This window comes from Staurois parvus, unplaced genomic scaffold (assembly GCF_062004578.1).
Source record: "Staurois parvus isolate SC_StPar_1 unplaced genomic scaffold, SC_StPar_1.0 ptg000562l, whole genome shotgun sequence".
NCBI classification, from domain to species: domain Eukaryota; kingdom Metazoa; phylum Chordata; class Amphibia; order Anura; family Ranidae; genus Staurois; species Staurois parvus.
Window position 1 is genome coordinate 1,851,293 of NW_028318358.1, and position 72,089 is coordinate 1,923,381.

At 41.4% G+C, this 72,089-nt stretch overlaps 1 protein-coding gene across 1 annotated transcript; it reads left to right on the forward strand.

Annotated features, from left to right (window-relative positions):
• The first annotated feature begins 17,552 nt into the window (after nt 1-17,552).
• On the forward strand, nt 17,553-52,887 carry SLC48A1 (solute carrier family 48 member 1). Its single transcript, XM_089691387.1, has 3 exons — nt 17,553-17,898; nt 42,325-42,492; nt 44,357-52,887. Exons 1-3 carry the CDS (start codon nt 17,766-17,768, stop codon nt 44,491-44,493), a joined length of 438 nt encoding a protein of 145 aa, XP_089547513.1. The 5' UTR covers nt 17,553-17,765; the 3' UTR covers nt 44,494-52,887.
• Nucleotides 52,888-72,089: the final 19,202 nt, after the last annotated feature.

Consider the following 72,089-nt stretch of genomic DNA (forward strand, 5'->3'; position numbering starts at 1 on the left):
GAAGTCAAAACATCCAGGAATGTCGAATTCCTGGGCTCCCCACAGCTGTTGCTGGTTCCTTCTGCAGACCATCATGTCAATACTTCTCCAATGCCATAGAAGTCAGCAAGTGAGAGCTGTATAGGGGAAAGGTGTGTTATTACTTGTCATGTTACTTAAAGCCATATGCAATTTAGTAAGCACATTGCATTTTTTTACTGCCTTACAAAAAGCATCCCTTCAAATTGTTTTGGAATGTTGGCAGCTATACCCCAATGATTAATTCACACATAGCAAATTATAGTTAAACAAATATAAGCTATTCCTGACCCCTTCTCTCACCGGTAATAGCCTCCAGTGCTGATCTCCAAAGAGCGAGAAACCTTAACTAAGAGTTGCAGCCTGTGCTGTCCAGTACTCTCCAGTGAGCTAGCCATACTTTTCTCACCATGCTTTGATTGAACTGGTTATTACATGGGCTACACTTCTCCACAGTCTCCAGTAAAAACGTGTAGTTATCCACAAAGGCATTGTATACTTCCAACTGGCTGACCGGTTTCTGAAAGAGATGCCTGACAATTGTCTTGTTGTCAACTCCTGAATGCAAAGATAAAAGTTGTCATAAACGCCCTTATGGATTTCATAGATATCTTGGACTTTGTATAAAATGGCATCCATTTGTTGCATGTTAAAACGGGCTGTGATGTAGTGGCAGTGGCCTTTAGTGGCATTATGGGCAAAAGCAGATCTTCTTTTTGGTTTATATACTGTACACTATATTGCCAAGCCCAACCCTTGAAAAACAACCTTACATCATAATCCCCTCTCCACCAAACTTTACACTTGGCACAATGCAATCAGGCAAGTACCGTTCTGGCAACCGTCAAACCCAGGAACGCCAATGGGATTACCAGACAGAGAAGAGTGATAAGTCACTCCAGAGAACACATCTCCACTGCTCTATAGTCCAGTGGCGATGTGCTTTATACCACTGCATCCAACACTTTGCAGTGTACTTGGTGATTTAAGGCTTGGATCCAGCTAGCTGCTCGGCCATGGAAACCCATTCCTTAAAGCCCTTTATGCACTGTTGTTGTGCTAATCTGAAGGCAACATGAAGTTTGGAGGTCTTTAGCTATTGACTCTGCAGACAGTTGGTGACTTCTGCACACCGTGCACTTCAGCATACAATGACCCCACTGTGTTATTTTACATGGCCTACCATTTCATGGCTAAGTTGTTGTTGTTCCCAGTTGCTTCCACTTTGTTATAATACCACTAACAGTTGACCATGGAATATGTAGTAGCAAGGAAATTTCACGGATGGACTTATTGCACAGGTGGCAACCTATCACGGTACCATGCTTGAATTCACTGAGCTCCTGAGAGTGACCCATTCTTTCACAAAAGTCTGTAGAAGCAGTCTGCATGTCTAGGGGCTTGATTTTATACACCTGTGGCCATGAAGGTAATTGGAACACCTGATTCCAATGATTTCAAGGGGTGGCACAATACTTTTGGCAAAATAGTATATTCTGTATCTCACCAGTTGCCAGAATTTATCCAACTCACTTTCTCCCTCGGGAAGTAATCTCTCAGTTGGAGTGGGTGAGCCCCCATTGATACTGTCTTGATTACTGACGAGCTGTGAAGACATGATGAGAGATTCACCAATGTAGGGCGTGGTCTCCAAGCCCTTTCAGGAGCTCTTTTGCTTCTCATTCCCATCAACATCATAATAGTTGGTGCTGTAGTTGAAAACTGTGCAGTTGTCATCCTCCCAGTTGGAGCTCATGTATCAGTTGCTGGACCTCTCCAGTGAGCAATGTACAGGTGATTCCACTGAGGACTCGAAGCAGTCCTCCCAGAGGTGACAATCCTCTCCGGCAGGTTTTTCCTCTCTCAGGTCTCTCAGGTACTGGCGGCTCCTCATCCATGCCAGTCAGTTGATGGTTTTGAAACTTTTGATGTTGCAGTGGTTTAAGTCCCAATCCAGGGTTAGGGGCTTTCGGAAGGACAATCTCTTGGAACGGGGCGATAGGGGCACCTTTGAGTGCTGGCAGGGAATTGGGCTTTCCTCCGGCCCAACTCAGGGTGCTCTCTAGGTACATAGTCACATACTGTAGTTGGTAAGGTTGAATAAAGACAACAGTCCATCCAGTTCAACCTGTGTGGTGTGTGTATTTGTGTGTTTAATTCATTATCATTACCTATATCCCTGTACATTGCATTCACTAAGATGCCCAGCTAAGAGTTTTTTTAAACTACTGATACTTCCTGCAGACACCACTGCTTGTGGAAGGGAGTTTCACATCCTTACCGCTCTAATAGTAAAGAATCCCCTCTCAGTTTAAGGTTAAACAGCTTCTCCTCCAATTTCATGTAGTAGTCACATGTCTTCTTAAGCTCCCTGAAGATGAATAGCTTTCTTCCTATGCTGGGATCACCACTGAGGTATATGTACAGTATATCGCTATCATGTCTCCTCTCAAGCCTCTCTTTTCCAGGGATAATAAGTTTAATGTTTGTAGTATTTCCTTGTAACTGAGGTCCTCCAGCCCCCTTATTAGCTCTGTTGCTCTTCTTGGGACTCTCTACAGTTCCAGCACATCCTTCCTAAGGAATGGTGACCAGAATGGACGGCATACTCAAGATGTGGCTGAACCAGAGTCTTGTAAAGTAGTAGAATTGTAGTCTTATCCCTTGGGTAAATCCTCTTTTTTATGCATGGTAATATTCTGCTGGCTTTGCTTGCTGCAGCTTGGCATTGCACGTCATTACTGAGCCTATGATCTACTAAGACCCCCAGATCTTTTTCCAGCCTTGAATTCCCCAATGGCTCTTCTCCTAGTGAGTAATTTGCATTCATGTTTTTAGACCCAAAAGTCCATTACTTTACATTTTTCTATGTTAAACCTCATTTGCCATGTAGTTGCCCTCCCCATTATTTTACAGAGGTCTTCTTGTAAGATTTGTATATCTTGCTGTGAAATTATTGCCCCACTTACCACTACAGACCACTGTGAGTACTCATTATTTGTAGCTACCAGGGGCGGACTGACAACTCATGGAGCCCCCGGGCAATAGGGGATCATGGGGCCCCTGTGTCCTTGCCCAAACTCAAAAAAGCCTATGAAAAAGGTACCAGGGGCATCTCATGGGGCCCCCTACTGACTCCAGACCCTCGGGCAGTGCCCGAGTTTCCAAATGGTCAGTCCACCCCTGGTAACTACCCTTTGTACATGCCCCTGTAACTAGTTTTTTATCCAGGTACAAACACTATGGTCTAAGCCAGGGGTCTCCAAACTTTTGAAACAAAGGGCCAGTTTACTGTACTTCAAACTTTAGGAGGGCCGGACTTTGGGCAGTGGGAGTCAGTGAAAGAAATAGTGACCCATCAATGGTGTCAGTGGGAGGAATGGTGCCCCATCATTGGTGTCAATGGGAGGAGTGGTGCCCACTGGCCAGTTCAGTAGATTGCTTTAAAAATAGGCATAGATTTTTTCCTAAATGTACATAATATAACTGGACATTAACATTAATAGCAAAAGGTTGATCCAGGGAATATCTGATTGCCTCTTCGGGGATCAGGAAGGAATTTTTTCCTCTGCTGGAGCAAATTGGATTATACTTTATCTCAGGGGTCTCCAAACTGTGACTCACAGGCTGGATGTGGCCCTTTGCTTGCTTTTATACGGCCTTTGAGGCACTATTCCTCCCACTGACACTAGATATGGAGAACTAATTCTCCCACTGACACAAATGGTGAGGCACTATTCCTCCTACTGATACCAAGGATAGGGCACTATTCCTCCCACTGACAACAATGATGGGGCACTATTCCTCCCACTGATACCAATGATGGGGCACTACTCATCCCACTGGCACCAATGATTTGGCACTATTCTTTTCGCTGACACCAATGATGGGACACTATTACTCCCACCGATACCAATGATGGGGCTCTACTCCTCCCACTGATACCAATGATGGGGATCTACTCCTCACACTGATACCAATGATGGGGCACTACTCCTCCTACTAATACCAATAATGAGGCACTATTCCATCCACTGACATCAATAATGTGGCACTATTAAACTCTCCAACGACCTTCTAACCGCCAAAGCTAATGGCCACTATTCAGTGCTCCTACTCCTTGACCTCTCTGCGGCCTTCGACACAGTTGACCACCCCCTCCTCCTCAAAATACTACACTCCCTCGGCCTCAGAGATTCTGCTCTCTCCTGGCTCTCATCCTACCTGTCACAACGCTCTTTCAGCGTTACCTATAATGCTACCACCTCCCCCTCACTCCCCCTCTCTGTTGGGGTCCCTCAAGGCTCTGTCCTTGGGCCCCTTCTCTTCTCCATCTACACCTCCTCCCTTGGCCAACTCATACACTCTCACGGCTTCAACTACCACCTCTATGCCGACGACACACAAATCTATCTCTCAACCCCCCACCTCACCCCCTCGGTCTCTGCCCAAATCACACACCTACTGAGCGACATATCAGATTGGATGTCGCTCCACTTCCTTAAACTGAATCTCTCCAAAACCGAGCTCCTTGTCTTCCCCCCAGCCCGAACCCCACCCCCCATTGACTTCTACATCACATCCAACAACGCCAATATCAAACCCGCTCTGCAGGCCAGAGTACTTGGTGTCATTCTGGACTCCAACCTATCCTTCCAGCCCCAAGTCCAATCTTTAACAAACTCGTGCAGACTCCACCTCCGCAACATCGTCAAAATCCGCACGTTCCTAACCCCAGAAACCACTAAACAGCTCATCCACTCCCTCATCATATCACGACTCGACTACTGCAACTCCCTCCTCACTGGCCTGCCTCGCCGCTGGCTATCCCCGCTTCAGTCGATCCTGAATACGGCTGCCAGACTCATTCACCTTTCCAACCGCTCCATTTCCGCCACCCCCCTCTGCCAATCCCTCCACTGGCTTCCGATTGCGCAACGGATCAAATTTAAAATCCTAACACTGACGTACAAAGCTGTCCACCATACTGCCCCGAACTACATCACTGACCTAATATCCAAGTACCGCCCAGCACGCACACTCCGCTCCTCACAAGACCTCCTTCTCTCTAGTTCCCTGGTCTCCTCCTCCCATGCCCGCCTCCAGGACTTCTCCAGGGTGTCACCCATCCTCTGGAACTCCCTGCCCCAACCCATCAGATTATCACCTACTCTCCTCTCCTTTAGGCGCACCCTGAAAACCCATCTCTTCAGGGAAGCCTACCTCACCCCCTGCTAACTTGCTGACCTCCTCCACTCTTCCTACCACTCCATCCCCCACAGCTATCTCCTCCTGTACCACTATCCCATCCCTTCTAGATTGTAAGCTCGAAAGAGCAGGGCCCTCGATCCCCTCATGTTTTGCATTGTATTGGTATTGTTCTGTCACATGTTCTGTCCCCCTTTGTAATGTACAGCGCTGAGTGAACTATTGGCGCTTTATAAATACTGTATAATAATAATAATATAATATAATAATTCCTTCCACTGACACTAATGATGGGGCACTATTCATTTCATTGACACAACTGATGAGGCACTATTCATTTCATTGACACAAATGATGAAGCACTATTCTTCCCACTGACATCAATAATGGGGCACTATTCCTTCCACTGACACTAATGATGGGGCACTATTCCTTCCACTGACACCAATGATGGGGCACTATTCCTCCAGCTGATACCAATGATGGGGCACTATTCCTCCCACTAATACCAATGATGGGGCACTATTCCTTCCACTGACACTAATGATGGGGCACTATTCATTTCATTGACACAAATGATGAGGCACTATTCTTCCCACTGACATCAATAATGGGGCACTATTCCTGCCACTGACACCATTGATGGGGCACTATTTTTCCCACTGATACCAATGATGGGGCGCTATTCTTCCCACTGACATCATCAATGGGGCAGTATTCCTCCCACTGACACCAATGATGAGGCACTATTCCTCCCACTGACATCATTAATTTGGCACTATTCCTTCCAGTGACACCAGTGATGGGTTACTATTCCTCCCACTGACACCAATGATGGGGCACTATTCCTCCCACTGACACCAATGATTGGGCACTCTTCCTCCCATTGACACAATTGATGAGGCAATATTCCTCCCACTGACACGAATGATGAGTCACTATTCCTCCCACTGACACCATTGATGGGGCATTATTCCTGTAGTTCCATCTAATTCAACCAATAAAAAGGAAAATAAACCTTATACAATCCCATATACACAATTCTATATATAGAGCAGAAGTAAAACTCCTACAAGCTTTAGTGGTGGGCTGGACACAATATAATATTTAGCACAATTTAGAAACGTTGGCTCCCTTGAAATTCAGTGTTTTCGCACTAGCCTCGAACCTCCCTTTTACTATGGTATACTTTGAATGTGATTACCCTGTAGTCGCTGCTACCCAAGCTGTCCCTTATTTCCACCTCTGTGACCAGATCTGTATTATTTGTAGTAAGAAGATCTAGCAATGCATTATTTCTCATCGGGGTATCCACCAACTGACACAAAAAATTGTCCTGCAAGATATTTATGAAATGGGCAGCCTCAATGAAGTGAGCAGTGCCTTCTGCCCAGTCAATATCTGGGTAGTTGAAATCCCCCATTATAATCACATTGCCCTGTCTTGCCACCATTTCTATCTATGACAGGAGCTCAGACTCCTCTTCATGCTTTAAGTTAGGGGGCCTGACCATATGCCCACTATAATTTCCCATATGCATCTTCCCTTTGAAGCTCCACCCACAGGAGGTCCACCTTCTCCTTTGCCCCATTAGCTATGTCATCCCTCACATTTAATATTAACTCATCCTTGATATACGGGCACACCCCTACCACTCTTTTACCCATTCTGTCCCTCTGATACAAGAAGTACCCTTAGATAGTTGCTAGCCAGTCATGTGAGCTATCAAATCAAGTTTCCGATATTGCCACAAAATCTTCCTCGTGCATCAGCAGCTTCAGTTCATCCATTTTATTAGACTTCTAGCATTTGTGAACATGCCTTTTAGTTTTGTATGAGCGCATATTAGCTTACACTTAGATATTCTGCACTCGTGTTCTGCCAGTCTACTCTCCTTCGGTATAGTGGTTATACTCTCACTAAAGCTTCAAGCATCACTCCCTGACCTTTGCTTACTGGCAGCTTTTGCATCCTCTGATCCCCCATCACTACCTAGTTTAAAAGTCCTTCTAACTTTTTGGCTCCTTTCTCCCCTAACAGAGCTGCACCCTCCCCACTTAGGTAGGCAGCCTGTATTTTTCTTGAGGTTACCTATGGGTTTCCCTTTGTATCCCGAACAATTATTCTGGCAGTTGTGGCTGCAATCTTTCTTGGTCTACCTGACCTTGGCTTGGTATCAAGAGATCCCCAAACATTCCACTTCTTAATAGGTGATTTAACAGTACTGACTGGCATATTCAAGGCTTTGGACATCTTTTTATGTCCTTTTCCATCTTTATAAAGTTCCATTACCTTGTTACGCAGGACTTTTGACAGTTCTTTTCTGATCCCCATGGTTCAGTATCTAGCCTAGTCAGTGCTTCCATGTAAGAGCTAACAAACTCATTGACTATTTATACACTGACACTAATTGCAATTTAACATGCCACAGATGTGCAATATTAACCTCTAATTGGCATTGTAACCCGTGTGTGTCACCATGTCTGTCTGTACCAAGGCCAAACATTCCAGGGTATGTAAATTTTGATCATGGCCATTTGGGTGATTTCTGTTATTATGATTTAAAAAGGAGCCAAACAACTATTTGATAATAAATGGCTTCATATGATGATCATCCTTCAATAAAAAAGCATTTTTTGGCATGATCAGTCATATTTTCAATATCAATGCCAAAATTTCACTATTTCTGCCAGGGTATGCAAACTTTTGAACACAACTGTTCTTGCCTCAGGTCAGTGATTCTAAATATTATTTTTAACCGCTTCCCGACTGCCCCATAGCATAAAAACTGCTACAGGGCGGCACGGGTGCGCAAAATCAATGTATATAGTGTGATTTTGCATTTCCGGGTAGGGGGTGCACACGAGCTGTTCGCGGCCGCAAATTACTGGGTCCCTGCTGGTGATTACTCACCAGCGCCTGGTGTCGAGCATTTGCGACGGGGAGGAGAACAGTTTGTAAAGAAAACAGTTCATGCAAAGCAGTGTGCTTACAGTGAAGCACACAGACACAAGCAAAACAGCACACAGTTAACCATTTGATTGCCCCTCATGTTAACCCCTTCCTGCCCTTTGCCATTAGTGTCAGTGCTTTTTTTTTTTAGCACTGATCACTGTATTGCTGTCACTGGGAATGTCAGTGACACCAAATCAGTTCCCCTCAGTGTCAAAATGCCCGCTGCAGTCCCGCTATAAGTCTCTGATCGCCACCATTACTAGTAAAAATTAAAAAGAAAGAAAAACAATCCCAGTATCTATACTGCCATTAGTAAACGCTATAACTTTCACGTATACCAATTAATTTACACGTAATGGGATTTCTTTTTAGCAAAGACATGTACCAGAATACATGTTGGCCTAAATTTATGATGAAATTTGATTTTTAAAATTTTTTTACTGGACATGTTTAATAGCAAAAAGTCAAAAATATTGTTTTTTTCTCAAAATTGTCGGTCATTTTTTTTTTTCATAGCGCAAAAAATAAAAACCGCACAGTCAATCAAATACCACCAAAAGAAAGTTCAATTAGTGGGGAAAAAAGAATTAAATTTAATTTGGGTGCAGCTCCAATGTTGGAGATGATTTATTCTTGCAAAGCAAATATACCTTTGCACACTGGTATGGACTAGTATTTCAGTGTTTCTCCCTCACTCAGCTAATGTGATCTCAGTGCTGACAGAGAGGGGCAGGAGAGGAGCAAACAAGGCCAACATCCTTTATATCAACTGATGACATCATTGGTTGTCAGGACGCAGGCAGCTAGAAGGTCATAAAAGTGAAAAATGAAAACCTGTGGCTTTGTATACTGAAATGCAGGCTTGATCCACCTGCTGGCTTGTATACAATTTTTAGGCATTTTGCCAAGGCACCCCTGAAGAAGTCTGAAGGCAAGCCATGGTGCCTGGGCACCCTGGTTGAAAAAGGCTGTCCTAGACTATGGGCTGTGTGCTTCTATTGACACAGTGTAGAAAGCCACAGCTCTAGCCTCTGCAGTTGATGGTGACTCCATAGAATGCTGCAAGTGAAAAGAACCACCTTGAATGAGGAAACCCATCGAAGTGCACATGGCACCAGCTTAAATTAGAACATAGTCAAGGATTAAATAATAAAGAATACTGCATACTCAGTAAGTGATTAAATTAGCTGCTGAAAGTGCTTAGAAAACGAAAGGGGCACTTTGCCACATTCTGACATAAGCGGGCACTCTGCTTCATTCTAAAATAAGGGGCAGTCCACCAGGGTCTGATGTAAGGATGTATTCTCCGCTGGATGCTGATGTAAGGGGGAGCTCTGATGTATAGGGGTAATGCTGGGGACTTTGATGCAAGTGAGGACTGTGATGTGAACATGGTGCTTTTTACAAACTCCAGGCATTCCTAAAAGCACCTCCGACTAATAAAAAGCATCAACCCATTGTTTGCATACTGGCAAAGCCATTTTTAAGGTTTAAAGGGATATACATCCACTGAAAAACCCTAGTATTAAAATTGTCTCATTTAATAGTAGTATAACAAAGATCTTAACCTCACTGGCGGTATTCCCGAGTGTAGCTCGGGGTAAAGTTTCTGTACCAAAAGCGGTAATCCCGAGCTACACTCGGGCTTACCATGCGGCGCTGCATAGGGAGTCCCTCCAGCACTTACCTTGTCCTTCGCTCCCACGATGTGTCCCCTGCAGCGTCCCCGGCCATCTCCTCCGGCTGATGCCGGCATCCGGCTTCTGTGTTCCGGTCCCTGTGACGTCGGGATGTACGGGCGCCGCCAGCGGCCGAAAATTTTTTAAAAAATGTCATTTTTTTCAAAACGAATTTTACATAGTAAAACATTGCTGTTTCAAACCATTTCACATACATTTTGTCCCTAGTGCTTTGTCCTGTCCCGTCTGCATTTTGACTGTTCTTTCTGCCTGGAAACTTAGAAAAGTCCATGGCGTCCAAAAAGCATCCCTTTAGGTCAAAAGCGGTTTTAGACCGGCTAGAGAACAGCGATAGTAAATCAGAACCACTTGCAGAATTGAGTGATAATGATTCGTGGAGAAATTCGTCATCAGACACTGAAAACAATTTTGCGACTTTGCTCAGTGATGTGCGAACCTGGCGCTATATTTCAAATTTCAGTGTTTTTGGTTTGATTATAATATTGAATTAAATTTATTATTATTATATTATTATTTTTTATGATTATTTATTAAATTATAAATTATGATTTTGTGTTTCAAATTTTATCCTACCCGGGATGTTTAATAGACTCTTGTTCGGACAGATTTCAGTGAGTTATTCCTAAATATTACAGCCTACAATAAAAAAAACTACATATTTCCATGCAAAATAATGGTACCGCTTTCAGCACCAAAAATCTGAAATAATCATACCGCCATGGAGGTTAAATATGGTTTTGATTAAAAAAAAATATTTGTATAAGGACAAGTAGATTGTCATGAGGGACAAGTAGATTGGGAGCCTGATTTAGTCCTTGGACAAGTAGTTTTTAAAAAAATGTCCACACCTTTGTATATAGCCTTTTTTTTTTTTAGTTTTGGAGTAGGGACGTAATAGAAACCTGCCAAGTTTTTATTGCTCTGTGTCCCCGCAAGGTAAACCTTTTCTCTATCACTGAGAGAGAAAAGGTTGTCACTAAAATAAAAGATGACAGTATATATTCCAATGGGGCCTACTGTCTTGGAGAGGAATGTCAGCTCATTTCTTGTTGAGTCCCAGGGACAGAAGAAATCGCCCCAATAGGACAGAGCCATCAAAAAAATAAACTGACTGGATTTAAAAGGCAAAGGTCCCTTTGGTAAATTAGTCCTTTATTTAACACCCCCCCATAACAAACACTTTAGGGCCCTATTCACTCTAGCCCCATAGGTCTGCGTTGCCCAGCGCACAGAAGGCGATGTGCCCTAATATGTTTGCCCTATAGTGTTCTTAGTTCTCTTAGTTTACATAAGCTGTAGGATGGGGATAACGTGGTCCATGCAAGTTTGGAGTTTGGCTAGAGATCAGTTCAGAGGATGCCCATGCTCATCTGTTAGTTCAGGGGTATATAGATTCTAGTGGTCCAATAAAAAAAAAAAAAATTATTTTGATTAAAAAAAAAAAAAAAAATGTTTATTTTGATCAGTGAAATGACAATCCAGGAATTTATGTATGAAGTTACCAGTGACCTTGCCCCTATTCTTTCTAATGCCCTTCTGCTGGACATTGGCTGTGTCTGCTGTGTGCTGCTCTGAGATGCTGGACCTGGCTCAGACCCAGCTAACTGCCACAGTGGAGTTGCATCCAAAGGTTTGGGACCTTTCCCATCCCCAATAGATGGATAACGTTGACCCCCCCTCCCCCCCCCAAAAAAAAAATACATACACACAGGGTTAAGTGCATATCTGTGCATAATTCACCTATCCATGTAAATTTTCTTGTATACATGAAATATTGACCGTTTTGTGGGGGGAAAAGCACTTCAGATTCGGTTGCAAATCCCTGTGCAATTGATTGCACCAGGAAATAATTTTGGACAAGGAGGCAGCCCAAATTGGAGCCCCATCCTCAGTCTAAAACCACATTTATTTTTGGCAGAGCCAGCCTTTCTAAGGACTATGGAGAGTAAGTACAGCTGTTAATTTTTGATTTGGGGGGCCCTATGTGAAAGGTAATAATGTTTACATTAGTAAAATTAGGTAAATCACCAGTCAGATGTAATGGATGTGTACCCTGTTTACATCTGAGCACATTGCAGAGAAAAAGTAACTGATGTAAGAATTTACTTCTCTATGGTCTCATTTGTAATGTTTACTCTTACAGGACTACGGTGAACTGGTTTGCGGATGAGAGGGAGGAGCAGGTGGAAGAGAGGGAGGCAAGGCCCTCTATCTGACTCTATCCCTAGTCTAGCCATCTTCTCTAATAAATTTTCTTTCTCTCTAGGGTGCTGCAGCAGAGGAGCACACACTTAAGCTCAGGCGTGAACAGCAGCAGAGGGACCGAGAGAGGACACCCCTAAACAGAGCAAAGGATTCTCCAGCTGTTTGGCGAAGTGCGGCAAAACAGGGGTGACAGGCAGGGATCCATTCTTGGATCCTAGATGCTTGTGCAACCTTCTGCCATAGCCTGTAGCCACTGTAGGAACTGAGGTCGGTGGGAAATGGGAAAAGCAGGTCTTGGATGGCATTTCTATATTTCTCCTAGCCTGCAGATCAGCTACAAGAAGTGGTTTGCCAACACCACATTTTCCACCTGCTCCAGTCACTGCATATTCATCTGCAGCTCCTCCAGGTTCATCCCTCTACCTCTGCCATGCCAAGATGTCCTGCTTCCTACGCCCAACCTGCAACTCCTCAGCGCCCCCTCCCCCCTTATTCTTAATAAACCCATGCCTTTCCCACTAGTTCTGTTGATCCTTCCCAGTCCCCACTTTATTTCCAAAAGGCACCCTTCCTCTCTTTTCCCTGTAAAGTTTTTTTTTGACTGAGGCGTCCTTTTTTTCCTCCACCCACTGATATGACCAACCAGCATCTACTTAGGTGCCTTATGTTCTTGTATTGGCCAAATGTTGCAGCCACTGTTCAGGTTTCATTCTCACATTATTTAAAATAAATTAATTAATTTGCAGTTTATTGCAATTAATAATTTTTTTTTTTACAAATGCATCTTGTTGTTCTCTATTACAGGAAATATGTCAGCTGCACTACAGCACAAAGCAGGATACTTTGTATCCTTGTTGGGTAATGCGGTCATTACGGAGAATGATAGCCTTACCTTACGTGGACGAAAAAGACATCTCACATTTTCACCTGTGTAGGGTAATGTGTCTGTTCTCAGAGAATGGACACCCTACCTCAAACGGGTGAAAGGTACACTTCTTTTTTACATCTGTGTGGGGTAATTCATCCATTCTCTGAGAATAATAGCCTTACCGCACACAAGTGAAAAGTACACCTCTTGTTTTCATCTGTGTGGGGTAATGCCTCCATTCTCAGAGAATGGTAGCAGCACCTCACACAGGTGAAAAAGTACAATTCTCTTCTTCATCTGTGTGGGATAACATGCCTATTCTCACAGAATGGACACCTTACCTCATATGGGTGAAAAGTACACTTCTCTTTTTCATCCGTGTGGGGTAATGAATTCATTCTCAGAGAATGATAGCCTTACCTCACACGGAAGAAAAAGACACAACTTTGCTATAAAAAAGAACAATAAACCATTAAAAAAAAAAAAGTTGAAAAAAGGTTATTCTGATAAAGAAAGATAATCTTTATTATATTAAGCATGAAGACAGTAGAGATAGTTCAAAGGAAACTGCTATCTAGAGCAATTTAACTACACATAGTCATCTTGCCAAGATACTTCACCATCTGGGGAAACAAAGAAATCAGCAAACTGATTTTGAATGTTCATGGCATCAGAACTGGAGCTTAAGTCCGTAAACTGAACAGCCTGGGCAGGGTTTGGGGGCACAGGTTCAAAGGAGCTGTTCTCCTTATCAATTAGAAAATTGTATAGCACACAGCAAGCCAGCACAACTTTTATTGCATTATCCACATCCAATTGTATGGAGGAAAGGAGTACACGCCACTTAGCAGTACAGACTCCAAATGCACGCTTCACAACTTCATGGGCACGGTTCAGTCGGTAGTTGAATATTTTCTCTTTGTGGCTAAGTCCATGTCCCCTGTAGGGCCGCATTAAGTTCTCTGCAAGTCCAAACGCCTCATCCGCTACAATAACAAGTGGTAGACTTGGCTCCGTTGTACACGGAAGAGGCCTGCTTTGGGGAATCTTGAGACGTCCCCCATATAGCCGACGCCCCATCACAGACTCTTGGAAGAGTCTGGAATCTCCTTGACTCCCATAGGCTCCCACATCTACAGATATGAAACGATGTTGGGCATCCACCAAACCAAATAGGACAAGAGAAGGAGATTTATTGTCATTGAAATGCAGAGACCCAGAGTCTGGTGGCATTTTCACCCTAATGTGTTTTCCTTCAAGGGCTCCAATGCAGTTGGGAAACTGAGTGTTCTCCCAAAATTCATCCGCTAATACTTCCCACAAATCCTCTGTTGGCCGAGGCATCACATCATGACGCAACTCCTCCCACAGCGCCAAGCAGGTTTGTCGGGTCACCTTTGCCACTGTGCTTACATCCAATAGGAAATAGTGATGGAGAGAGGCAAAACTACCTCCTGTTGCCAGAAACCTAGAATAGAAAAATATTAAAATAAACCATATGAAAAAAAAAACATTGTGTGTGTATGATTGATATACACGCACACACACAGGGGTAGGCAACTTTTGAGAAGTAGAAATCTACCTTAACAACATGAAAGACATCAAAGATCACTGGGGTTCAGTGCCCTTTTTTATAAAGCAATTAACTAGCAAAGCCTAACTAAATAGCAAGGATAGCTAGAAAAACATAATAAAACAAAATATCACTGGAAAAATATAAACGCAGCCTTACTTAAAAGTGGACAGTTTCAGTCAGTAGAGCAGTGGGAGCAAAGAAGATGATGACTGCACACCACAGACTTGATAAAGATAAAAATCCTTTATTCCTCCAATAGTGGGACAAACAGCACAGTAGTTGTTAAGGCGTTTTACACAGTTAAGTGCTTAATCATGACTGTCTGTGTTGTGCAGCCATCATCTTCTTTTCTTTTGCATATACAGTGGCTAGTCCCCACATGGGACTTGAGTGAGTATACTCACCTGAGCTGTATATTGTTTATTGGATGGACAGTAGAGAGTGGACAGGGTCAGTAGGGCAGTGGACACACGGTGTTTGGACAGGGTCAGTAGGGCAGTGGACGGTGTCAGTAGGGAAGAGGTTGGCGTTAGTAGTTTTTTACGATTTAATTTTCGTATTTTTTTAAACATTTTGTTAAGAGTCCTGTTGGGGAACTTTGGTGAAATATCAGGGGTCTAAACAGACCCCTGATGTCTCATTTTTGAGACAGAGAAAGGGTTCGAACAACAGAAGTTCCCCAGTCCACTTCTCTGCTGCCTCAGCTGCACTGAACATCTAATGTGGGAAGAACTCTGTGCTGAGCAGCTTTCTGTTCATTCACAAACTAAAACACAGTTTACTATGCTTCAGTTATGGTTTGACCACTTCAAGTCCAGACACTTTTACCCCCTTCCTGTCCAGGCCAATTTTCAGCTTTCAGTGCTATCACACTTTGAATGACAATTGCGCAGTCATGCAACACTGTACCCATATGAATAAATTAGCATTTTTTTTGAGACAGATAAAACTTTATTTTTGTGGTATTTATTCACCACTAGGATTTTTATTTTTTTTTGCTATATAAATGAAAATGTCCAAAAATTTTGAAAAAAAAAAGTGTTTCTTATAAAATTTTGAAAATAAATAATCTTTCTTCATAAATCTTGGCCAAAATTTATTCGGTTATCTTTTTAGTAAAAGAAAAAATAGCACAAATTAGTTTATAACCAAAAATTATATATTTTTCAAATTATTATTTGTTCTTTGTTTTTTTAACATACTGTCGCCCTAGCAGTACAGTGTCACCATAGTGACACTGTACTACTTGTGGGGAGTGATGAATTTTTTTTTTTTTCTTACACGGATTGCTTTTACACCCATAAAGGCTGTAAAACAAATCATTTCCCCCTTCTCTCTTGCTGTGTGAGCTGTGATTGGTCACAGCTTGTCACATGGTACAAGGCTGTTGTTAATAGCCTTGCACCATGTGACCTCTGTGATCATTCACAGATTTCACAAGTAGTAAGCAGTGATGTCAGGAAGTGACATCTTGTTTACTACTATTCATATGATCACTGATTGTCCTGTATAGCGATCGGTGTTCGGCTGTTTCCGGTACGGCAACCTGCTCTGGCACAGTTCCCGTCCGTTACGTACATGGGCCGGACGGGAAGTGGCTAACACAGTGAGTGATACCGATCATTCACTGTGTTCTTTCAGAAAAGGAAGGGGCTGGTAAATTATATTATTACTGGCCCCTTCCCCTGCTCTTTATCCTGAAACTTCCCCCATAGCAGCTGGTAGGAGAGGAGAGGAGAAGAGAGGAGGGAGGCTAGCAGCGATGTGGGGAGGCTAGCAGCGATGTGGGGAGGCTAGCAGCGATGTGGGGAGGCTAGCAGCGATGTGGGGAGGCTAGCAGCGATGTGGGGAGATGAGCCAGGGGAGATGAGTCAGGGGAGCACACAGGGACCCAGGCAACAGAAAAAAAAAGAGGAACAGGGACAAGAGAGGGCGGCATTTACTGGAGCCGATCTGCTGTATTTTCCACCTGCAGCAGCTTAAAGTGGTAGGGAGAGGAGGAGAAGATGACTTTAAGTTGCTGCAGGTAAAAAACACAAAGGATCGGTTCCAGTGAATGCTGCCCCCACTAGCCCTCCTGTTCAGGTTCTGGAGCTTGCCAAGGAAGAATCGTAATCTGCCCGTCGCTTTCCAGCGATCAATAGGTTGCTGACACCAGAAATATATATATATATACACACACACACACATATAGTCTTTTTCACATTTGAGTAATGTTCACATTGGCATTATAACATACCTGAGTGTGACCATGAGATGTTGCTCAGGGGACACGTTCATCATCAGCTGGGTGTCCATGCAGGAGAATCTGGGTCGCAGCCGTTGAAGAAGGTCATCAAAAGTGCCAACGGACATCCTGGTACAGCTGAAGAATCTGCTGGGATATTTGCGCAGCTCCCCATACATGGTGGCGAAGTACTGTGCAGAGGAATGCTGGGAGAGCATACGTTGCACCTGGTACAGATGACTGGCTCTCTTCTCTTCCAATTGTCGCCGTCTTCTCACCCTCCGCAACAACAGCAGCAGCAGGACTTCTTCGGCCTTATTCATGACGGGATCCATGTGGACAGTGGTGACGGGAGACAACCTGCACAGCTCTCGGCAGAAAAAAATGGTCGCCAAAAAAAAGAAACAAATGATGTTTTGCAATGTACGGTTAGCCTTCGAGAGCGAAAACCGAGCAGATGGGAACGTACCACCAATGTACCGCAGTCACATGCACTTGGCAATACTCGGCTATTAGTGCTCTATGCCGCTATTTCCTGCATTGAAAGCCCTGTTCAGACACCGTGTGTGCACGAGGCCTGGACCACCAGTACTGAAGCCAGCACTTCTCCACCGGCAGACACAATACCTATAGTAGCTCCCCACCCCTTTCTTCTCAGTCTGCGTTCCACGCCTCGTCCTGGGATCGCATACAGGAAGAACACACCTCCTGCTCTATACACTGTGTATTGTACACAATCACCGGACACCCCTCGGTCACTTTCCAATACTGTGATCTTTGTCTCTGCTTGGTAACTGGTGCCACAGGTCGCCTTCTATTGGTGGACATACATCTGTTTTCCTATTGGATGAGGCTTCATAGTCCCGCCCGTGCTGAAGTGTGCTACAGGTTCCTCCCCTCCTAGCTGGCGGCTCTCTCCACCAATCCGCTGTGAGCCCAGGGCGGGCAGTGTTGTTTGCGCACTGTGGTGAGGAGTGAGTTCGGTGTGGTTGTGTCTCTCGGGGCTCAATGGCGGTCACCAAGCTGCTCTGGATTCGGATGGGTTACGCCACGGTGGGCGCTGTGGTCGGTCTGTCGGCGTTCCTGGCGTGGAATGTGGCTTTCGGGCAGCCGTGGACTGCGGCTATGGGGGGCCTGTCAGGTACGGACACTGTTACTATGCAGGTGTAGTGGGATGATGTCATATCCATCCATTCTACTGGGGACACGGTGGGGAAGGGGAGCTCTCTGGGCTCTGTGTTAGCAAACGTGGACACTTGTACATGGGTGCTGTATGTGCCTGTGAGAGCCCCCCGGTGTGGGGAGCACTGCATGTGTGTATGACTGTGGGAGCCCCCCGGTGTGGGGAGCACTGCATGTGCCCGTGGGAGCCCCCCGGTGTGGGGAGCACTGCATGTGCCCGTGGGAGCCCCCCGGTGTGGGGAGCACTGCATGTGCCCGTGGGAGCCCCCTGTGTGGGGAGAACTACATGTGTGTATGCCATAGGTGGGTGCCTTATGTGCCTGTGGGAGCCCCCTGTGTGGGGAGCACTGCATATCGAAAGAGCAGGGCCCTCGAACCCCTCGTGTATTGTATTGTTACTGTCTTGTCTCATGTTCTGTCCCCCTTGCTATTGTACAGCGCTGAGCATACCCTTTGGCGCTATATAAATACTGTATAATAATAATGTGTGCTATATAGGTGGGTGCTGTATGTGCCCGTGGGAGGTCCCTGTGTGGGGAGCACTATGTGTGTATGCCATAGGTGGGTGCCGTATGTGCCTGTGGGAGCCCCCTGTGTGGGGAGCACTACATATGTGTGCTATATAGGTGGGTACTGTATGTGCCTGTGTCGGGAGAACTACATGTGTGTATGCCATAGGTTGGTGCCGTATGTGCCTGTGGGAGTCCCCTGTGTGGGGAGCACTACATGTGTGTATGCCATATAGGTGGGTGCCTGTGGGAGCCCCTTTTGTGGGGAGCACTGCATGTGTGTATGATATTAGTGGGTGCCGTATGTGCCTGTGGCTCCCCCGTGTGGCGAGCACTGCATGTGTGTATGCCATAGGTGGGTGCCGTATGTGCCTGTGGGAGCACTACATGTGTGTATGCCATAGGTGGGTGCCGTATGTGCCTGTGGAGAGCACTACATGTGTGTGTGCGCCATAGGTGGGTGCCGTATGTGCCTGTGGGGAGAACTACATGTGTGTGTGCCATAGGTGGGTGCCGTATGTGCCTGTGGGGAGAACTACATGTGTGTGTGCCATAGGTGGGTGCCGTATGTTCCTGTGGGGAGAACTACATGTGTGTGTGCCATAGGTGGGTGCCGTATGTGCCTGTGGGGAGAACTACATGTGTGTGTGCCATAGGTGGGTGCCGTATGTGCCTGTGGGAGCCCCCTGTGTGGGGAGCACTACATATGTGTGCTATATAGGTGGGTACGGTATGTGCCTGTGGCTCCCCCCTGTGTCGGGAGAACTACATGTGTGTATGCCATAGGTTGGTGCCGTATGTGCCTGTGGGAGTCCCCTGTGTGGGGAGCACTACATGTGTGTATGCCATATAGGTGGGTGCCTGTGGGAGCCCCCTTTGTGGGGAGCACTACATGTGTGTATGATATTAGTGGGTGCCGTATGTGCCTGTGGCTCCCCCGTGTGGCGAGCACTGCATGTGTGTATGCCATAGGTGGGTGCCGTATGTGCCTGTGGGAGCACTACATGTGTGTATGCCATAGGTGGGTGCCGTATGTGCCTGTGGGGAACACTACATGGGTGTATGCCATAGGTGGGTGCCGTATGTGCCTGTGGGGAGCACTACATGGGTGTATGCCATAGGTGGGTGCCGTATGTTCCTGTGGGGAGAACTACATGTGTGTATGCCATAGGTGGGTGCCGTATGTTCCTGTGGGGAGAACTACATGTGTGTATGCCATAGGTGGGTGCCTTATGTTCCTGTGTGGAGAACTACGTGTGTGCCATAGGTGGGTGCCGTATGTGCCTGTGGGAGCCCCCTGTGTGGGGAGCACTACATATGTTTTCCGTAGGTGGGTGCCGCATGTCCCTGTGGGAGCCCCCTGTGTGGGGAGCACTACATGTGTGTGCACGATAGGTGGGTGCCGCATGTGCCTGTGGGAGCCCCCTGTGTGGGGAGCACTGCATGTGTGTGCCATAGGTGGGTGCCGTATGTGCCTGTGGGAGCCCCCTGTGTGGGGAGTACTACATGTGTGTATGCCATAGGTGGGTGCCACGTGCCTGTGGGAGCCCCCTGTGTGGGGAGCACTAGATGTGTGTGTGCGCGCCATAGGTGGGTGTTGTATGTCCCTGTGGGAGCCCCCTGTGTGGGGATCACTACATGTGTGGGTGCTGCATGTGCCTGTGGGAGCCCCCTGTGTGTGGAGCACTACATGTGTGTGCCATAGTTGGGTGCTGCATGTGCCTGTGGCAGCCTCCTGTGTCGGGAGCACAGCATGTGTGTGCCATAGGTGGGTGCTGCATGTGCCTGTGGGTGCCCCCTGTGTGGGGAGCACAGCATGTGTGTGCCATAGGTGGGTGCTGCATGTGCCTGTGGGAGCCCCCTGTGTGGGGAGCACTACGTGTGTATGCCAAAGGTGGGTGCTGGATGTGCTGCTTCCTGTGGGTGGCACTGCTTGTGCTCCTTGGAGGTACCCCTTCTCTGTAGTTGGGTGCTACCGTGTGGAAGGTGTTGCATGTGCCTGTGGGGGCCCCAGCTACTGTAGGCACCCGCCGTGTTTTTTACTTTTACACCAGCAATTGGGGAAGGGTGATTTATATTCTGAAGTTGGGCTTTAAGGAGGTTCCAAAGCTAAAATGTTTTTGTTTTTTATTTTGGTGTTGGAGGGGTAGAACCAGGGGCAGACTGACCATTTGTAAACTGGGGCACTGCCCGAGGGCCCGGGGTCAGTACACCCTGTTCCAAATTATTATGCAAATGATATTTTTCTCATTTACCTAAATAATTGATGTAAATAACAGTCAGCATAATTCTCATGTTATCAACTATTAAGAGTACAATTCACATTTTATTGAACAAACCTCCTAATGATAACAGGATTTTGTTTTAAACATAAAGCACTTCCAATGCACTGTTCCAAATTATTACGCACAGTAAGTTTCAAAACACTTTATAGGTTGTAAAGAACTGAAAATTGTCATTTGTTGTGTTTGCAGTATATTTACTGAAATCAAAAGCTATTTCAATCAAACTTTTAACAACATTTTAACTTTTGAAACATTTTAACAGGTCACGTTACATTGTAACATAGGACCCCTTATTTGATAGCAGCTTCACAAGTCTTGCATCCATTGAACTTGTGAGTTTTTGGACAGTTTCTGCTTGAATTATTTGCAATATCAGAATAGCCTCCCAGAGATGCTGTTTGGATGTAAACTGCCTCCCACCCTCATAGATCTTTTGCTTGAGGATGCTCCAAAGGTTCTCAATAGGATTGAGGTCGGGGGGATGGAGGCCATACCATGACTTTCTCTCCTTTTATCCCCATAGCAGCCATTGATGGAGAGGTATTCTTTGCAGCATGAGATGGTGCATTGTCATGCATGAAGATGATTTTATTACGGAAAGCATAGTTCTTCCTTCTGTACCAGGGAAGAGAGTGGTCAGTCATAAACTCCACATACTTTGCAGAGGTCATCTTTACACCTTTGGGGATCCTAAAGGGGCCGACCAGCTCTGTTCCCATGATTCCGGCCCAAAACATGACTCCACCACTGCCTTGCTGACGTTGCAGCCTTGTTGGAACAGGGTGGTCGTCCATCAACCATCCACTACTCCATCCATCTGGACCATCCAGGGTTGCACGGCACTCATCAGTGAACAGGACTGTTTGAAGATTAGTCTTCATGTATTTTTCTGCCCAATGCAGCCGTTTCTGCTTCTGAGCATTGGTTAGTGGTGGCCGAAGAGAAGGTTTATGCACAGTTGCAAGACTCTGCAGGACTCTACACCTTGATGTCCGTTGGACTCTAGAGGCACCAGCAGCTTCAAATATCTGTTTCCTGCTATGTAATGGTATTTTAGCAGCTGCTCTCTTGATCCGATGCATGGATCTGGCAGAAATCTTCCTCAATGTGCTTTTATCTGCACAAACCCATCTGTGCTCAGAATTAGCCACAAATATCTTAATAGTGCGATGATCACGCTTGCGTTTTTGTGAAATATCAAATGTTTTCATACCTCATCCAAGGCATTGAACTATTTCACTCTTTTCGGCAGCAGGGAGATCCTTTTTCTTCCCCATATTGCTTGAAAATGGTGCTCTGCTTAATAATGTGGAACACCCTTCTTTAGTAGTTTTTCCTTAAATTGGGCTCACCGGCCAATCTAATTATCACAGGAGTCCGAGATTGTTTTCAGTGATCAAAAGAGCCCTGACACACAATGCCATCCATAAGTTACACTGAAAAACAAAATATTTAATCTTTGTGACACTTAAATAGAATTTGCATAATAATTTGGAACAGGGTGTAGGGTGCCCCATGAGATGCCCCTGGTACCTTTTTCATAGGCTTTTTTTGAGTTTGGGCAAGGACACGGGCCCCATGATCCCCTATTGCCCGGGGGCCCCATGAGTTGTCAGTCCACCCCTGGGTAGGACCCATGTCTTTTTAGAGATGTATCCTTTCTATTTTCCCTGCTGACCGCTGTCAACCAGCCTGAAAGCAAAGGGCAATCCAGAATGTGAATTGTCCCAGAAACTGGAATTGAGAGGAAATCATCCAATGGAGATGCTTGTTCTGGTGACAGCTGCTTGAGAAAGTATTTCCCTTTCTTTGGATAGATTTTTCTCTCAATTCCTGTTGTACCTCCAGACAGGTGAAATGAAGAAAAATCTCCCCAGTGGGACAGACCACAAAATCAAATCCTGAAAAGGGTTTTACCAATCACTATTCTGTCCCAAACTGGAAAAAAAGTACTTTGAGAGCCCTGGAGAGTGTAGAGCACCAGTTGGGTGGTAATATGAGGAGTGTAAGGTGGCAGCAAAACTACTGGGATCCCTGAACATGGTGTACATGATGTAGGGGAACTTGCCGATTTTAAGAGCAGTGTACATACACCTAAAATGTACAGGAGTGGAAATGACTCCGTGGACATGAGGTCGTTGTCTGATTTTGGAATTCTGTGGATTGTTTATTTGTAGGCAGTGTGCATACACCTTCAACAAACAGGAGCGTAAAGTTGCCTTTAGACAGAAGGGCCCAATCTCACCAGGGTAGTAGTTCGGTTGCTGTGCATTTATCGCACCTCTGTTACCTTGCATTGTAATGTGCATTGTGTTAAGGCATCTCCCTCATTTGTATAGGGGGTCTTCATGCACCACAATGAACCAAAAATCAGACCTTTGACATTTTTGAAAGCTCTGTGTGTCCTCTAATGCACAGCAGTGCTGTATTGTATATGGGTTGCAAAAGTGTAGGTGATCTGACAACTTCAGACAACCTTGGCCAGCCTTTTTAAAGATTAAAAAAACTATCAGTCTAAATGCTTCTTTGCAGCCAGTCACTGTTGTTTCCCTCCAGATATCGCCTGGTGTAAGGGTTTCTGCTCCCTTCTCCTTTTTCTAAAGGCATAAATGGGCATATACTGATGGGGAGATTTTGTTGGTCTCATTGTGCATGCAAGTGGGAATGCAATTGGTTAGGGAGTTTACAGGCAGACAAACTTTTTTATTTATTTTTTTGCATGTCTATTGGGGAGATTTCCCTTCACTTCATGTCCCATAGCCACAACTGAAGTGAGAGGAACTGCTCCATAGTCAGAGAATCCCTGGTTGTCACCAGAACTCGTGGCCACATGGAAGATTTTCCTGCATTCCTGTTCTGTTGTCAACCCAAAGTTTGGGATTTTCTTTCACGGTCAGTCTGTGATAACAGTAAACAGGACAAATGGGGATGGTGAATCTCCCTAACAGGCACAGACAGCCAAAAACACCTCTAAGGTGTTCTGATCTCCCTCTTCTCTATGCAAAACAAAAAAAAACTTTAGTTCAATAAAATATTAAATGCTAATTAGGTCTAGGAGGTATAGGATGAGGCTGCATTACTTACCTGACTCCTTGTGCTGGCGTTGTCCTCTTCCCATCGAAGCCTGTGTCTGTGGGGAGTCCCTCAGTGTCATCACATACATTGCAGGGCTACTAACCCTGTATTGTACGTAGTAGGAGCGAGTGGCCAAGAGCAGCTTAGAGAGAAGGCTGCAGAGGACCAGTTGTACTGCTGGAGGAACCTTGTTGGAGCAAAGAAAAAAGTTAGTAATATAGCCTCTTCTAACACCTCTTCTGAATGTAAGGAGCATGGAACCCTTGCGTTTCTGGGAAGCTTGGTGACTACCACAGATTTCCTCTTCCTTCCTGTTGTGGCTGTTGTACAGGAAGTGAGGAGAAATCTCCTCAGTGTTACTCAAACGGTAGAAAACCTGACAGGGTTTGTAGCCCTGCCATCAGTTCTACTGTAAGGTTTTAGGGGAGGGGGGGTGAAAGCAGTATTAAACCCCAGAAGCAAACTTTTTATTAGATTGCAGCTTACCAATTTTTTGTTGTGATGGCTGTATACGTTTCCTTTTTTTTTTTTTTTTATCTTTCTATTTGCTGTTGATTCAACCAGCTGTTTTTCAGAAGCTGAAGCTGTCCAGCAGAATGTATCGGCTTACTTGGATGGGGCCATCCATTTACCAATGACAGGGGTGATTACAAAGATCAGCTTTTATTCATGTAAAATTTTATCCCAAAAGCAAAAAAAAGTTTGCTTTAACTGAATATAAAATGTTAGCTGAAGTTTGGCTTCAATTTATTTGTATTCAAATCTGCCAATACATTTAACACTCGCATCCAACCCCTAAGCTGACAGTGCTGCTGTCTGCTGGTTCCTGGCTCATTCCTCCAAAGTGTTGTCTCACTAATACTGGAGATGTGTTTACTGGTCAGATCATCAGGTGAAAACAGAGGGGGAAAAGGCCAAAAGAAAACTGGTACAGCCACCACTTCTAATGATTGGTAAGCTGCAAAGTAAGGCTGGCCATACATTATACAATTTTTTTTTTCTTGAGATTTTTGGTTTAGATTTACCAAAAATCATATAATAGGAGGTCAAACCTAATAACACTTTCAGTTGTGTCCAATTAGGCCAGCTCTTGCACTACATAGTTGAAGGTAAATCTAAAGGAAATTGGACAGAAAATTGTATAGTGTATGGCCAGCCTAATGCATTTTTGATTTTGGGTTTGCTATTGCTTGAAGGTTGTCTGGATCCTAAAATTTTACACAAATCTAGCTGTTGACCAGTGCACTTCTTTGCCTGGGAGAGGTGTCAACCGGAAGCTCTGCCTGGACTCTGTGCACGGGGAGGGATGGGGTGGACTCTGGGGTCCCGGGATACTGGACTGGATTCCTGTCTCTGAGGCAGGGGGGAGGAGTCGGCCGAGGACACAGGGTGATGGCGCATGAGGAAGTGTGGGCTGGTGTGGGGCTCAGGGCTGGGATGCTGATTCTGGTCACCATGGCAACCTGGCGCCTGGGATTTGTTGAGCCCTGGTATAGTGTACTTTTTTTTTTTTGTCATATCTGAGGTTTACAACCACTAAAAACCACTTGCCCTCCTGAGGATTTAACACCCCCCGACCAGGCCATTTTTTGCGTTACAGTGCTGCATTGCTTTAACTGACAATTGCAAGGTCATGCAACGCTGCACCCAAATGAAATTTACGTCTTTTTTTTGTTTTTGTTTTTTTTTTGTTTGGCATTATAAAAAAAAAGATCGGCAATTTTGAGGGAAAAAAATATTTTTTTACTTTTTTGCTATTAACCGCTTCAATACAGGGCACTTTTACCCTCTTCCTGCCCAGGACATTTTTCAGGTTTCAGCGCTCTCACACTCTGAATGACAATTGCGCGGTCATACAACATTGTACCCAAACTAAAACGTTATCATTTTCTTCACACAACTAGAGCTTTCTTTTGGTGGTATTTAATCACTGCCGGGGTTTTTATTTTTTGCTAAATTAACAAAAGACTGAAAATTTTGAAGAAAAAAACACGTTTTTCTTTGTTTCTGTTATAAAAGTTTGCAAATAAATAATTGTTCTTCATAAATTTAGGCCAAGATGTATTCTACTACATGTCTTTGGTGAAAATAACCCAAATTAGGATGTATTTTTTAGTTTGTATTAAAGTTATAGAGTTCACAAACTATGGGATATATCTGAATATTGATCAATCCTGAAGTACTGACGGCCAATCTAATTTCTTGAGGTCCAAGAATGTCAGAACAGTACAGATATCCCCCAAATGACCCCTTTTTGCAAAGTAAACAGTCCGACGTACTTCATAAGAGGCATGGCAAGTTTTTTGAAGTTGTATTTTTTTTTTTTTTGTCATTATTTTTCGGAAAAAGAAAAAATTAAAACAATTCTCACTTTTTTTTTTTTTTTTACACACTGTCATCAGTGCAGTGCAGCATCATCATATAACTGTCATGGCAGTGATCAGGGACACTGACTGGTGACAGTATGAAAACAGAAAATATATTTTTTTGTAATTTTTTAATTTTCTATTACTTTTTATTTTTTCATATTTCATTATGACCAAAGTAGTACAGTGTTACCATAGTAACATTGTACTACTTTGGGGAAGTGATCAGTATTTTTTTTTTTTTTTTACACAATTTGCTTATAGCAAAGAATTACTTTGCTATAAGCAAGCATTTTTCTGAATATCGGTTCATTCAGGGTTTTTTTTTTTTTTTAGCTGTGATTTGGCCACGGCTAATCGCATGACACAGCTGGGCTGTGATTGGCCCAGCTTGTGCATGTGATCGCTGTGACCATTCACAGCTAGACACACTAGTATACAATGGATGGCATGAATGAAGCCTTCCATTGTATACAACTGTCATGTGACCTGCTATGATTGGTCACATGGTAATGGCAATGGGGCTGGTACTCAGATCTGTCATCTGTGTCAAAGGTACACGGCCGGTGACAGATCGCGCGGCTCTGCAGGCGCGCAAACTGCGCATGCCCGAAAGGACGCTATATGGCGTCCACCCGGAAAGGTGAGTGTTTTTGCCGGGCGGGAACCGGTTAAACATGTCCAGTAAATGTTTTTTTTTTTTCCAAAGCAGTGTGCCTGAGCTGACAGGGAGAACTGTTGGTAAACAAAACCGTTTTCTTCCCCATCGGAAATCACTGGGCGTTGGTGAGTATTCACTGGCCGGGACCCGGTGATTGACAGCCATGGCGGCACAGGTAGGGTGTGTGCGCCCCCTACCCTGAAATGCATAATGTGTGTGTGTGTGTGTGTGTGTGTGTGTGTGTGTGTGTGTGTGTGTATATATATATATAATTAATGTGATTTTGCGCACCTGTGCCTCCCTGTAGCAGTCTTTCTGCTATAAGGCGAACAGGAAGCGGTTAATGCTGTCTGTGCACCTGTTGGGGTGATTCGCCATCTATTTGTCCTGTTTACCTTTATCTCTGGAAGTGAAAGAAAATCACAAATGTTGCTTTGTCACCAGAGTGGCAATAGAGGGGAATTCTTCCAATGGGGATACCAGTGATGCTGTTGACAACCTGGGATTCCTCACTTTGGAGGGAATTCATTCATCATGGGAGATCAGGGAACTATCACTACAGTAAAAAGTGATTGGAAAGCTGTAGAGCCGCTCACATCACTTTTAGAGACTGTTCACACCTGAATTGCACAGAAATGCGGTCCTTGTTCTGATTCTTCCACAGTTTTGTGCGGTGTGCAGGGGTGTGGAAATATTTTTAAAAAACTACTTGTCCAGGGACTAAGTCGGTGCCCCAATCTACTTGCACTTCATGACAATCTACTTGTTCTGATGATAAAAAAATAAATAAATACAGTTTAACCTCCTTGGCGGTATGATTCCTTCCGATTTTTTGTGCTGAAAGCGGTACCATTTTTTCGCATGGAAATAGTTTTTTATTGTAGGCTGTAATTTTTAGGAAAATTTCCCCACAAATCAATATCACTCAATTCTGTAAGTGGTTCTGATTTACTATCGCTGTTCTCTAGCCGGTCTAAAACCGCTTTTGACGTAAAGGGACGCTTTTTGGACGCCATGGACTTTTCTAAGTTTCCAGGCAGAAAGAACAGACAAAATGCAGGCAGGGCGCAGGACAAAGCACTAGGGACAATATGTATGTGAAATGGGATGAAACAGCAATGTTTTACTATTTAAAATTGAAAAAAAAAATGACATTTTTAAAATTTTTTAAATTTCCCGCCGCCGGCGGCGCCCGTACGTCCCGACGTCACGGGGACCGGAACACAGAAGCCGGATGCCGGCATCGGCCGGAGGAGATGGCCGGGGACGCTGCAGGGGACACATCGTGGGAACGAAGGACAAGGTAAGTGCTGCAGGGACCCCCAGAGCAGCTCCGCATGGTAAGCCCGAGTGTAGCTCGGGGTTACCGCTTGTGGTATAGAAATTCTACCCCGAGCTACACTCGGGAAAACCGCCAGGGAGGTTAACCAAAACCGTATTTAAATCTGAAATGCTGTTAGTAATGTCTGGGGCCCTTAAAAACAAAAAGGGCTTTATGGTGACTTAAACGTTTAATATTTTTAACATAAAGATTACATAAAACTCCAAAACATTATATATTTTCTGAAAGCAGAGACCCTAGAGAATAAAATGGATGTAGTTCCAATTTTTTATGTCTCTCGATATTGTAGTGTAGGGAACGCAAAATTTCAGCAAAAAATACACTTATTTTTGGGCACAAAAAGCAATAAATTATCCAATTTTTTTTTTTGTAAAATATAAAAGTTGAGGTTGCATCGAGTAAATGGATATCCAACATGTCAAACCTTACATTTGCGTGCATTTGTGAAACTCCTCTTTTTTTGAGACATCCAGGGTCTAAAAGACCTGCATGTCTCCCCTGAATGTAATGCAGTGCACATCGCACTACATTACATTCTTTCTCAGCCTTGAAGGCCGGGAATCTGTCAATGGGGACCCGGAAGTGACGTCGCATCACTCTTGGGTCAGTACAAGAAGGGGAGCAGAGCGGATGTGTTCGTTCTCCTCCTTCCCGTATACCGCTGGCACCCACGGAACCAGTCCCGAGCCCGCGGGGGGGGGGGATTGTGAACTACCCAGCTGCAGCTATGAATGTGTTATAACTACTTGCAGGCAGGATGCTTTTCTACATTTGGTCAGCAAGTGGGTAAAATTTTTGTTTATTTACTTTCATTTAGATAGTTGTTACTAAACTCTGTGGTCCAATTAAATGCCTCTCATAAGTACCTGGGAGACTGCCTGGATTGCAATTGTGAATTCATGCCACTCTAAATACTTTTATATATTTTATTGCATTAGTGTGTAAAGCCTGTCCTGAAACTGCAGCTGTATATTAGTACTACTACTAAATAGGAAGTTTAATTCATTTCTAGGTTTGTCTTTTCTTGTGAATGAAATCTTCAAGTTAAGATTTTGTGTCATTTCTTTTCCATTGTTGGTACGATTTTTTTTTTTTTCTCCTTTCAGTATGAAATTCCTCCCAGTGTTCTTGGAAATCTGTGCACTTTGGAATGAATGTTTTCTGCTTGGCTGCACTAAAAAACAGCTGCATTTTGCAAGATAAGACAAAACCATTGCCAGGATGCCTGCTATGCACTTAAGGCCAAAATTAATTCTTAACCTTATTAAATTCATATGCACAATACCTATAGAGATACAAATCCTACTGTACATGTTGCCAATAGTTAATATTTTCAATTAGCTTTGTGTTTTGGTGGTCCTAAAATATGCAAACTATGTTCTAGTAGCAAAACAAAATCATTGCAAACATCTGTTTTAACTGGAACACTAAGCAAAGGGGATGCTGTGAATAAACTGAAATAACATACACATGTAGATTTTGATGGCAGATTTTAATTGTCTGGGAACAGAATACCACATATATGTATTCCAGAAAGGAATACTCTAGCTGAATTGATTGATTGTGTCTTGTCTAGCGATGATCTAAAAATATAAACCTAAAGTGTTCATATACAAAGTTAAATCTAAAGCCTTTTTTTTAATTTTAGATAGAATAGGGAAGGGTTAAAGTAGTATTAAACCTAAAAGCAAACATTTGCTATATTGCAGCTTACCAAATTTTAGATGTGATGGCTACATTGTTTTTTTTTTTTTTGTTTTTTTTTCAGGCTTTCATTCCTCTCTGATGATCTGGCCAGTAAGTCTATTGTTTGTCAACAGAATAAGCTCTCCTGAAAATGTAGCAGTTAGAGTGCTGACAAAGCATTTGCCACTGATGGGTGCTTCCAATGATTGTCTTTTACTTATTCATGTAAAACGTTTATTCCCAAAAGGATACAAAAACTGTTGTTGTAACTGCTTGTGTAAGCTAGAGTTTGGCTTCAATTTGTTAGTGCATCTAAATCTGCTAGTATATCAAGCACTCCCCTCCTGCCAGACTGACAGTGCTGTTGTCCGAATGTGCCCCTGTGCGCCTTCATCCAGAGTGGGTGGAGGGGCCTCTCTAATACTGGAGGTGTGCTACTGGCCAGATCACCAGGTAAAAACTGAGGGGGGGGGGGAAGCATATAAAAGGAAACGAATGCCATCACCACATCTGATGATTGGAAAGCTGCAATATATTACATTTTTGGGTTTAATATCATTATCGGTTTTTTTTTTTTCGCAATTTCAGGGGGATTCCTCTTTACTTCCTGTGCTGTGGATTCAGCCGGAAGTGAGTGCATATCAATACAATGTGAGGGGAATCTCCAGTGGAAGATTTCCCCTCAATTCCTGTTTTGTGAGAAACTCCAAATTTTGGATTTACCCCCACATCATTCCTTGTGAGATTGGTAATTAGGACAGTTAGAATGAGTGAATCTTCTTAGATACAGATATCAATAAAAACTTGACAGTTGTTTCAACACCAGACCAGTTTATCCTAATCTTAGAAAAAGATTCAGTTCTGAATTTATTAATACACTATTAAACATAAGTAGCTGCATTTGATGTGATATACCAGCCTCCTGCAGTCCCTAGTACAGCAGAGTTCAGCAAGGAGAGTGGGGAAGCAGCACAAGCAGCCTAAAGCTGGCCATTCATGGATTGAATCCACAATTTTTGCATTCGGACGCATTTCTGCATACTGTTATTATTTTTTATTTTTTCCATGTGTTCCGGGGTGTCCGTCCATCTTTCCTTCCTTCATTCAGGATGTATGTTCTGGTGCATTTTACATGTGTTTTTGCTGTGTTCCATACAGAAATAAAGGCAGCATGTTCTACTCTTGTTGACTGCAATAGAACTGACCACTCTGGTGTGAACTAGGGCCATTGGAATACATGGAAAACACTGCAGTTTTTGATGCAGTTTAAAAGTAGCCTAAATAGCTGTTGACACTAATCCATTTCAGAATTTATCAGAAGGCTCCGGGTATGAGGGGTGTGAAAATTTTTGAAAAACTTGTCCAGGGACTAAATCGGTGTCCCAATCTACTTGTCCCTCATACTATATACCTGTCCTGATAAAAAAAAACATAAATTTTAAATCCGCTTTAAGTAATGTCTGGGCTTTTAAAAATAAAATGGGCTCTATGGCGACTTAAATGTTTATTTTTAACATTGCACTGTATATCTCCTCCTCCTCTCTCCAGAACCGCACCCGTGGACTAGCAGGGAGGAGAGAGATCTTGCAGTGTAATGGGCACCGATTAATGGGTACTCGTCAGGAAAGGGAAATGTCAGGCTTATCATTTTTTTTCTTTTGCACACTTGTAAAAAATCATTTAAGGCCTGAAAATGACACAAAACCCCCAACATATATTTTCTGAAAGCAGAGATCCTAGAGAATAAAATGGTAGTTTAATTTTTTTATATCACACGATATCATCACAAAAGTTCTATGAAACACAAAATTTCAGTAAAAAATTCACTTAAGTTAATTTTAGGGCACAAATAGCAATAGATTATCAAATGTTTTGTAAAACATAAAAGACGAGGTTGCATTGATCTGGGGTTCCCCTTGTTAAAGGGGGCTTCCAGATTCCGATAAGCCCCCGCCTGCAGACCCCCACAACCACCGGCCAGGGTTGTGGGGAAGAGGCCCTTGTCCCCATCAATATGGGAACAAGGTGCTTTGGGGGGAAGAGGGAGCTCCCCATGCTTCAAAGCACCCCCCCTTCTGACCTCCACCGCGCTGCATGCTCGGATAAGGGCCTGGTATGGATTTTTTTAATTTTGGCATGGGAGTTCCCCTCAAAATCCATACCAGACCCGAAGGACCCCACGCTGTTTGTTTTTATTTATTTATTATGGTGCTGGTTTTTAAGTGTAATTACCGCCTTTTTTTTTTTTACTATAGCTCAGAAATTCAGCTATCACTTCCTCCCAGCTAAAAGAGAGAGAGCTTTTTCTTTTAGTTGTCCCAAGTTAAAAGAAACAAAGATTCCTGTAACTCCAGGAAAAGTGACAGCTAATCTTGTGAGCTATAGTGAAGAGGGAAAAAAAAAAAAGCTGGCAATTGCATTTAAAAATCGGCACTGACATATACTTCGTATTGCGAAAAAAGTGTAAATTGAGGCATTCGTAAACCGAAGTGTGTGCACCTATACTGTGTGTTTTTGGTTTTTTTTGTTTTTTTTTCCTCCAAAGGTAATATGGCCCAAAGTAGTAAAAAACCCACATTTTTAAACAAATTTAGCCATATATTTCATTACTTGCTACCAAAAAATACCCCAAAATACATTCTTATGCTCCTGACGATCACATATGTGGTGATACCACATATGTGTGTCATTTGCTGCTTGTACCTGTAGTAGGGCCCAGAAACAATGGTGTGCCCCTTTTTTTTACTTTTTTTTTAAATTCTTGTTTAACCACATGCTGCCCAGCCACTGTAGAAATACGGCGGCACGGCTGGGCAAAACCACATTTTAAAACGTGGGTTTTTATAACGGGTATGGGGCGCGCCGCCGCCCTGCCTTTCCTGGCCGCGGATCTCAGTCGACAGGTCACAGCCGGTCGTTACCGGCTATGTCCCGGCGATTAGCGGCAATCGGTGACAGAGAGCACAGCTGCAGTAGCTGTGCTTTCTGTCAGTTCCCCGACAGCTCCTGACACGCTGATCGGGACAGAAGAGTTTATCTCTCCCGATCAGCGGTGTTCCCTGCAGTACACACCCCCGCCCCCTAGTAAAGCACTCCCCTCACAGTTAACCCTTTCACTGAATAAAAAAGTTAACCCCTTCCTCCCCAGTGGCATTAGTACAGTGTCAGTGTGTTTTTTTTTTTTTTGCACTGATCACTGTATTGGTGTCACTAGGGATGTAAGTGACCCCACGTCAGTTCCCCCCCAGTGTCAGAATGTCCGCCGCAGTCCTGCCATAATTCGCTGATCGCCACCATTATTAGTTTAAAAAATTTTTTTAAATCCCAGTATCTTTCCCGCCATTTGTAAACGCTATAACTTTCACGTAAACCAATTAATTTACACGTATTGGGTTTTTTGTAGCAAAGACATGTCGCAGAATGCATTTTGGCAGAAAGTTATGACTAAATTTGATTTTTACATTTTTTTTTTTTTTTTTTCTGGACATGTTTTATAGCAAAAAGTCCAAAATATAGTTTTTTTTTTCCTCAAAATTGTCAGCCTTTTTTTTTGTTTTTTTTATAGCGCAAAAAATAAACGCACACACAATCAAATACCACCGAAAGAAAGCTCAATTTGTGGGAAAAAAAAGGATGTAAATTTAATTTATGTACCATATTACATGACCGCGCAATTGTCAGTTAAACTAGCACAGCGCTGTATAGCAAACAAATGGCGTAAATTGCAGTATCTATACCATAGTTTGTAGATGCTATAACATTCACACAAAGCAATCAATATACACTTATTGGGATTTTTTTTACCAAAAACATGTAGCAGAATACATTTTGGCCTAAATTTATAACTAACTTTGAGTTTACTATATTTTTTTTATAGCTGAAAGTAAAAAATATTGTTTTTCTTCAAAATTTTCTGTCTTTTTTGTTTATAGCGTGAAAAATAAAAAGTGAACAGGTGATCAAATTACACCGAAAGAAAGCTCTATTTGTGTGAAAAAAAGGACGTAAATTTAGTTTGGGTGCAGCATTGCATGACAGCGCAATTATCATTTGAATTAGTGCAGCGCCGAGTAGCAATAAGAGGCCTGGTCATTAAGGGGGGTAAATCCTCATGAGGGCAAGTGGTTAATATTTTTCATCTCCTGCAAGGAGAGAGCTACAATGTTTACTTTCTCTTCTGAATGGAGAGAGAAACACAGGGCAGGCTACACAGTGACTGATCACTGTGATAGACAATCAGCTGGGAACTCTGTGAGAGCCCAGGATTTGTGTGGCATTTTCCCAGCACAAAAACAGGTACGCAGATATGTGTCCTCACAGATAAAGGTCCTCTTCAATGAGGCCACATATCTGCTCTCAGTTGTTAAGGGATTAGCAAATTGATGCCAGGGCATTTATTTTTTTTACCACATTCTTTGGACTCTTTTTAGTAGAGAGGTCTGTCTGTGCTAGACAGGCTACTTACCATTTGGAATAAAATAAATACGCTGGATTATTACAAATTTTGTACTTCATCTTGTGCTTGCTTGGTGCATAGTCCAGAATTTGTCATTTATTTCTACACATCCAATATTGCTAAAGAAGCTGCATGAGAATTGTCATATAGCCCAAAACCCAATATTTCTTGTCTCCCATAATGTTTTCCAAATGACTGCATTCCTGAGGTTGGGTGGATGAGGGCATTGCTGTAAAAAAAAAAACACTGGGAATTACAAGCTCTTCCATAAACTCTTGGGAACTGATAAATTGTAATCATTTTCAACACAAACACTTCAAAAACCTTAGAGTGAATCACACATTCACCTTTAGCTGGTGATGAACATTTCCGTAACATACAAATCTGACCATATTCTTTTACTGTGTAGTCATTTGTAGAAAAGTGAAATGTTGACCTGAAAATTGACCATGACAAGATCTTTAAACCTGTCCAAAAAGATCCATAGTTATAGGTGTGTAGGCCAATTACTTGTTGGACTGACAGTGCATTGGAGGATTTCAGTTTTTTGTGCTTTGCCAGGGTATGTTGGCTTATGGATTGGACAGCCTGGCTCCTGAGGTTTTCATGGGTTTGGCCTCTCTGCATGTGTAAATGTCTGTGCTCATTTGAGTAATGGCCAACCTCTTAGAATGTAATGTGTTTAATATAATGTAGAGAAATTCTGTTTTTAAATTGATTGCACAATCAAGGCTTTATGCACACTAGTTTTTTGTTTTTTTGCCCAAAAAAATGTTTGGTAGTGTTTTTATGTTTTAGGCACGTTAGCGTTTTTGCAGTGCATGTAGGGGGGAAAAAAGCTGTTGGGCACCTTCAGCTTTTTTTTTTTTTTTTGCCGGAAAATGTTTCCAAAAACTGAGCAGCAATCTATATGTAAATTTTTTTTTTCTGCTCTTAAATGCTGAAGCTTGAAAAACGCTACTAGCTTAAAGTAGTGTGCATGGACACCTAGGAAAACGCTATTTAGCTTCTAGGAGCAGAAAACAAAATTCTGATAGCAGCTTCTAGGAGCTTTAAAAAAATGTTATGGATGCTATGGCCCCAATATAAAATGCGCAAAAAAATGGTTTAAAATAAAAAAATGTCAAATGCATAAAACACAATAGGTGATATAACTGATGATATAAAGTGCAATGAATCCCAACCTTCCATAGGAGAGGGGGCCACTAGATGTCAATATGCCCGGAAGTGTGAGTTCGGCTATTTTAGACACTGCTTCAGGAATATGCATCCTTAAGGGGCCAATCTACTATTGGAATGGAAATGTAAACAAGCGATCAGTCTGGTGCACTGGATGTTACTCGTGCACTGTACTTGTGTTTTTAATCTTTTAATGAACAATATCAGGTTACTCTGGTACTGCACCATGAGATCTTTAATGTTGTTTTTTAATTTTCACATTGATTTTGCTGTAATCTTGCGGTCTTAAAGTTATACTTGACTATTACAAGTGAATTGGAGGAATATTGCCAGTTATTGCATCCAGATTGTTGGGAAAGTGTGTTTTGATCTTTCCTCTGTGAGGGTCAAACCTTGAAGTAAGCGGCAGCATTGGAAGGTGATTGTTCACTGTGGTGGAGCCCTTCAGCAGCTTTATATTGTGCACGCATGACATGGCTATTTTGGGACCTTTTGTGAATTTTGTATCTTGCATTCGTTTATATTTAATGTGTATGCATTTTTATAGTATTTATGACGTTTATGGGGGAATATGAATTATTAAGCTCTGTATGTATAAGGGAGGTTGGGATTCATTGCACTTTATATCATCAATTATATTACGAATTGTGTTTTATACGTTTACATGCGTTTGCTATTTATTTAAAAAAAAATTTAGCAAATTTTTATATTGGGTTATTCATTGCACTTTATTAGTTCATATTATTAGTTATATCACTAATTGTGTTTAAAACAAAATTCAATATTTAAACCTCCACACCCAAAATGAAATGAATAATTTTATCACCCTCCTTCAATCAATAGTCTAAAACCAATAATATAAATCACTGCTGCCACCTTGTATAAAAAATGTAAATATCATGAGGGGATCCCCTATGACTAAGCCGGAAGTGATGAAAAGCATCAAGATGAGGCTGTGCGGGGCCGGATGTGACATCCAAACCGAAACTGGTGATGTGACGTGGGAGCATTGTCCCAGAGGCCTGGCGGTGATCAGATTACACATGCCCACATCTGATATCAATCCACAGTGATATGATGAGCGATTTTAGTTCTTGTACTTTGCGAGTGGCTTTTGGTTATTGTACCTTTTTGGAGATTTTTCTCTTTCCATGGCAAAGAGGAGTAAGGAGGTTTATGAAGGTTTGCACAGCGGTGCCTTAAAGTGGAATCTCAACAAGTGATACATGCCAACTATGAGAGTGGAAGAAGGCATGTGGGTCTGGTGAGTGTATACCCAGAAGCGAATGTTGGCTCAGGAGCACTTGGTGGTGTTGATTTGGGATGTAAAGAAGATTGGAGGGGGTTTTTCATATTAGACATATCAATTAGGTTTGATGCATTTACATGTGTTTTTTTGTCTTATTTAAAAACCTTTTTTTAAAAAAATTTTTTGTTTTTTTGCACATTTTATATTGGTTTACACACATTTTAGTTGTGCTACACTTTTTTCCATATTGATTTCTATTGGTGTTTGAACGCACAACAATGAGGAGCTGCAACATAACATATATGGTTTTTGATATATATTTGGGTTAGCAGATAGGTTTCCATTTGTTTGATTTAAAAATAAAAAAAGAAATGCTAGTGTGCATGGAGCCTAAAGAGGCAATGTGCACTGATGTCATTTCTAGCCTCCTGCAGGACAGAAAAAAGAATAAAATGTAAAAAGCTGAAGTATTATGATCTCTTCCACCACTAGCAACTTGTGTCATCCAAGGATAGTTAGGGTATGCTTAAACCCTTTAAAGCTGAGATTTTGGTCAAAAACTTGTTTTGCTTCTACAACTGCAGTCGTATCACTTACACGTAATTTAACCGTTTCCACACCGGGCACTTTTACCCCCTTCCTGCCAAGGATATTTTCAGGTTTCACTTTGAATGACTATTGTGCGGTCATACAACATTGTACCCAAACTAAAATTTTATCATTTTCTTTACACAACTAGAGCTTTCTTTTGGTGGTATTTAATCACTGCTGGGGTTTTTATTTTTTGCTAAATAACAAAATAAGACCAAAAATTTTGAAAAAAAAAAGTTTTCTTTGTTTCTGTTATAAAAGTTTGCAAATAAATAATTCATAAATTTAAGCCAAAATGTATTCTGCTACATGTCTTTGGCAAAAATAACCCAAATTAGTATTTATTATTTAGTCTGTGGGAAAGTTATAGAGTTAACAAACTATGGGATATATCTGAAAATTGATCAATCCTGAAGTACTGACAGCCAATCTAATGTCTTGAGGTCCAAGAATGTCAGAACAGTATAGATATCCCCCAAATGACCCCTTTTTGCAAAATAGACAGTCCAACGTACTTCATAAGAGGCATGGCAAGTTTTTTTTGAAGTTTGCCATTTTTTTGTCATTTTTTGGAAATGAAGAAATAAAAAAATGATTTTTTTTTTTTACATACTGTCACCAGTGCAGTACAGCGTCGTCCTATAACTGGCATGGCGGTGATCAGGGACACTGACTGGTGACAGTATGAAAACAAAATAAAAAAAGAATTTTTTTTTTTAGTTTATTAAATTTTTTTTTTAACTATGTTTTTGAGTTTTTTTTTTTTTTTTTTTTCATATTTCACTGACCAAAGTAGTATAATGTTACCATAGTAACATTTACAACTTTAGGGAAGTGATCTAATATTTTTTTTTTTTTTTACACAATTTGCTTATAGCAAAGAATTACTTAACTGTGATTTGGCCACAGCTAATCACATGACACAGCTGGGCTGTGATTGGCCCAGCTTGTACATGTGATCGCTGTGACCATTTACAGCTAGTCACACTTGTATACAATGGATGGCTTCCTATCATGCCATCTATTGTATACAACTGTCATGTGACCTGCTGTTATTGGTCACAGCAGGTCACATGGTACCGCCAACGGAGCCGGTACTTAGATCTGTCATCGACCGTGTCCGAGGTACATACACCATATGGCGTCCACCCGGAGCGGTGAGGGTTTTTGCCGGCCGCCATTCAACCATAGGCCAGGCGGGAACCGGTTAAGTATGTCCCACGTCTATCAGGCAGCTGTAACCTGTAGAAATCTTCTTTACAGTGATGGCAGGTCCTCTTCCTGCTGCTGAACTTTTCGTGCTGAGGGAGTCAAGAGCTGTAAGTCTTCTGTGACCTACAGCAATAAAGTTCTAACTAGGATCGCTGTCCCAGGGATCCAGCACTGGCTTTCCGCAACTGGTGGTTCTCACCACTGCAGTTTTCTGGTGCCACCATCTTGGGTTTGGTTGCCAGCTGTGACTATCTGAGGAGACATAGCCGGCTCCTCACTGAGTATGCTCAACCCAGCTTTGGAATTGGGTTTCATTTGCACGTTTTCGTGATTTTTGGTTCTTAGAATTTGCATAGAGTTCACCCTTTCTATGGTCCACGTTTATCCCAGAGTGAGAGAAGATAGAACTTCTAGTGAACAGGGAAATAACCAGAATTGACAAGGCCATTTTGGGCCCCTTCTACACTGGGTGGATTCAGTTTCGCTCAGCAGGTGATCCATGACTTGATCCCCTTCTTATTGGTGCAGAGCAGGTGGATGGCACATCTGTGTTCAGTATCTGCAGATCAGACATGGACAGAGCCCGCTCTGCTCTGAGTGGCTGGAAGCCTTTCATTTCATTGCACATTTGTAAAAAAAAAAAAATCTATATTTTTGGCTAGAAAATTACTTAAATTCCCCAGAACATAAACTGAGAACCCGTGGAATAAAAAGATAATTGCTACTGGAGGACTTTCAATTTCCAGCAAGAAGCCAGCTGAGTAAAACGGGCACAAGCTGATGGCTGCAGTAGCTTACCCCTGCGCTCTTTGGGCATACTATGTCCGTCCAGAGAGTTGAACTAGTTAATGCTGAGCAGAGAAAAAGTGAGAGCGCTGACAATGGCAGCTCCCATATTTATCCTGTGACAAGTTTGCTTTAAAAATGCAGAAGTGACAACAGTGATGCAGCAGTAAACCATTCAGTGTGAAAGTTGTTGTCGACAAGTCAGCATTTCATATGTTCTGTAAATGGCTGAGTCACATTATGAGGTTCCCCTCATTACAGCAGAATGAAACTCCTCTAAACAATATCTTGGTTAACAGATGACTCGGCTCTTTTAGCGAAGTGTCCCTTTTACTATTTTCAGGAACTTCCAATGCCATGCCATGTAAAAGCCTGTGACGTAAATACATTTTATCTAAAATCTACTGGTAACAATATATGTACAGTGGGTAAAATACATATTGAACACGTCACCATTTTTCTAGGTAAATATATTTCTAAAGGTGCTATTACAACTTCATGCACAGATGTCTGCACCTTGAAGTCCCATTGACATGCGACTTAAAAATCATGTGACTTGACTTGAAATCGCACAATATGAAAGTCACATTCAGTGTGAACCAGGGCTAACAAATATATGAATTTTGTAGATGTTTATTTTTGATGTTTATAAACGACAGTGGTTGCAAATGCTACACAATGATGATACCTAAATCAGCATATGCGAATTGGCAAATTATGTTACCATCCTCCTCCTTTTTAGGTGATTTGGTTTCACATCAGTGCATACACAGTGATGCATGTTTTACCTGCACTGGGTTAGGCAGCTTATTCATTTGATTGGGGTGTCCAGCACAGAGCAATCACACACACAAAAAAAAAAAAAAACTTAACACATGGTGGAGAAAGGGTACCATTCTTTGTGTTGAGCTAAAATGTATGCGCAAGGGGCAATGGGTTGTCATGAAGATGATGCACTGCACAAAACGTGCACCATTCCATGCATATTCCCACAGTGCCTGTATGTAATCAGGGGCTTAATGGACAGTATTTAAGTGATTTTTGATAGGGAGTTCAGTTCTGCATGTTTGTTTCATGCTTGTATTAAAGTGATCTTAAAGACTGGTTATTTTTTTTTTCTTTTTGAGGGGGGGGGGGGGGGGGAGAGGTTTTTACTTACTTGCTCTGTGGGAGGAAATTGAACAGAGTATCGCCTTGCCTCCTCTTCTGGGGCCCCCACTGGCACTTTAAAGGAGAAGTACAGCCCAAGGTCATTTTGGTTGCACTTCTCCTGTGGATCACAGGAGTGCAGTTCGTTCTGCATGCCTGTGACCCATTTTCCATCAACAGCGGGCTAAAGTCTATCTGCTGACGTCAATTTGCCGGTCCAGGCTGGGGAAAGATTCCAACTTTAAAGTTGGAATCCATTGAGATGTCTGAATCAACATCTGGATTGGCCTCTGAGCAATCCACTGAGAGCCTGAGCCAGCCGCTACCTCCCCTTCCACAGCCCAGCACTTCAGTGTGCGCTGGAGAAGGAGGGGGGGAGGGGCGCTAGAGCAGAGCTGATCTGTTTTTACATTGATGAGCCTATACTTGCCCTTTCCCTGTGGGTCTGTTAGCCGATAGGACATCGGATCATATGATTTATATTCCCTTTTTGTTGAAACCTGAACCTAGATGTTAACATACTATATTTCTCACATACTGTGTATTCTCACCCTGTGGCATTGGAAAAGTATATAAAAAAGGTTATAGTTTCTTCCTATAAGAAGAATAGCACCAGTTGAAGAGAATGTTAAGAGGTCACAGATGTACAGGAACTCGTGAAATCCGTTCTGTCACCAGTTTAAAAAAAAAAAAAAAAAAACAACTGTGACTCGGCAGTTTCAGATCCTCAAAGGAAAAAAATGTCATGTTTTTGAGTTTCTCCAGTTATTTTGTATTACAAACCTGAGTAGGCATTGCTTTTTGCACTTTGTCAGAAAACTTACATGGTCAAAGTTCAGTACTGTGAACACAATTACTACACAATCCTACAATTTCAAAGTAGACTATTTAGAAATTGAGACTTTGATACACTGATAGAATACTCATTCACTCCATTTTTGTAGGGGCGGGGTATGCATTGTTATAAAGCATCACACTGTTTATTTTTCTATTTGTTGTTAACTTTATTGAAATATCACAGTGCAGGACGTCATGTAAAAATGCATTCTGTCTGACCTTATTCACTCACACCAACACAAGTGAATCAATATGACTTCAAGTATTTTGCATTGTCCATGCATTGGGATTGGATTGTGCATCTCTGACCAATGCATATGGTGTGAATGACCCCTTGGAGGGAAATCTTGAGTAGACAGTGTTGCCCTTAGCCAACATAGTGTAACACTTTAAAGTACAACTTTGCTCTGTCAGCATGGACTATTTTTAATTTTTATGCTACTATCATTAGTAAATGGATAAGAAAGTATATAATATTTACTTGTGTTTTTTAAACTTTTTTTTTTTTCTTTTCTTTATATTTCTACAATTATTACTGGCTTCCATGTCTAGGAAAATGATTTAATACATCCCAGCAGTCTTCATGAGGGGAGGGAGGGTTCGTAGCTCATCCTATTCCTGAGCTAAGGGCAGATGAATTCCAGGGAGTAAATACCTGAGTCATTGCCCTTACTCAAGATGGCCACTGCCAAAAATGCTAGGCGGTGTTTTTCAAAATAATTTCCCAGCAAACTAAAGCATGGAGAGATGGATGAGCTTGCTTTTGAATGTTAAAAAATTATTAAATAGAATTTTTGGGGGTGGTGCTCAGATGAAATGCAGTCTCTTTAAATTCAAACTTGGAATGAAATCTTCACAAAGGTCTCTGTAGAAAAGTAGAGCATTAAAATGAGATGTGTTCGGTATATAGTGTGTTGTGTACATATGTGGATGATGCACATGCATCATGTTCACTTAATGAACTAGGATTACTAATTGTCCTATTTCTTTTGTTTTTATTAGGTGTTTTGGCCTTGTGGGCCCTCATCACACATATTATGTATGTACAAGACTTTTGGAGGACATGGCTGAAAGGACTTCGCTTTTTCCTCTGTGTTGGAATTTTCTTCTTTATCCTGGCTTTTATAGCATTTGTCACATTCCTTGCGTTAGCCATATCCAACCATCAGTGTAAGTATCTTACTATGCTGCTTTTAAAGAGATTTTATAGTAGGTTCTTTACTTTTTTTAATTTTTTAATGATGGTCAGGACTAACACAAGTTAAAATTCAAGCTATCAATATTGTTTTCATTTCCAGCTAGCTGGTGGAGCTCTAGATGCCAATAAACTGGTCTATCCTTAGATCATTTTTAAAAGGCCTTTTGCTTACTTAGCTCAGTATCTCAGGCTGAAATGTAATATACAATTACATGAGTCAGATTATGGACCCTCCCTGCATGTGGTTTCAGCACCACCCCTACTAGGACCTGCTGCAGCCACTAAAAATAGGTGCTTTTAAGGGATAAGTTCACCTTTTAACAAAAAATTATAAATGCACATTTTTTGCAGGTTCCATGCAACTCCAGCAAACCTGTCAGTGTATCTGTGTGCTCGTATGGACATGCAGATGCAATCTGACAGGAAGAATCCAAGAACTACCATAGTGCTGAGCAGCGTTGTGGTAGTTCTTTGAGAACTTCAAGTTGACAGCCGCAAAGGTTGTCAGAACTTGTAGTTTTCCCATTCATAGAATACTGTGCACTAGTGATGTGGCCGGGTGGGCAGAGCCCCGCACGGCCAAGTTTTTTTAATAAAAATTGTGACCGCTAGCGTTGGAGAAAATCCTCTGCTAGCTGTCACAATGGGGGAGCAGGGGGCCAGTCCTTTCTTAAACTGTACATTACACCCTGGAAATGGATATAACATGTTATGAAATGTGAACTTATTCTTTAAGATGCTGCTGGAATAAAGAATTGTAGTTGTAGAACTGATAAAATAATAATTTGCCCTACTCCAGCAACCTAGAGAAGGCATCAATTATCAGGTCTGAACTCAGGCAAGGAGACAGGTCCTTGCCTGATCAAAGGAAGTTACAAACCTGAGTTTTTTTTTTTTTTTTTTTTTTGTTTTTTTCTTTTTTTTTTTTCTTTAATTTGCTTATAAGCTGTCTAGACTGGTTTTATCCATGGCCCACAATTTCCTTCTTATAAACTATGACAAGACTACAGTCCTGTTTTTTGCCCCCCAATCAATTATGTAAGGCCAGTCCTGATACCCTATCTATAGATGGCACTGTCTTCGAGCTTCTGGCTAAATTGGAAAATCTAGGAGTGATATTTTAATGCTAGTTTACCACCATTTGAACAATGTCAGAACATCTTTTTTCCACTTGAGAAACATTGCTCGACTGCATCCTATACTATCATACACTGTAGCTGGAAAGTTATCCATACATTTTGTGTTCTCCCAACTTGACTACTGCAATGCTCTACTTGTTGGTGTACCGAAATCCTCTATCCTAGAGTCCTTGCACTGGCTACCCATCAGGTTTTGCATAGATTTTGAGATAGTCTTGCTCACCTATAAGGCTCTTCGTGGCTTCACACCGTTATCTGTCTGAACTTTTTTTTGTGTGTCTGTGTCCTACTCACCTACACTCGATGGGAGACTGAACCTTCTCCTGCTAGGCTCCAAAACTCTGAAATTAACTTCCAAAGAACATCAGAGAGTTATCTTCTCTAAACTCATTAAAATCAAATCTAAAATGTATTTTTTTTTCTTTAGACAAGCTTTCACATAATTGTCCTTTTTTTTTTTTCCTCCTTTGTTTCTATCCTGTGTATTTCTTGTAAAGAGCTTTGAGACGCTTTTAAAGGTGCTATATAAAATAAGGATTATTATTTTAAAAATAATTGACTTGATAGTATATTGGGTCTATTAGTGCATTAGTATTCATTCATTGTAAACGTCCTTTTGAATAAAAAGAAAAAAAAAATTATGCAGCGCTCCTATTGCAACTTCTGACTTTTTTTTTCTACTTTTTTCTCTTTCTAGCAATCACAGATCCAAAGAACTTGTACTTGTCCTGCATATGGAGTTTCATGTCGATGAAGTGGGCCTTCCTGCTTGGCCTCTACTCATTCCGTTACAGGAAAGAGTTTGCTGATATCAGCATCCTCAGTGACTTCTGACCAGCAAATTTCAGTGACTGAAAGCAGATTTTATCAAATGGTCTTAAACACATACCAGCTCCTTGTCTGTCACTCAGTTATGCACAGTGACCTCTAAAGGAAATCAAGATGTAAAGGGACTAATGGAGCAGCAGGGAAGATGAGATGTTGCATCCATTTTCATTTTTATTACAGCTCTCTTCATCCTCTATAACTAGTTCTTTTAAACATAACCTTTTCTTTCTTAACCAATGTTACCCATGGAATTTACTAAGCATTTTAACAGCGGTATAGCATACTGCTTCTGTCAGACAAACTTAATCAGCACAGTCACTTTATCTCTGCTTTACCCAAATGGAACTAGAATGAAATGGTCTTGCAGTTTTAGCACACAGGGCTTATTTTGATACAGCATCCCCAATAAGTTCTGGTATTGATACAGATGTTTTATTTTTACTGGTTTATATGTGTTACTTTTGAATGTTTTGTACGTGTTCTATGTAAACACGCACAATGAATATCGACTTTTTGTCGCCTAAAAAAAACCCTTTTTAATTAAATGGTTTCTAAATAGAAGCAAATGCAGGAAATTAATCCTGCATTATTTACAATGAAGTGTGTAAATTATGTAGCAACAATTTTAAATTATTGAAAAATGTACATTTTTCTTATTTTAAGAAACTTTAAAGTGCAATCTGATAAACCCAAGAAAAAAGTACAGCTACCAGGTGTATACAGTGCTTTGTTAAAATTGTTTTGAGTCCAACAAAATAAAGAAAAAAAGAACCGTATATGAAATGCTGCAGCTTTAATTCTTTGCCCTAAAAGGAAAACTTCAGGCTTCAGTACATTGAAACACACAGAACTGGTAATCAGATAAGGAATTTTCCAGTTTGCATACTTGTGGGTCAGTTAAACAAAGTTTAAAAAAAAAAAAAAAAAATTGATCCGGTCAACAAAATGGTCATCTTGATATTTTTGAGCGGTGGTAAGCAGTGACTGCTCCCCAATTCTTTCATGATGGGTTTTACCTACAGTTCCACCTGCAGTTAAAATATCCTTTAAAGCCAAGCAGTCTAGCTTTAAATTGTGTAAGTTCACTTTTACAAAAAAAAAAAATGCGCCCTTTTTTTTTTCTTTTCTTTTCAGGAATCAAAATATGCATTTTTTGGAGGGTGGTGTGGGGGCCTAAAAATAAAAAAAAAGGCAAACTTATCCTTTTTTATTATGCTTTGCCTTTATATCTGTGCATCGGGCTTATAGGTTAAAAAGCATACAGTACAGAACCAATGAGGAGGTATTTCTGTGTGCCACTACAAGAAAGGTATGGTGATCGCATTCAGTCTTTAAAAAAGTAAAATTCAAATTATGTTTCTGCCAATTTTATTTTCTAAAATAACTTTGCATTCATCATTTGCACTTTTTTATATTTCTAATTCTATAGAATATTTCAATTTGCAACAAGAGAAATGCAGAGCATTCATGTGATAAAGGAATTCTTTCTTTAGTAACTCTGGAGCACAGTTAGATATTTTAAAGGGAAAGTGTATTGTATTTTCAGTAAGCACATATGTTACTATAGTAGTATTTGTAATTTCTCATAGGTCTTTCATATTTTTACATGTTTGTTCTTCCAATTTTTTGTGTTTTGTATTAAATGTAGAGATGTGTAGATTAGTGGCCAGAGGAAAAGTAAAGTAGATTAGCCACTGCCATCTCACTACCTCCCTCATTAACAACTGTTGAGAAGATATTGGCCACAAACCGAGTGCATTATTTTTTTTTTTTAAAGGAGTTGCTTGACTCAAACTTTCATTAAGAAAACCGTTATGTGGGATTTCAAAGAAGTAGACCCAGTGTATGTAATGAGCAAATTTTAACTGTTCTCGTGCACATAAATACTTACAAACTAACTGATCTATTTTGCATGTATATCTTTACAAAAACATAGAAATCACTACATACTCCCTTTTTAAAAAGATTTAGATATACTCTATGGACAATATATTATGTCTTGGTCTGTTATTTCACATGGTCTATAATTTTTAATATACATTACCAATGCATATCGTAAAATGTATATAATCTGAACTGGTAAAGACTACTGGAAACCTGATTGCAGTATTATACTGTCCTTCAAAGCAACCTCTCAAAGAGCAAAACATGGGAACTGCTATTGCTGAACTCCTAAAAATGCCAGCTATCTGCCTGTCTTTGTATCTCTTAATACTTTTGTCAATGTGTTTTTGTTTTTTTTAGATCGATTATATGAAATCAACAAAAGGTGTCAACCATGCCTGATTAGTGCTTCCTTTTTTCTTTTTGCAAGGATTATTTAAATAGAACCGAACACTGTGCAGTTATCAAATGTTTCAATATGACAGATCATATCTGAAACAAAATATAATATGTGCTGCCATCCTAATTGTATCCACAGGCAATTTTTTTCTGTGTTGCCTCATTTTCATGTGGTGGTGTTTTTTTTTTTTTTTTTTTTTTTTTTTCTTTTGCTGTTGCGTTTGTAAGTACCCCTTTTTGGAATCCCTAAATTGCATGTGTAGCACGAAGGATCACACGTTTTTGGGCTGCAGTGCTCAGTCCATCTCTGATATTCCTGTAGCTACAGCTGCTTCTGCACATTCAGTTGAGCATGAAGAGGAAAGTACTTTCTGTCTCTGGTAACCTGGTACATGTTCAGTATCAGGCTTCTGACATTTCACTTAGGCTTAAGTATATTATTTCAGTCTTAATGCGGTGCACACGTGCCTTGACCTGGAACAGCCTCTATCAGCAAAACCTAAGGATACCATCTTGGGTTCTCTTAATAGCCCCCAGCCTGGTAAAACTTTTTCATGTAGACTCATGTTTATACAGTAACAGGCCTAACACTGAAAAGGTCTTTACCCCTCCTAAATGTTTGGCCAAGAAATACCTTTTGTGTTCGACCAATAGCCTCTGTTTTGGATCCGATCATCTCATCTCTCAACAGGACTTTGACTATCACTTTAGAAGACACTCAGATGTTTCAAAGACCCAGTTGATTTAAGGCTAGATTTATTTTTTTTTCCTCCCAAGACCTTATTTTTGCTGGCCCATCACTGCAACCTGCAATTGCTGCTATGCCCATCTGCCAGACCTTGACTGTCTGGTCAAAGGATGTGTCTCATGATCCTGACTCCATCCTTGTGGAGCTCATGCCTCACTACTTTTGTTTGTGTTGATGGGTTGTCCGATATTATTCACCTAATATCCATAATGAGCATCCGTTCAGTACCCATGGGGAGGGCCTTTTGGTGCAAGTGCTGGTCAGCAAGGCATTTGTGCATTTTGCATATGCCCTTGAAGTGGAAACATCTGACAGATTCTGTTGTAAGAGTACCTTTTTAACCCAACAGGAGAAGACTAAGTCACAATCAAGCAAGCCTTCCTGTTGGAACTGATTTCACCTGCTGGTTGCACTGTGGTTCTATGGGCTGATCGCTGCAGTTCCAGTGTCCACAAGCAAATGTCTCCCAGGTTGTAGTTATCGGCTCCATCTGGTCTCAGCTGTTAGGAGGATATATAATGCTTCTTCCACTAGCACATGGCACATCAGTGTTTTGGGTGCTCCTGCTCTGTACTGTTTGCCGTGCTGCTTGCAGACATTTGTTGCCATTTTATTCTTGACCTTGATCTTGCTCCTGCCCTGCACCCAGTAACCTGCTGCCTTGTTTCCTTTGCAGTTTTGATTTCCCCCTTCCCATCTGCTTCCTGCACTCCCCTACCTTGTGTGTCCCTCTAATTTTGTGTATATATAGTTAGGTTGCTGGTAAGGCAGTGTGTCATTTTTAGTTTTGATCCTCATGTTTACTGCCTGCTGGTGTGTGATTATTTATATATAATGTGTGTCTGGTCCCAGTTTCTTGGATGTAGCTACATATATCTGGTCATCTCAGCTGCTGTCTCCTGACACTTTCTCTTTGGAGGTGAAGAAGAGTTCCTTTTTCATTTTCTTTTATCGGTCCAAAGCTAAACCTGCCAATCGATTCCACTACAAGTCCTGGATCACCCAAGCCCATTAGCAAGTTCTCTACTCATTGACAAGTTGGGGGTAATTCTGTTGACTTTTGCAGTTACCTGGACTGAAGACATTCAGACTTTTGGGTCCAAAATACAGTGTACAGAGACTCCCATGCTTAAAGTTCAAACTCTGCCACTGCCCCTGTGTCATGTTGTCCAACCTGCTACTGTCTTCTGTTCCATGGTTTTTTTTTAAGAACTTTTTCACTCTTCTCAAAACATAAGGGAGCGTTCTCAACACATACCTCCTGCATACAAAAAAAAACATGTAATCTCCCTGGTCAGTCCCTGCCTTCCTTTATCCAGGAGACTTTTTGGCCTTCATGGCCCGCAAAGAAGATGCATGTTTGCATGTCCTTATTTTCCCAGCTCACCTGTGCTGAGTTTTGCTGCGGCCACACAATGTTACCACTTTGTTGTCCTGTCCACTGCATCTCAGGTTTTCACCAAAATGCTAGCCCCTTGTTCTTAAAGTGTTACTAAACCTAGGACCCTGCATTCTGGTCTCCCACAGTACACAGAACATGGAAATGCAATTGTTTTAGTAAATATAATATTTCAGGCTTGTAGGAGAAGTTTCAATTCTGATTGGCCCTGTGCTGATCACATGCACTCTCCCAAGAAAAAAAAAAAAAAACTTCTCTAGCAATACACACCAAACTGAGCATGTGCAGACCTAGTGTCTGCTAGGACATCTGACCAGATTTCAGACAGGTAACCCCACAGCAGTGGCCTACATCAACCATCAGGGAAGAGCCAGACGTCTTGCAGCTCAAAGAGAAACCGATATGATTCTTGCTTGGCCATAATGTCTTGTTTCAACCCTGCCCACTGGGCACATCCCAGGGGTGGAAATTGCAAAGCTTCCTTAGTCATCCCTAGAGAATGGTCTCCTCACCTACCTGGGATGCCAGATGTAGGTAATTCGGCTTCCAGATTCAACAGCATACTAAAAAGGTTTGTCTTCAGGTCCAGGGATCCTCTAGCTTTTGGAGTGGATACCCTAGTTATTCATTGGATAAATTAAACCTAATCTATGCCTTTCTACCTCTAAAATGCCTTTGTCTGCTCCACAGGATCAAGATGGAGGGTGTTGCAGTGATTTTCACTGAACTGGCCCAGATGGATGTGGTACTTGGACGTTGCCAGACTCTCCATGGGCCTGTCCAGATCTTTTGTCCCAGGGACCAGTTTATTATTATTATTATTATTATTATTATTATTTTACAGGATTTATATAGCGCCAACAGTTTGCTCAGTTCTTTACAATATAACAGGAGCCAATACAGCAACAATACAGTTCAATACAAAAGGGTTAGGAGGGCCCTTCTTGGAGCTTTCAATCTAAGAGTTTACCACCCTATTTCTCACTTGCTGATTTTTATGGCCTGTTAGACCAGGCTGTGACAGATAGGAGCCTGCCTGAATCCATCATCCCTATGCTATTGAAGGCTAGGAATTCAGCTTCTTTCTAAGTCTGTCGCTGGAAAGCATATTTCTCAAAAAGCGAGGCAAGGAATTGCATTCACAGGGAGTATTCTGTCGGGAGAAATCTTTGTTTCTCTAGTCTGGTGTGGAGTAATGCTTGATCGTTAAGTACGATGACATACTACTTGCCTCTCACTCCTTAGTTGTGGGCCTTTGTACAAGGTATCCCTTACATTGCTGCTCCTGTATATCCTCCAGTAACTTTGTGGGAGTTCAGCTTGGTGCTGTCAATTCTGTAGAAACTGTCTTTTGAATCTGTACGGGATATTCCTGTGTCTAATCTCACTGCAAGGCTAGTTCTTGAGTTGGCAGCCTAATCCTGTGAGGAGTAATTTCTTGTTCTACTCAAAGTTGTGTTGAGGCCTAACGCCACGGTTTTACATAAGGTGGTTTCCTCCTACCTCAATCCGTTCTCCATTCGTTGTCTTGCTCCCAAACATCAGAGGGAGCTTTCCCTCCCTATCTGAATGTGGTATGTGATGTTCAAGACTGTTTCTCAGCTACTGCTTTCTTCAGGGAATCTGACACATCCTTCATGAGGGTCCCCACAAGGTACAGCCTACGTCTTATTCCACAATTCCCAGATGAATTTGGAAGGTTATCATTCTATAATTTGCTTCACTAATTTTGTTTAGTGCTTCTTGGATTTTCAGCATCAGGCAACTGTTTCTTAGGTTTGCACAGCTACCACCTGGTCTTCTGTTCACACATTTGTTATATTATGCCAAATGGATGTTTGTCTTCTCTGATGCCCGCTTTGGTTGTGGGCCCCTTCTGTTAACCCGTTGTTTATGTGGGACTGTTAGCGCTTTGTTTGCTGTCTTTCCCACCCCTCAGTTGGACTGCTTTTGTTGTAGTGGAATACACTTTATTGTGCAGTTAAGAAATCAAGATTTGTCTTATCTGTAAAAATGTATTTTCTGAAGGTACATTAAGGGTCACAGGTCTCTCTGCTCTGTTCTTATGATCAACTCCTACTGCTTGCTAAAAACAAAAAAGCCCCAAAAAACCCAGGGGAATGCTGGCAATAGGGTTATATTGGGTTATCTTACGACTCTGTTTCTGGAGTCCAATTTCCTGTAGGCAGCTGCATATAGCCTAATGTACTTTGAATACTTTTTTGGATTCTTTTTATTGCTATCAGGATGAACAATCCCTTGTAATAGCATGGGAAATGACAGGTCCTGTATATGGAGACCGTATATATGTATATTAGACCCCAGATCTCTCCTCTGGCCTCCAGTGCAGCAGGTCAGGCGCAGATCAATCTGATTAGCTGCTTAACTGGCCAGTAAACAGAGCCGAAACCAAAAATGACTAAATCCTTGTCGCTTCCAGTTTCTGACATTACACAGTGGGAGGAACAACATTAGTTCCACCCAATGTGGCCAGGGCAGCCTATGCTGCTGGTTGCATCTTTACCGGGTTCTCTGATTGCTAGAAATCCAAGATCACCCTGTGGATTTTTCATCTCTACCAGTTCCCACTAGAGAGTCTGTCTTTTTGCTGCTTTTTCTGTTCTTAAAATTGAATGAAGAATCCAGTAGGCAGAGTGGGTCTTCTGTGTATTGGCTCTTGCGTTGGAGTTGACCTGGGGACTGTAGGTTGCCACTTTTCCTGCCAGATCTTCAATAGATATGACTTTTGATTCAAGTCACCTGCAGCAGTCCAATTTTATGTCCAAGGTCAACAAAAGACTCTTTCCTGTTGTCCCATCTCTTTCCCTGTTAATCAAAATTACAACAGTGTAAGCATGACACAAAACTGGTCTTTACTGACTATTGCACTGGCCTGTGCAATACCACCATTTAGTGAGGCTGATTTACTAAAGGAATTGAGAATGTTCCCAAATAAAGTTGTGTGAAGATTTTGATTTATAGAAGCATTTACAAAGCTGATACTGGTTTACTTTCAGCTGCAACTTTTTTTATTTTTTAGTAAATTTGGCCTCAAAATGTCTATTATATTGGGTAAATAATTGATTGTACCATGATCTGGTTATGATCAAATATAGTTCGTACTCCATTTATACTTACTGATTCTATATATATATATATATATATATATATATATATATATATATATATAAAAATTGTACAGTGTGTGTGCCAATCCTTGTACAAACAAGTCATGTATTTTTCAAGAAGTGACTAATTACCAGTCTTTGTTATTTAATATAAAGCTCTGCAGTGCAATAAAACTGCATTGTCAATTGTACAGCCAAGATCAGAATTTTGTTTTTAATATGCTAATTTTGTAAATTTCAAGCTGGCTTCATTCAGAAAAATACAACATGTAGCTTGGGGGATTTCTGGAACTGCAAAGAGCCTTTTTTCGGGACAGATGTATCATGGTGTAATCTTCCCAAAAAACTGCTGAAATGCTGATGACCAAACTGAAGCGCTTTTTAAAGGAAATCCAGAGAAATACGTGGACTTCCGTTGCTGACCTCTCCATTTGAAAATGTTAGTTACCCGTCATGCTGAGCCAGTAGCTGTAGTTTTTAAGGAGTTCACTGATTGCATACTTGTTACAGCACATTGATTCCCAAAAGTATTTAAGACAAATATGTAGAAAGATAATGTTTTCAGGAAGTCAGTAGTGGTACACCTATGCATTTCACTCAGAGGTTTCCTTTAATAATGGAACAAAAGGTATAATTTTTTGTTCCTTTTTGTTAGCACCTTGCTTTACCCAAGTTTTTGAGCAGACACTAAAATACATTTGCCCTCCTTGTCTCTAAACAATGATCACTGAAAGAAATGCTTATTTACTCCAAATAGGGTGGAAATTTGTAACAAAATACTTGTTTCATTGTAATTATGTTTATCGACTCTTTTTAAATAAATTCTTGTGGTTTTGTTTCAATTATTGTAGTGTTTTTCTGTTGCCAGATCTATATGCTGTGGGTGGCAGGTGCAGGCACAATCATGTATATGTACAGTGCCTTGAAAACGTTTTCATACCCCTTGCAATTTTCCACATTTTGTCATGTTACAACCAAAAAGGTAAATGTATTTTATGTGATAGACCAATACAAAGTGGTGCATAATTGTAAAGTCGAAGGAAAATGATAAATGGTTTTCAAAAATTTTTACAAAAATGCATTTGTATTCAGCCCCCTTTACTCATATTCCTAACTAAAGACTAGTGGAACCAATTGCCTTCAGAAGTCACTTAATTAGTAAATAGAATCCACCGATGTGTAATTTTAATTTCAGTAGAAATATAGCTGTTCTGTGAAGCCCTCAGAGGTTTGTTAGAGAACATTAGTGAACAAACAGCATCTCGAAGGCGATGGAACACACCAGATAGGTCAGGGATCAATTTGTGGGGTTAGGTTATACAGTGAAGGAAAGAAGTGTTTTGATCCCCTGCTGATTTTGAATGTTTGCCCACTCACAAAGAAATGATCAGTCTAAAAAATCGAATGGTAGGTGTATTGTAACACTGAGAGAATAGCAACAAAAAATTCAAAATAAATGCATGTCTAACAAATTTATGCACTGATTTGCATGTTCATGAGGGATTTCTGAGGATCTCCGACAGGGAGAACTGTTTTGTTTACGAACAGTTCTCCCTGTCAGCTCGGCACAGCACAGCCATCCAAAGCAGTGTGATTACAGTGAAGCACACTGACACCGCCACAAAGTAATACACTACCACCACACAGTTAAGTTTGATCGCCCCTCATGTTAACCCCTTCCTGCCCAGTGCCATTAGTACAGTGTCAGTGTTTTTTGTAGCACTGATCACTGTATTGGTGTCACTGGTGATGTCAGTGATACCAAGTCAGTTCCCCCCCAGTGTCAGAATGTCCACTGCAGTCTTGCTATAAGTCACTGATTGCCACCATTACTAGTAAAAATAAGTAAAAACAAAAAAGCCCAGTATATATACCGCCATTTGTACACGTTATAACTTTCACATAAAGCAATTAATTTATACATATTGGGATTTTAGTTTTTTTTAGCAAAGACATCTAGCACAATACATTTTGGTGTAAATTTAGGACGAAATTTGATTTTTTTTTTTTTTTTACTGGACATGTTTAATAGCGAAATTAAAAAAAAAATTTTTTCTCAAAATTGTCACTTTTTATTTTTTTATAGCGCAAAAAATAAAAAATGTACAGGCAAAAAAAAAACCACCAAAAGAAAGCTCAATTTGTGGGAAAAAAAGAATGTAAATTTAATTTGGGTGCAGCACTGCATGACCGTGCAATTGTCCGTTAAAATTACGCAGCGCCGTAACACAAAATGGCCTGAACAGGAAGGGGGGTACATCCTCAGGAGGGCAAGTAATTAATTCTTTTCAATCAACCATATATCAATGCCGTTTAGTATTATCTAGGAACTAAACAAAATAAAAGGTCTAAGTGAGGTATCAATACATTTTGTTCCTAGAAATAAACAAATGGTTAGCACAGAAGACATATTACACAAGACACAAAACATGGCCATTATTGTTGATTCATGAGTGCACTCTATTACCGATAATAAATTAACTTGTATCAATTAATTAATACATTAATTAGCTATCACCACATGGATTTTCATTAAAGGACGTCCATCAAAAGTTGTCAATTTACCATGATTGAGATGACATTCACGAATTCACCACATTTGTGCACAAACATTATACGTCATCATAAATTTAGATTTTTCTAATTCATCCTGTTGCTGAATCCCATGCGGATCTTGGAAACACCTAAACTTCTAGGAACAGATCTGGATCTTTCTGTGTTGACAAGAAAACTTGGTAAAAATCATTGGTGTTATTTTCTTGAATATTGCACTGTATTAGGCTCCATGCACACTGGGCGTTTTAATAACGCTGGTAAAGTTAGCTGTGTAAAGTCACGTTAAAAATGTGAGTATTTCTGGGTTTTTTAGTGTTTTTGCACTAGTGTTTAGCCACGTTTTTTCCGTATTTGCATTTTTTTTAATTTTTTTTTTTTTTTTTTTTTTTTTGCTCATAAAAAAGGTCAAAAAATGCTGGTTTGCCATGATTTAGCACGTTTGCATCGTTTTTTACAGCTAGAAACCCACTAGTTCGGTTTGGTTTTTTTGGTTTTTTTCCCAGCCAAAAAACATCCCTGCCAAAAATGATGATTAGTCTATGTGTGCATTGACACATAGGATAACATGCTGGGGTCAGAGAACGAAATGTGGTAACGTCATTTCCGACAGGAACGGCTGCAGCCATATTGGGTCACCCAGTACACCCATATCAGTAAATGTGATTGATGCCTTGTTTGATCTGTTCCCATGTAAGTGTGCATTTGTCTTTACAATAAATTTGATTAATTTACAATATTACACTTTGGAAGCACTTTTTCTTGTCTCCCTGGGAATGGTGTGAGTTGGCTGTTTTTTTTTCTGGCCCAACGAACCCCTGGCAGGAGTTCTGTGCGCTGGTGGATTTCCATGTCCAAAGGTGAACGATATATTACCACCGCTGAACAGTATGGTCCACCAGTGAGGGGGATATTATCCTTACATCGCCGTTCGGGATTCCACTTAAAGGGACCCTGCAGTGAGTGTCCTAAAAGCCTTTTGGCCCCTTGGGGTCTGGGTGCAGAGGTGAGGAAGCAATTTAGCTGGTGTGGGATTCAACAATCATTTACATATCCACGTTGTGTGTTGTTTTTTTTTTTTTTTGTTTTTTTTTATGCGTTTTTGTTGGATGTTTTTGCACATGGACTGTGTCGCATTTAAGATTTTTTTTAGTCACGTTATTTATTTCTTCATTGTGTTATTGTATTTTACAGTGCACAGTAATACATTAATTTGGTTTCACTGTGCGTTTGTATTACCATTTTCTGTTTTATACTAGTTACACTCTATATATGTTTGCCACATTTATTTATGGTATTTATATGGTCACTTATTAGTCGTTTTATGTCACATGGCATTTTGATGCAGATTGTGTTATGACTCTTTAGCCTCATGGTCACAATTTTTGGCCGCACTGTTATTGTCATTCTTCTGTGATAAGTGGTTTGTCCACTTTTAATATTAAGCACTTCATTTTGTATTTTTCACATTTTTGCTCCACTTTCTCAGTTGTATTCACGTTATTTCATTTGTTATGACAGACTCATATGTCCTGCTATTACTGTGATTTAGTTAATATTTTATTTTCCCTGATTGTTTCCTTGCGTTTTGCCCACGGTCACGGTTTTTTGTCTGTTACACCTTTTTGGTCCTCATTTTGAACCTTTTATTATTTCACCTTTCCCTTCACTCCTATATTCCTTCCATTTACTGATTATGTTATGGTGTTTTATCTATTGTCTTCTCATCTCATTATTTGTCTTGGAATGTCTGTGGCATTATTGTGGTTAGAGCAACATCAATTTTCTGGTTGTTGTTTTTTTCTGGTGGTATAGCCAGGTGTATGCTGCTGTCCCAATAGTCCCATCTTTTCTAGTAGCAGCGTGAAAAGTTTTTTACATATTTTTTACATGCTGGGGAGTTTACTGGCTGGTGAAAAAAAACATCAAAAACCAAAAACAGCCACTGTAAAAATGTCCAGTGTGCATGAGGATCAACAATATGGACAATACAAAGTAGATATACATCTCCAGTGATTGTTCACTAGTGTCCTATGTTATGCTGTTACTCTTAGCTTGGTCTTGATCACAAATATAACAAGTTATACAGAACTTTACTAGTCACCTAACCTGTACAAATGAGAGCCATTAAAGGACTACACCAAGGTTTTATTGGTGGGTAGAGCCTTCTCCCTTTCCGCGCCCAGTAGGCTGGAATAGAGAACTAAACCGTTAAATAATTATAATAATCATGGCTGCTTTTAGGAGTTTAAAGGGTGTCGACCTGAATTAGCCATTTTTATTTCTTTGTTTCAAATTATCCTAGAGTTACATAGTGAAACCTGACAATTTCACCAGGATTGTATTTTTGCTACATAATTAAACATTTCCCTTTGCCTTGCATATCGCCCGCATTTGAACATCACGTTATACATATTTCTTGGTCAAAAATGTCTTGCTTCACAAACAGACTTTCTATCAAGGCTCCATGTACACTGCAGCTGATAAACTCACATTTAGGAGCTTTTTCTGCGTTTTTTTTTTTTTCTTCTTCAGCAACCCCCGAACTCTCCCTAATGTTTTCCTATGTGTCCATGTACATGTTGTCGTTTACAATCAGTTGAGTTTACAGTTGTTTTTTTCAACGCACCAAACTTGCATTCAGGAGTAGATTTTATCAGCTTTTTTATTTTTTGGATCAAATAAAACTATAAAAAACACACATGCAAAAAAAAATTCAGCAAAACGCTAAATGTTAATACAAAAATGCTAAAAACCACTGAAAAACTAAAGTTTTTAGCGTTCTTAAAATGCCCAGTGTGCATGGAGCCTTCAACAATAGTGAGCCACAATCTTAATAGGGAAATTCCATATTACATATTTCCTTATCATACTCTTAGGCAATTTCTGGATTTAGCAAAAAAAAAAAAAAAAAATCTGTGGATAGGCTTTACATCTGCTCTGGAACGTGTTAAAGGCAGCTGGTGCATCATACTCATGGGGGTTGCTAGCCTGCTTAGATGTACAAAAGAATGGAAAAACAGCTCTCCATTATCCAGTGGAGCTGGATGAATTCTGTCAAACACTAGAACTTCTTAACCAGTGGACTTCGATGTGAAGATTCCATCTTATCACAAAGAATTCTGGCCCTTCCTGGAAATAAACTGTTAGCAAGAAAAAATAGTAGTCAATAGTGGACTTTTTGAGACTTAATTAGGGTTTTTGTGCTGTTGCAGGCATTGAGACTCAGTTTACATCTGATCTTAGAATAATTGCATATAAGATTTACAGTACGTGTATATGTTCTGAGAATAGGTAGCAGCCCAATTATGGAGCCTAACTTTAATGCATAGTGAGTTTGTAAAGATCAGGTTATTTCTCCATTCGATAAAGATCTGATTATGAAGTCTCAATCAATTCTGCAGTGAGACATTTACAAAGTAAATTTTAATTTTGAAAGGACAAAGTGCCTCTAAGTGTAAACTGTGTGACAATATTTAATAAGAAGGAACAGTATCTCACAGAAGTGAGTACACCGATCACATTTTTGGAAATATTTGATTCTATCTTTTCATGTGACAACACTGAAGAAATGACACTGTGCTACAATGTGACGTGAGTGTACAGCTTGTATAACAGTGTAAATTTGCTGTCCCCTCAAAATAACTCAACACACAGCCATTAATGTCTAAACCCCTGGCAACAAAAGTGAGTACACCCCTAAGTGAAAATGTCCAAATTGGGCCCAAAGTCTCAATATTTTGTGTGGCCACCATTATTTTCCATCACTGCCTTAACCCTCTTGTGCATGGAGTTCACCAGAGCTTCACAGGTTGCCACTGGAGTCCTCTTCCACTCCTCCATGATGACATCACGGAGCTGGTGGATGTTAGAGACCTTGCACTCCTCTACCTTCTGTTTGAGGATGCCCCACAGATGCTCAATAGGGTTTAGTTCTAGAGACAAGCTTGGCCAGTCCATCGCCTTTACCCTCAGCTTCTTTAGCAAGGCAGTGGTCGTCTTGGAGGTGTGTTTGGGGTCGTTATCATTTTGGAATACTGCCCTGCAGCCCAGTCTCTGAAGGGAGGGGATCATGCTCTGCTTCAGTATGTCACAGTACATGTTGGCATACGTAATCATAATTTTTTCTTGGTCTCATCAGACCACAGGACATGGTTCCAGTAATACGACTAAGGAGTCTGCTTGTCTTCAGCAAACTGTTTGTGGGCTTTCTTGTGCATCATCTTTAGAAGAGGATTCCTTCTGGGATGACAACCATGCAGACCAATTTGATGCAGTGTGCGGCGTATGGTCTGAGCACTGACAGGCTAACCCCCCCACCCCTTCAACCTCTGCAGCAATGCTTGGCAGCACTCATACGTCTATTTCCCAAAGACAACCTCTGGATATGACACAGCATGTGCACTCAACTTCTTTGGTGGACCATGGTGAGGCCTGTTCTGAATGGAAACTGGCCTGTTAAACCACTGTATGGTCTTGGCCACTGTGCTGCAGCTCAGTTTCAGGGTCTTGGCAATCTTCTTATAGCCTAGGCCATCTTTACGTAGAGCAACAATTCTTTTATTCATATCCTCAGAGTTCTTTGACATGAGGTGCCATGTTGAACTTCCAGTGACCAATATGAGAGAGTGAGAGCGATAACAGCAAATTTAACACAGCTGCTCCCCATTCACACCTGAGACCTAGTAACACTAACAAGTCACATGACACTGTGAAGGGAAAATGGCTAATTGGGCTCAATTTGGACATTTTTACTTAGGGGTGTACTCTCTCTTTTATCAAAGACGAATTCTCCTGCGCTCTAGGACTCAGGTGGCGAATAGATGGAACCAGGCCTGGAGAAATCGTCCGCCAATGCATAAAGGGCTGTGCGGCTCCAAAACAAGGCTGGGGAAGCCCGATCAATACTGCAGAATGAAATGAAAACGAGAAGCGCACCAATCTTGCGCATTACCTCAGTAACCAAAATTTATTAATTGTAAAAAATATACTCACAAACGGCGAATTAAATCAGGCATGTAAGTCCTCACAGGGACTTGAAGATAGCGTGAGTCCCATCAAGGGAATGGGTGTTCAGTATAGCTGACGCGTTTCGAAGGTAATCCCTTCTTCATCTTTTGTTGCCAGGGGTTTAGACATTAATGGCTGTGTGTTGAGTTATTATGAGGGGACAGCAAATTTACTCTTATACAAGCTGTACACTCACTACTTTACATTGTAGCAAAGTGTCATTTCTTCAGTGTTGTCACATGAAAAGATATAATAAAATATTTACAAAAATGTGAGAGGCATACTCACTTATGTGAGATACTGTAAGTATAGAAACTCACATCTTGGATAATAAAAACAGGCTCATAGGAAAGTGGTGTAAAAACATCTGTCGCCAGATGTAGATGACTGATCCAGAGAGGAGTGAACCTTAGTCCACCAGCTGGTGGTGCTGCATCAAGTAAAGCATGGATGGTGAAGTCTGGCTGGGTCTCCAATATGTCCGGAGTTAGTCAGGTTGGGCGTCTGATGTCAACCTGACTCTAGAAATTCCTTCAGAATTTCTAGAGTTAATGTGGTTACACCCCTTTAGCACCTGATGGATAAATGCATGCACTAGCTGTATGGATTTGAGCACAGGGATCTCTTGTTTGTTGTATTGTTGGGTCAGTAGCCAGACCTGAACCTTGTAGCTCTCCCCATTGTGTCTTTTCCCCTATGCTAGCATTGTGTCCACAGTAGCACTTGTGTAGGCAGGGCAGAGTAGGACTGGCCATAGAGGGATTACTTTGACGCAGTTGGCCAGCTTAAACATGTATTGCAATATGTGTGAACCAAATATCCCTATTTGTTGCATAGTTTGCTTGAAAGGGTATATACCAGTGTGCAGAGGGTCCTTCAGAATTTCTGATGTCATCGGGTGTGACGCATTTCTGAGCATGTGCAGACCAACGTTGGCCGGCGCTTTTTCACCAGGCCTGACATGACTAACTCAGGACATATTGGGTACCCAGCCAGACTTCACCATCTATGCTTCACCTGATGCAGCACCACCTGCTGGCAGACCAAGGTTCACTTCTCTCTGGATCAGTCATTTACATCTGGGGACAGACGTTTTATACCACTTCCTTATGAGCCTGTTTTAATTATCCAAGAAGTGAGTTGCTATACTTGCCTTCTTCTTAAATATTGTCACACAATTTACATTTAGAGGCGCTGTGTCCTTTTGTTCTGCAGAGTTTGCTTCGCTCAATCGCAGCCTGCCCTTACTGGATTATCCCTGCCCACATTGGAACTTATTATAATACAGTGGGGCAAAAAAGTATTTAGTCAGCCACCAATTGTGCAAGTTCTCCCACTTAAAAAGGTGAGAGAGGCCTGTAATTGGCATCATAGGTAGACCTCCACTATGAGAGACAAAATGAGAAAAAAAATCCAGACAATCACAGTGGCTGATTTGGAAATAATTTATTTTGCAAATTATGGTGGAAAATAAGTATTTGGTCAATATCAAAAGTTCAGCTCAATACTTTGTTATATATCCTTTGTTGCCAATGACAGAGGTCAAATGTTTCCTGTAAGTCTTCACAAGGTTGGCACACAATGTTCCTGGTATGTTGGCCCATTCCTCCATGCAGATCTCCTCTAGAGCAGTGATGTTTTGGGGCTGTCGCTGGGCAACACGGACTTTCAACTCCCTCCAAAGGTTTTCTATGGGGTTGAGAGCTGGAGACTGGCTAGGCCACTTCAGGACCTTGAAATGCTTCTTACGAAGCCACTCCTTCGTTGCCCGGGCAGTATGTTTGGGATCATTGTCATGTTGGAAGACCCAGCCACGTTTCATCTTCAATGCCCTTGCTGATGGAAGGTTTGTACTCAAAATCGCACGATACATGGCCCCATTCATTCTGTTCTGTACATGGATCAGTCATCCTGGTCCCTTTGCGGAGAAACAGCCCCAAAGCATGATGTTGCCACCCCCATGCTTCACAGTAGGTATGGTGTTCTTTGGATGCAACACAGCATTCTCTCTCCTCCAAACACGACGAGTTGTGTTTCTACCAAACAGTTCTATTTTGGTTTCATCTGACCATATGACATTCTCCCAATCCTCTTCTGGATCATCCAAATGCGCTCTAGCAAACTTCAGACGGGCCGGACATGTACTGGCTTAAGCAGGGGGACACGTCTGGCACTGCAGGATCTGAGTCCCTGGCGGCGTAGTGTGTTACTGATGGTAGCCTTTGTTACGTTGGTCCCAGCTCTCTGCAGGTCATTCACTAGGTCCCCCCGTGTGGTCCTGGGATTTTTGCTCACCTCTCTTGTGATCATTTTGACCCCACGGGGAGAGATCGTGCGTGAAGCCCCAGATCGAGGGAGATTATCAGTGGTCTTGTATGTCTTCCATTTTCTAATTATTGCTCCCACAGTTGATTTGTTCACACCAAGCTGCTTGCCTATTGCAGATTCAGTCTTCCCAGCCTGGTGCAGGTCTGCAATTTTGTTTCTGATGTCCTTCGACAGCTCTTTGGTCTTCACCATAGTGGAGTTTGGAGTGTGACTGTTTGAGGTTGTGGACAGGTGTCTTTTATACTGATAACAAGTTCAAACAGGTGCCATTGATACAGGTAATGAGTGCAGGACAGAGGAGCCTCTTAAAGTAGAAGGTACAGGTCTGTGAGAGCCAGAAATCTTGCTTGTTTGTAGGTGACCAAATACTTATTTTCCACCAGAATTTGCAAAATAAATTCTTTCCAAATCAGCCAATGTGATTGTCTGGATTTTTTTTCAAATTTTGTCTCTCATAGTTGAGGTCTACTTATGATGCCAATTACAGGCCTCTCATCTTTTTAAGTGGGAGAACTTGCACAATTGGTGGCTGACTACATACTTTTTTGCCCCACTGTATATACATGGACTGCTGAACCATGCGCCTGTCATTCTTATACAGACTTTAATTTTGACCCTGTAATATTGGTATGCAATATGGTTGAAGAACGGGAAAAAAAAACTAGTACCATCAACCTCTGCTTGCTTTTAGTCTTACTCTCTGACTTTAAACATCATTGCTGCCTTCCTTCATCCCTTGTCGAAAAGACTTTGTGTTGTTGCACATGAGCATAAAATATGTTGGAGGAGTGGGGTCGTTTTAGGATGCCAGAATATAAATAAAGTAAGATTAGACTTGAGGGAGGTGAAAGTTATTCCCTAAGTGTTTAAAGTGTTTTTTTTGTCGGGGGGGGGGGATTCAGCTCGCAGCTGTGCTGCATTTTTACCGCTCCCCAACCAACTTCTCCCCCTTGAGCTCTAAAGGCAGCTGATGGAGGAAACAGCTATAAATGCTGTTGCACTCAGTGGGCAGGCAGTAGCACCAATCAAATGCGACTTATTCACCATGTGGTTGTGCTGCAGGGTTTTAGGGGTTAAACAGGCGGTGAAGAGGCAACATTAACCACTTCCTGCTTGGTCTATAGTCAAATGATGGAATGTCCCATTCACCATTCCGGGTGGACGTTATATGATGTCCTCCTGGAAAGAGCCATGCTGCGGCGAGATCTGTCACCCGCTGTGACTACCAGACACAGCAGCTGACTGATCAGTGTACCGGCCGCTGCCAATACCATGTGATTGCTGTGACCAATCGCAGCAAATCCCATGACAATTCTACGCAATGGATGGCATTCATTCATGCCATCCATTGTGTACTATCGTGTAGATCTCTGCAATCACATGGTACAGTGCCAATCACAACTAGCCACAATAATAACCACTGAATGAATCCATTTCATTCAGTAAAAATGGCTCCTTATAAGCGTGAAATTCACTGGTATAAGCATTCATAATGTGTATAAAAATTTAAAATCCTGATCACTTCCCCAGAGTAGTATAGTGTTATTATAATAATATTATATTGCTCTGGTCACAGTGTGTTAAAAAAATTGTAACGAAAAAAAATTTATTTTTTTTTGTTTTTTAACAGTTATAGGATGACACTGCACTGGTGACAGTATGTAAAAAAAATGCAAGAAAAAAAAACTTTTTTTAAAAAAATTTAATTTTCCAAAAATTTGACAAAAGCATTACAACTTCAAAAAACTTGCTATGCCTCTTGCTAATTACCTTAGACTCTCTACTTTTCAAAAAGGCCATTGGGGGGTATTTGTACTGTCCTGACATTTGGGGGGGTATTTGTACTGTCCTGACATTTGGGAAATTTGTACTGCCCTGATATTTGGGGTGGGGATTTGTCCTGTTCTGACAATTGGGGATTTGTACTGTCCTGACATTTAGGGGGTATTTGTACTGTCCTAACATTTGGGGGAGATTTGTCTTTTTGTAACATTTGGGGGGATTTTTACTGTCGTGGTGTTTTCGGACCTCAAGAAATGAGATTGGCTGTCAGTACATCAGGAATGATCGATTTTCAGATATATACCATAGTTTGTGGACTCTAACTTTCCTACAAAGTAAACAATATACACTATTTTGGGTTATTTTGTGTAGCAGAATACAGTTTGACCTAAATATATGAAGAGATTATTTATTTGCAAAATTGTACAACAGATGCAAAGAAAATCGTGGGGATGGAGATTTGGTATTTTTTTTATTTAGCAAAAAATAAAATGGTGGTGATTAAATACCGCCAAAAGAAAGCTCTATGTGTGAAAAAAGGATAGAAATCTCACATGGGTGCAGTGTTGCATGACCACGCAATTGTCCGCCTCCTTAACCCCTGCAAAAAATTGGGGAGTGGGGAAAGACTAGGAACCATGGACGCAAGGGGAAAAAGAGGGAGGTATGAGTAGGAGACGGGGGGGATGGGTAGAGAAGAAATGGAATGAAAGTAGGGGATCCTGGTCTGTATAGGGATTAAAAAAAAGGGGGGGGGGATTTGTGTTAGCATGAGGGAAGGGGGAGGAGAGGAAAATAGATGAGAATCAAGGGGACTGGAGAAGGATGGTCAGGGAAGGGCAAGGGGAATACTGTCACCTGGTAAGGAATAGCCACAGTATGATAAAAGCAATAAGGGAGGGAGGTGTGGGAGGGAAGGAAGAAGGGGTAGAAGGGAGGGAGAGGTTGAAGGAGGGAAGGGAGGGGTGGAAGGAAGGGAGGGGTTGAAAGAAGAGGGGGAAGGGAGAGGAGTGGGAGGGGTGGAAGGAAGGCAGGGAGGGAGGGGTGGAAGGAGGGGTTGAAGGAATAGAGTGGTGGGAGGGAGGGAGGGAGAGAGAAGTGGAAGGAAGAGAGGGGTTGGAGGAAGGCAGGGAGGGCTGGAGGGAAGGCAGGGAGGGAGGACTCACATGCTCAGTCAGATGCATCAGAGCTGTTGGCTGCTGTGTTCAATTTCCCACCCACACATCCTCTGAAGCTGCACGGACAGGAGTGTGTGTGGGCATAGGGGGAGAAAGAGCAGATCCAGCCTCTCTCCCCTCTTCTCCTATTGGTGTGGAGGATGGAGGGCGGGGCTGGGCACTGAGAAGCACACAGCAAGGGGGCAGAAAGAAAACAATGTTCAGGGATGATCAGTGCAGCAGTAGGGGCGGTGACAAGCGGCGATCTCCTGCATAGCTTTCAATGAAGCAGCTTCTCCTTCTCTCCCTCCTATGGCTTCCAGCTGCTTCATTGAAGCCATACAGTCACTGCCCCCACCGCTGCCCCTCCCACACCCCCTAGTTGCGGCCCTGCTCGCCTCCACCTTATTTCCATTCATCCAATGCGATCGGGCAAGTGGAATTTTCAAGGGCTGTTACAGGGGATGTTTGACAGCTCTCCTCCTCTGGGGGGGGTGTCAGACCCCTCTGAGTCCCCCCCCCTTTATCTATGCCCCTGATCTAAACCCACCTGTAAAAAAGATGTGGTTTAGCGATAACTTGCATCTATTTTATGTTTGCAGGAAACACGCTTGAGGATCTCATCAAAAAATAACCTTCAAACTAATCATTTTCCTTGCTGATTCCATAGTTTTTCTAATAATGACTGAGGTAAGGGAGTTGCATTTGGGTTTAGTAAACAAGTACATTTAAATCTTACTGAGAGGTGTGCGAATTCTGAGGTTCTTATTTATAAAAGATTTTATGAATGGCATTATGTATACTGTAGCAACTTTATATTGTCCTAACCAGAATTGGACCCAATTCCTTCAAGTACTATCTAAGGCATTTGATTTTAGGGAAAGGGTCCTTATTCTATCCAGTAATTTTCATCCATCTCTGGGTCCCTTGTTGGACTCTTCGAATGGCCATACAGCCATGTAATATCAGCAATTGAATTCAATAAGAAAAGTCTCAACTGGTTACAGTTAATGGGTGTGTGGAGAATATTTTGCCCTAGGGAAAGAGATTATTAGTTTTATTCACGTATACACAATTCTTACTGTGAGTTTGACCTAAAGCAGTAATAAAATCTAAAGCAGAAGTATAATTATTTGCCAGCTTGCCAATCATTAGCTTTTTTTAGACTTTTTTTCTTCTGTTTACACCTGGTGTTCCAGCCAGTAATGCACCTCCTTTATTAAGGCTCCATGTACTAGGTTTTTTTTAAGCTCTTAGAAGCTGTTAATAGCATTTATTTTCTGCTGCTAGATGCTAAATCGTGTTGTCCTGTGTGTCCATGCACACTATTTTAGGTTAGTAGCATTTTTCAAGCTTCAGCGTTTAAGAGCAGAAAAAAAAAGTTTTTGTAGAGTTTTTGGGAGCATTTTTCCTGCGAATAAAAATGCTAAATACTACTAAAACGGTACTAACAGCTTTTTTTTCTAGGTTTTTTCCCCCTACATGTACTGTAAAAACACAAATAAAATGCTAATGCTTCTGAATGCTTCTAAACACTACCAAAATGCTAATAAAAATGCAATTACCAGCATTTTTATCCAGCGTTTGTGAGCTTAAAAAAAAAACAAAAAAAGCTAGTATGCATGGAGTCACAGAGTACATTACACTGGATAAAGGAAGAAACAAGAACACCTTTGCACAGCAGCATTGTCCCTCTGGGGGGAGGGAAGTATTTAGATTTAGAAACACTAACAGAATGAAGCTAAACTAAAGCTTATACTTTATAAGCAACAGTTTTATTTGTTTTGGGATAAAGGTTTTCCGTAAATAAAAGCTGATCATTGTAAGCACCCTGTCAGTGGTTAATGGTTTGTCTCAATCCTCTAATGGCTACATCTGCAGGACAGCTTGTTCTATTTAAAGACAACAGCCTTACTGGCTAGATCACCAGGTAAAATAAAGGAAAGAAAGCCTAAACAAAGACGTTTTTACAACCACTTTGTCAGATCATTCTCCAGCGATGGCATTATTGAGTCCCAGCTGCTCCTAAACACTTTAACTGGAAATTAAATGAGTCTTTAATAACAGATCCATTAATACATAATTCCATTGCTGCTGATATTAAATTCCTTTTTCACCATAATAATTTACCAGATACACAGTATCAATTGCCACGATCAGGGAGGCACATAAATCCTTCATTCTTGGCAAACTCATAGCTCACAGTGGTAGCAGAAAGAGGAAAGTTAGAAGAACTTCAGAGTTGAACTGAATTTCAAACTGGCCGCACTCTGTTACCTTTCCTTTTCATGTATGTCATCTATCTCCATAGCTTACTCATCAACATGTTTGTGAGGATATGAGACAGAAGGGACCAGGGGCGGACTGACCATTTGGAAACTTGGGCACTGCCCGATGGCCCGGGGTCAGTAGGGTGCCCCATGAGATGCCCCTGGTACCTTTTTCATAAGCTTTTTTGAGTTTGGGCAAGGACACAGGGGCCCCATGATCCCCTATTGCCCAAGGGCCCCATGAGTTGTTAGTCCACCCCTGGAAGGAACCACTGCACATATGTACACAAGGAGAACTATAATCAATACTTTTTTTCATTTCGGATAGAGTAATGAATGAAGGGTTATAACCCCTATGAGAATTTTTTTTGCCATCTGTTTCACATTGTGGACATTTTCCCTTAACTTACCATTCCATAGCCAAACAAGAAGTCAGAGGAAATCCCTGAAACTTAAGGGAATTCTGGGGGGACCCCCAGGTCCCCATTTGAAGATTTTCCCCTATTACTTTTCTGGGCACAGCCCAAAATGTGGGATTTTCTTTTACGATAATGGTAAACAGGACAAATAGGGCGGGTGAATCTCTGTAACAGGGACACAGACAGCAATAAAAACTGACAGGGGTTCTAATCCATCTCCCCTCTATCCAAAACTAAAACAAAAAAGTTTTGCCTTTAGTTATATTTTAAATCTTCTATAATATATTTGCAGGTTTGTAGCTCTCAGAATGAAAGACCCAATAAATCACTGACCCATGGTTTACACATCTAATCTTATGGTATAGTAAATACAATAATTACTATTATTTATATCTTATAAATGATGTCTGGACCCAGGGTAGTTGGTGCTCCCCCTTTTTTTGTTTTAGTTATCGGTCTGCTTCTCCTGTGCTATGGGGTAAATTGCATTTTTAGGTAGTGGATTGAAACAGGGAATAAAAAAAAAAAATCATTTGGATAACAAAAAAAAATTCTAAAGGTTATTCCCAGTCTCTTCCTCTTTTACCTTGTCTAAAAAGTAGTTGAGAAAAAGATTCCACTTTTGATCTTGTTGCACCTTCATTTTTTATACATTGGTCCTATTTGTGAACATGTAGTAGAGGTTTACATCCATTGGGTGGCAGTTCAGTACAAGTTATAACAAGCAAGCTATTCTAGTGCAGAGTTGGTTAGCTATGCTACTTTTACAGGTACAACATTTGTATTATTTTTACTCCTATGCTTTTCATGCCCTACTTTGTTTGAAACTGTAATCACAGCGCATAGCATATGCATATAGGGAGTTACATTACTCACAATTGTTCCTCATTTGGAACCAAAGTCCTCTGTACAATTTTCCCCCTCAGCTGTCCCTTTTTTGGTCAAATTTTAGCTCTATAAAAACGTACTTTAACTACCAAAGGTATTATACTGCATTAAACCTTTTATCCAGCCTCTAAATTTTGCATATTTTTCGAAAAGCCAGTATAGAGTAGTAGAGGTGATAAAAAAAAGCCACTTGTGGGTTTAAAGTTTTAATAAACCCACAACAGTAAAATCAGTATATACAGGTGAAACTCGAAAAATTAGAATATCGTGCAAAAGTTCATTTATTTCAGTAATGCAACTTAAAAGGTGAAACTAATATATGAGATAGACTCATTACATGCAAAGCAAGATAGTTCAAGCCGTGAATTATCATCATTGTGATGATTATGGCTTACAGCTCATGAAAACCCCAAATCCACAATCTCAGAAAATTAGAATATTACATGCAATCAATAAAACAAGGATTGTAAATAGAACAATATCGGACCTCTGAAAAGTATAAGCATACAAGCAGACAAGCTTTATGGGGATGCTGACTTCATTTTCCAGCAGGACTTGGCACCTGCCCACACTGCCAAAAGCACCAAAACCTGGTTCAATGACCGTGGGATTACTGTGCTTGATTGGCCAGCAAACTCGCCTGACCTGAACCCCATAGAGAATCTATGGGGCATTGCCAAGAGAAAGATGAGAGACATGAGACCGAACAATGCAGAAGAGCTGAAAGCCGCTATTGAAGCATCCTGGTCTTCCATAACACCTCAGCAGTGCCACAGGCTGATAGCTTCCATGCCACGCCGCATTAAGGCAGTAATTGCTGCAAAAGGGGCCCAAACCAAGTACTGAGTACATATGCATGCTTATACTTTTCAGAGGTCCGATATTGTTCTATGTACAATCCTTGTTTTATTGATTGGATGTAATATTCTAATTTTCTGAGATTGTGGATTTGGGGTTTTCATGAGCTGTAAGCCATAATCATCACAATTATGACAAATCACGGCTTGAACTATCTTGCTTTGCATGTAATCAGTCTATCTCATATATTAGTTTCACCTTTTAAGTTGCATTACTGAAATAAATTAACCTTTGCACAATATTCTAATTTTTTGAGTTTCACCTGTATATGCAGTAAAGCATGCTTGCTGTACTCACTGTGGAACCTAAGGGGTTAATCCTCCGCATTGTGTAAAAAGGATGTTTGATCCTGTCTTCTCTAAACCTCCCCTTCTTCTACTGTCCCCAATCCATCTGCTGATAGAACAGAGCCTTGGGGGCAAGCTGCACATGCTCAGTTTGGAGTGTATTGCTAGAGAGTTTTTTTTTTCTTGAGAGAGTGCATGTGATCAGCACAGGGCCAATCAACACTGTCCAGACAGAGGGTCAGGGGTTCTGCAACCTCATAGGACAATCAAGGGAGAATGAAAACTCCTTCTACAAGCTTTAACCAGTGCTCTGCTGGACACTGATAGAAGTCACAAAACTGCTATAACTGCTGATGAGAAAAGGCATTTAGCAGTTTATATTTATTAAAATAATTGCATTTCCGTGTACTGTGGGAGACCTGATATAGTGAATGCAGGGTCCTGGGTTTAGTAACACTATAAGCAATACATTTTGCATATCTAGGTAAGGCGAGGCTTGGTATTGGTGTGCTCTTAACTTTGCTTTAGAAGTGTCATTCTTTCGCATGTCAGAAATGTGGTGTTATTTGACCCAGTTTTGTAACTAGAATTATCTTCCTAAGGAAAGTCAAAGAAATGTCTTTATTGTACTGTATATCAAAACATAATGATTAGAAAGCCTTGTGTCCTGGGATGTACAGTTGTGTTCAAAATAATAGCAGTGTGTTGAAAAAAGTGAATAAAGCTCAAAATCCTTCTAATAGCTTTTATTTTCATACACACAAATGCATTGGGAACACTACACATTCTATTCCAAATCAAAACATGAAGAAAAATATATCAAATTTGTGTTGTTCCTCTAAAAAAATTGAAGAAAAGTGAATATTAGACTGTTCAAAAAAATAGCAGTATTTGTATTCTTCTTTACAAACTCAAACATTCACTATATAAACTGAAAAATGTTTGAAGATTTTGCTTTCCTTTGAATCACTTAATTAATATTTAGTTGTATAAGCACTGTTTCTGAGAACTGCTGTACATCTGTGTTGCATGGAGCCAACCAACTTCTGGCACCTGTGAACAGGTATTCCAGCCCAGGATGATTGGACTACATTCCACAGTTCTTCTTTATTTCTTGGTTTTACCTCAGAAACTGCATTTTGATGTCACCCCACAAGTTTTCTATTGGATTAAGATCCGGGGATTGGGCTGACCACTCCATAACGTCAATCTTGTTGGTCTGGAACCAAGATGTTGCACGTTTACTGGTGTGTTTGGGGTCGTTGTCTTGTTGGAACACCCATTTCAAGGGCATTTCCTCTTCAGCATAAGGCAGCATGACCTCTTCTGATGTATTTAAACTGATCCATGATCCCTGGTATGCGATAAATAGGCCCAACACCGTAGTATGAGAAACCTCCCCATATCATGATGCTTGCGCAACCATGCTTCACTGTCTTCACAGTGTACTGTGGCTTGAATTCAGTGTTTGGGGGACGTCTGACAAACTGTCTCCAGCCACTAGACCCAAAAAGAACAATCTTACTTTCATCAGTCCACAAAATGTTGCGCCATTTCTCTTTAGGCCAGTCAATGTGCTCTTTGGCAAATTGTAACCTCTTCAGCACATGTCTTTTTTTCAACAGTGGGACTTTGCGGGGGCTTCTTGCAGATAGCTTGGCTTCACATAGGCATCTTCTAATTGTAACAGTACTCACAGGGAACTTTAGACCTTCTTTGATGTTCCTGGAGCTGATTGTTGGCTGAGTCCTTGCCATTTTGGCTATTCTTCTATCCATTCGAATGGTAGTTTTTCGCTTTCTTCCACATCTTTCAGGTTTTGGTTGCCATTTTAAAGAGTTTGCAATCATTTTAGCTGAGCAGCCTATCATTTTCTGTACTTCTTTATATGTTTTCCCCTCTCCAATCAACTTTTTAATCAAGGTACGCTGTTCTGAACAATGTCTGGAACAACCCATTTTCCTCAGAATTTCAGAGAGAAATGCACTGTAACCAGAATGTACAACATTTGCTGCCTTCCTTCCTTAAATAAGGGCAATAATTGCCACCTGTTTTTCAAAGAATGAATGACCTCACTAATAGAACTCCACACTGCTATTATTTTGAACATGCCCCTTTCAATTAGTGATTCAGTTACACAGAATCAGCAGCATGTATGTCATGACTGTTGGGTCTGTTGGATTTCTATTACTCTACTACACCTGCTAGTAAATTATTGCCATGTAGAAATATCACTTCTATCAAAAACAGTGATTGATCAGGTTAGTGATGTCTGACTGCTATTACTTTGAACACAACTGTATATCACCACCTTGAATAGTCACTGACACTCAAAGTGAAAAGGCAGCTGGCCTTATCCCAGATATATAACCCGACCAGTCCAGCAGGCTCTCAGTTATATTGTTGGAGTTCTTAGGTGATGGACTTGTTTTCCTATACTAAAAGTATGTTGTATATTTGTTTTAATACACAGATCTATACTTTTAGGCAAG

Bases quoted from the DNA above. Each gene is read 5' to 3' on its own strand.
- SLC48A1 (XM_089691387.1), top strand. From the start codon at position 17,766: ATGGCGGTCACCAAGCTGCTCTGGATTCGGATGGGTTACGCCACGGTG. The intron at 17,899-42,324 runs GTACGGACACTG...TGTTTTTATTAG, and splicing joins GGCTATGGGGGGCCTGTCAG to GTGTTTTGGCCTTGTGGGCC. The intron at 42,493-44,356 runs GTAAGTATCTTA...TTCTCTTTCTAG, and splicing joins AGCCATATCCAACCATCAGT to CAATCACAGATCCAAAGAAC.